We start from the raw sequence: 70,424 nt of genomic DNA, 5'->3' as shown, positions 1-70,424 counted from the left end.
TCCTCTGTGCTGCTGTGGCTGGCTCTGCTGACTTCCTCTGTGCTGCTGTGGCTGGCTCTCCTGACTTCTTCTGTGCTGCTGTGGCAGGCTCTCCTGAATTCCTCTGTGCTGCTGTGGCTGGCTCTCCTGACATCCTCTGTGCTGCTGTGGCTGGCTCTCCTGACTTCCTCTGTGCTGCTGTGGCAGGCTCTCCTGACATCCTCTGTGCTGCTGTGGTTGGCTCTCCTGACTTCCTCTGTGCTGCTGTGGCTGGCTCTCCTGAATTCCTCTGTGCTGCTGTGGCTGGCTCTCCTGACATCCTCTGTGCTGCTGTGGCTGGCTCTCCTGACTTCCTCTGTGCTGCTGTGGCAGGCTCTCCTGACATCCTCTGTGCTGCTGTGGCTGCCTCTCCTGACATCCTCTGTGCTGCTGTGGTTGGCTCTCCTGACTTCTTCTGTGCTGCTGTGGCTGGCTCTCCTGACTTCCTCTGTGCTGCTGTGGTTGGCTCTCCTGACTTCTTCTGTGCTGCTGTGGCTGGCTCTCCTGACATCCTCTGTGCTGCTGTGGCTGGCTCTCCTGACATCCTCTGTGCTGCTGTGGCTGGCTCTCCTGAATTCCTCTGTGCTGCTGTGGCAGGCTCTCCTGACATCCTCTGTGCTGCTGTGGCTGGCTGTCCTGACATCCTCTGTGCTGCTGTGGCTGGCTCTCCTGACATCCTCTGTGCTGCTGTGGCTGCCTCTCCTGACTTCCTCTGTGCTGCTGTGGCTGCCTCTCCTGACATCCTCTGTGCTGCTGTGGCTGGCTCTCCTGACATCCTCTGTGCTGCTGTGGCAGGCTCTCCTGACATCCTCTGTGCTGCTGTGGCTGCCTCTCCTGACATCCTCTGTGCTGCTGTGGCTGGCTCTCCTGACTTCCTCTGTGCTGCTGTGGCTGGCTCTCCTGAATTCCTCTGTGCTGCTGTGGCTGGCTCTCCTGACATCCTCTGTGCTGCTGTGGCTAGCTCTCCTGACTTCCTCTGTGCTGCTGTGGCTGCCTCTCCTGACATCCTCTGTGCTGCTGTGGCTGGCTCTCCTGACATCCTCTGTGCTGCTGTGGCTGGCTCTCCTGACATCCTCTGTGCTGCTGTGGCAGGCTCTCCTGACATCCTCTGTGCTGCTGTGGCTGGCTCTCCTGACTTCCTCTGTGCTGCTGTGGCTGGCTCTCCTGACTTCCTCTGTGCTGCTGTGTCTGCCTCTCCTGACATCCTCTGTGCTGCTGTGGCTGGCTCTCCTGACATCCTCTGTGCTGCTGTGGCTGGCTCTCCTGACTTCCTCTGTGCTGCTGTGGCTGCCTCTCCTGACATCCTCTGTGCTGCTGTGGCTGGCTCTCCTGACATCCTCTGTGCTGCTGTGGCAGGCTCTCCTGACATCCTCTGTGCTGCTGTGGCTGCCTCTCCTGACATCCTCTGTGCTGCTGTGGCTGCCTCTCCTGACATCCTCTGTGCTGCTGTGGCTGGCTCTCCTGACATCCTCTGTGCTGCTGTGGCTGGCTCTCCTGACATCCTCTGTGCTGCTGTGGCTGGCTCTCCTGACTTCCTCTGTGCTGCTGTGGCAGGCTCTCCTGACATCCTCTGTGCTGCTGTGGTTGGCTCTCCTGACATCCTCTGTGCTGCTGTGGCTGGCTGTCCTGACATCCTCTGTGCTGCTGTGGTTGGCTCTCCTGACATCCTCTGTGCTGCTGTGGCTGGCTGTCCTGACATCCTCTGTGCTGCTGTGGCTGGCTCTCCTGACATCCTCTGTGCTGCTGTGGCTGGCTCTCCTGACATCCTCTGTGCTGCTGTGGCTGGCTCTCCTGACATCCTCTGTGCTGCTGTGGCTGCCTCTCCTGACTTCCTCTGTGCTGCTGTGGCTGGCTCTCCTGACATCCTCTGTGCTGCTGTGGCTGGCTCTCCTGACATTCTCTGTGCTGCTGTGGCTGGCTCTCCTGACATCCTCTGTGCTGCTGTGGCTGCCTCTCCTGACTTCCTCTGTGCTGCTGTGGCTGGCTCTCCTGACATCCTCTGTGCTGCTGTGGCTGGCTCTCCTGACTTCCTCTGTGCTGCTGTGGCTGCCTCTCCTGACATCCTCTGTGCTGCTGTGGCTGACTCTCCTGACATTCTCTGTGCTGCTGTGGCTGGCTCTCCTGACATCCTCTGTGCTGCTGTGGTTGGCTCTCCTGACATCCTCTGTGCTGCTGTGGCTGGCTGTCCTGACATCCTCTGTGCTGCTGTGGCTGGCTCTCCTGACATCCTCTGTGCTGCTGTGGCTGGCTCTCCTGACATCCTCTGTGCTGCTGTGGCTGGCTCTCCTGACATCCTCTGTGCTGCTGTGGCTGGCTCTCCTGACTTCCTCTGTGCTGCTGTGGCTGCCTCTCCTGACATCCTCTGTGCTGCTGTGGCAGGCTCTCTTGACTTCCTCTGTGCTGCTGTGGCAGACTCTCCTGACATCCTCTGTGCTGCTGTGGCAGGCTCTCCTGACATCCTCTGTGCTGCTGTGGCAGGCTCTCTTGACTTCCTCTGTGCTGCTGTGGCTGGCTCTCCTGACATCCTCTGTGCTGCTGTGGCTGGTTCTCCTGACATCCTCTGTGCTGCTGTGGCTGGCTCTCCTGACATCCTCTGTGCTGCTGTGGCAGGATCTCCTGACATCCTCTGTGCTGCTGTGGCTGGCTCTCCTGACTTCCTCTGTGCTGCTGTGGCTGCCTCTCCTGACATCCTCTGTGCTGCTGTGGCTGGCTCTCCTGACATCCTCTGTGCTGCTGTGGCAGGCTCTCCTGACTTCCTCTGTGCCGCTGTGTCTGCCTCTCCTGACATCCTCTGTGCTGCTGTGGCAGGCTGTCCTGACATCCTCTGTGCTGCTGTGGCTGGCTCTGCTGACTTCTTCTGTGCTGCTGTGGCAGGCTCTCCTGAATTCCTCTGTGCTGCTGTGGCTGGCTCTCCTGACATCCTCTGTGCTGCTGTGGCTGGCTCTCCTGACATCCTCTGTGCTGCTGTGGTTGGCTCTCCTGACATCCTCTGTGCTGCTGTGGCTGGCTCTGCTGACTTCTTCTGTGCTGCTGTGGCAGGCTCTCCTGAATTCCTCTGTGCTGCTGTGGCTGGCTCTCCTGACATCCTCTGTGCTGCTGTGGCTGGCTCTCCTGACTTCCTCTGTGCTGCTGTGGCAGGCTCTCCTGACATCCTCTGTGCTGCTGTGGTTGGCTCTCCTGACTTCCTCTGTGCTGCTGTGGCTGGCTCTCCTGAATTCCTCTGTGCTGCTGTGGCTGGCTCTCCTGACATCCTCTGTGCTGCTGTGGCTGGCTCTCCTGACTTCCTCTGTGCTGCTGTGGCAGGCTCTCCTGACATCCTCTGTGCTGCTGTGGCTGCCTCTCCTGACATCCTCTGTGCTGCTGTGGTTGGCTCTCCTGACTTCCTCTGTGCTGCTGTGGTTGGCTCTCCTGACTTCTTCTGTGCTGCTGTGGCTGGCTCTCCTGAATTCCTCTGTGCTGCTGTGGCAGGCTCTCCTGACATCCTCTGTGCTGCTGTGGTTGGCTCTCCTGACATCCTCTGTGCTGCTGTGGCTGGCTGTCCTGACATCCTCTGTGCTGCTGTGGCTGGCTCTTCTGACATCCTCTGTGCTGCTGTGGCTGCCTCTCCTGACTTCCTCTGTGCTGCTGTGGCTGCCTCTCCTGACATCCTCTGTGCTGCTGTGGCTGGCTCTCCTGACTTCCTCTGTGCTGCTGTGGCAGGCTCTCCTGACATCCTCTGTGCTGCTGTGGCTGCCTCTCCTGACATCCTCTGTGCTGCTGTGGCTGGCTCTCCTGAATTCCTCTGTGCTGCTGTGGCTGGCTCTCCTGACATCCTCTGTGCTGCTGTGGCTGGCTCTCCTGAATTCCTCTGTGCTGCTGTGGCTATCTCTCCTGACATCCTCTGTGCTGCTGTGGCTGCCTCTCCTGACATCCTCTGTGCTGCTGTGGCTGCCTCTCCTGACTTCCTCTGTGCTGCTGTGGCTGGCTCTCCTGACTTCCTCTGTGCTGCTGTGGCTGGCTCTCCTGAATTCCTCTGTGCTGCTGTGGCAGGCTCTCCTGACATCCTCTGTGCTGCTGTGGCTGCCTCTCCTGACATCCTCTGTGCTGCTGTGGCTGGCTCTCCTGACATCCTCTGTGCTGCTGTGGCAGGCTCTCCTGACATCCTCTGTGCTGCTGTGGCTGCCTCTCCTGACATCCTCTGTGCTGCTGTGGCTGCCTCTCCTGACATCCTCTGTGCTGCTGTGGCTGGCTCTCCTGACATCCTCTGTGCTGCTGTGGCTGGCTCTCCTGACATCCTCTGTGCTGCTGTGGCTGGCTCTCCTGACTTCCTCTGTGCTGCTGTGGCAGGCTCTCCTGACATCCTCTGTGCTGCTGTGGTTGGCTCTCCTGACATCCTCTGTGCTGCTGTGGCTGGCTGTCCTGACATCCTCTGTGCTGCTGTGGTTGGCTCTCCTGACATCCTCTGTGCTGCTGTGGCTGGCTGTCCTGACATCCTCTGTGCTGCTGTGGCTGGCTCTCCTGACATCCTCTGTGCTGCTGTGGCTGGCTCTCCTGACATCCTCTGTGCTGCTGTGGCTGGCTCTCCTGACATCCTCTGTGCTGCTGTGGCTGCCTCTCCTGACTTCCTCTGTGCTGCTGTGGCTGGCTCTCCTGACATCCTCTGTGCTGCTGTGGCTGGCTCTCCTGACATTCTCTGTGCTGCTGTGGCTGGCTCTCCTGACATCCTCTGTGCTGCTGTGGCTGCCTCTCCTGACTTCCTCTGTGCTGCTGTGGCTGGCTCTCCTGACATCCTCTGTGCTGCTGTGGCTGGCTCTCCTGACTTCCTCTGTGCTGCTGTGGCTGCCTCTCCTGACATCCTCTGTGCTGCTGTGGCTGACTCTCCTGACATCCTCTGTGCTGCTGTGGTTGGCTCTCCTGACATCCTCTGTGCTGCTGTGGCTGACTCTCCTGACATCCTCTGTGCTGCTGTGGTTGGCTCTCCTGACATCCTCTGTGCTGCTGTGGCTGGCTGTCCTGACATCCTCTGTGCTGCTGTGGCTGGCTCTCCTGACATCCTCTGTGCTGCTGTGGCTGGCTCTCCTGACATCCTCTGTGCTGCTGTGGCTGGCTCTCCTGACATCCTCTGTGCTGCTGTGGCTGGCTCTCCTGACTTCCTCTGTGCTGCTGTGGCTGCCTCTCCTGACATCCTCTGTGCTGCTGTGGCAGGCTCTTTTGACTTCCTCTGTGCTGCTGTGGCAGACTCTCCTGACATCCTCTGTGCTGCTGTGGCAGGCTCTCCTGACATCCTCTGTGCTGCTGTGGCAGGCTCTCTTGACTTCCTCTGTGCTGCTGTGGCTGGCTCTCCTGACATCCTCTGTGCTGCTGTGGCAGGATCTCCTGACATCCTCTGTGCTGCTGTGGCTGGCTCTCCTGACTTCCTCTGTGCTGCTGTGGCTGCCTCTCCTGACATCCTCTGTGCTGCTGTGGCTGGCTCTCCTGACATCCTCTGTGCTGCTGTGGCAGGCTCTCCTGACTTCCTCTGTGCTGCTGTGTCTGCCTCTCCTGACATCCTCTGTGCTGCTGTGGCTGGCTCTGCTGACTTCCTCTGTGCTGCTGTGGCTGGCTCTCCTGACTTCCTCTGTGCTGCTGTGGCTGGCTCTCCTGACATCCTCTGTGCTGCTGTGGTTGGCTCTCCTGACATCCTCTGTGCTGCTGTGGCTGGCTCTGCTGACTTCCTCTGTGCTGCTGTGGCTGGCTCTCCTGACTTCCTCTGTGCTGCTGTGGCTGGCTCTCCTGACATCCTCTGTGCTGCTGTGGTTGGCTCTCCTGACATCCTCTGTGCTGCTGTGGCTGGCTCTGCTGACTTCTTCTGTGCTGCTGTGGCAGGCTCTCCTGAATTCCTCTGTGCTGCTGTGGCTGGCTCTCCTGACATCCTCTGTGCTGCTGTGGCTGGCTCTCCTGACTTCCTCTGTGCTGCTGTGGCAGGCTCTCCTGACATCCTCTGTGCTGCTGTGGTTGGCTCTCCTGACATCCTCTGTGCTGCTGTGGCTGGCTCTCCTGACATCCTCTGTGCTGCTGTGGTTGGCTCTCCTGACATCCTCTGTGCTGCTGTGGCTGGCTCTGCTGACTTCTTCTGTGCTGCTGTGGCAGGCTCTCCTGAATTCCTCTGTGCTGCTGTGGCTGGCTCTCCTGACATCCTCTGTGCTGCTGTGGCTGGCTCTCCTGACATCCTCTGTGCTGCTGTGGTTGGCTCTCCTGACTTCCTCTGTGCTGCTGTGGCTGGCTCTCCTGAATTCCTCTGTGCTGCTGTGGCTGGCTCTCCTGACATCCTCTGTGCTGCTGTGGCTGGCTCTCCTGACTTCCTCTGTGCTGCTGTGGCAGGCTCTCCTGACATCCTCTGTGCTGCTGTGGCTGCCTCTCCTGACATCCTCTGTGCTGCTGTGGTTGGCTCTCCTGACTTCCTCTGTGCTGCTGTGGTTGGCTCTCCTGACTTCTTCTGTGCTGCTGTGGCTGGCTCTCCTGACATCCTCTGTGCTGCTGTGGCAGGCTCTCCTGACATCCTCTGTGCTGCTGTGGTTGGCTCTCCTGACATCCTCTGTGCTGCTGTGGCTGGCTGTCCTGACATCCTCTGTGCTGCTGTGGCTGGCTCTCCTGACATCCTCTGTGCTGCTGTGGCTGCCTCTCCTGACTTCCTCTGTGCTGCTGTGGCTGCCTCTCCTGACATCCTCTGTGCTGCTGTGGCTGGCTCTCCTGACTTCCTCTGTGCTGCTGTGGCTGCCTCTCCTGACATCCTCTGTGCTGCTGTGGCTGGCTCTCCTGACTTCCTCTGTGCTGCTGTGGCTGGCTCTCCTGAATTCCTCTGTGCTGCTGTGGCTGGCTCTCCTGACATCCTCTGTGCTGCTGTGGCTGGCTCTCCTGAATTCCTCTGTGCTGCTGTGGCTGGCTCTCCTGACATCCTCTGTGCTGCTGTGGCTGCCTCTCCTGACTTCCTCCGTGCTGCTGTGGCTGCCTCTCCTGACATCCTCTGTGCTGCTGTGGCTGGCTCTCCTGACTTCCTCTGTGCTGCTGTGGCTGCCTCTCCTGACATCCTCTGTGCTGCTGTGGCTGGCTCTCCTGACTTCCTCTGTGCTGCTGTGGCTGGCTCTCCTGAATTCCTCTGTGCTGCTGTGGCTGGCTCTCCTGACATCCTCTGTGCTGCTGTGGCTGGCTCTCCTGAATTCCTCTGTGCTGCTGTGGCAGGCTCTCCTGACATCCTCTGTGCTGCTGTGGCTGCCTCTCCTGACTTCCTCTGTGCTGCTGTGGCTGGCTCTCCTGACTTCCTCTGTGCTGCTGTGGCTGGCTCTCCTGAATTCCTCTGTGCTGCTGTGGCTGGCTCTCCTGACATCCTCTGTGCTGCTGTGGCTGGCTCTCCTGACATCCTCTGTGCTGCTGTGGCAGGCTCTCCTGACATCCTCTGTGCTGCTGTGGCTGCCTCTCCTGACATCCTCTGTGCTGCTGTGGCTGGCTCTCCTGACATTCTCTGTGCTGCTGTGGCTGGCTCTCCTGACATCCTCTGTGCTGCTGTGGCTGCCTCTCCTGACTTCCTCTGTGCTGCTGTGGCTGGCTCTCCTGACTTCCCCTGTGCTGCTGTGTCTGCCTCTCCTGACATCCTCTGTGCTGCTGTGGCTGGCTCTCCTGACATCCTCTGTGCTGCTGTGGCAGGCTCTCCTGACATCCTCTGTGCTGCTGTGGCTGCCTCTCCTGACATCCTCTGTGCTGCTGTGGCTGGCTCTCCTGACATTCTCTGTGCTGCTGTGGCTGGCTCTCCTGACATCCTCTGTGCTGCTGTGGCTGCCTCTCCTGACTTCCTCTGTGCTGCTGTGGCTGGCTCTCCTGACATCCTCTGTGCTGCTGTGGCTGGCTCTCCTGACATCCTCTGTGCTGCTGTGGCTGACTCTCCTGACATTCTCTGTGCTGCTGTGGCTGGCTCTCCTGACATCCTCTGTGCTGCTGTGGCAGGCTCTCCTGACATCCTCTGTGCTGCTGTGGCTGGCTGTCCTGACATCCTCTGTGCTGCTGTGGCTGGCTCTCCTGACATTCTCTGTGCTGCTGTGGCTGGCTCTCCTGACATCCTCTGTGCTGCTGTGGCAGGCTCTCCTGACATCCTCTGTGCTGCTGTGGCTGGCTGTCCTGACTTCCTCTGTGCTGCTGTGGCTGGCTCTCCTGACATCCTCTGTGCTGCTGTGGCTGGCTCTCCTGACATCCTCTGTGCTGCTGTGGCAGGCTCTCCTGACTTCCTCTGTGCTGCTGTGTCTGCCTCTCCTGACATCCTCTGTGCTGCTGTGGCTGGCTCTGCTGACTTCCTCTGTGCTGCTGTGGCTGGCTCTCCTGACTTCCTCTGTGCTGCTGTGGCAGGCTCTCCTGAATTCCTCTGTGCTGCTGTGGTTGGCTCTCCTGACATCCTCTGTGCTGCTGTGGCTTGCTCTCCTGACTTCCTCTGTGCTGCTGTGGCAGGCTCTCCTGACATCCTCTGTGCTGCTGTGGCTGGCTGTCCTGACTTCCTCTGTGCTGCTGTGGCTGCCTCTCTTGACTTCCTCTGTGCTGCTGTGGCAGACTCTCCTGACATCCTCTGTGCTGCTGTGGCTGGCTCTCCTGACATCCTCTGTGCTGCTGTGGCTGGCTCTCCTGACTTCCTCTGTGCTGCTGTGGCTGGCTCTCCTGACATCCTCTGTGCTGCTGTGGCTGGCTCTCCTGACATCCTCTGTGCTGCTGTGGCAGGCTCTCCTGACTTCCTCTGTGCTGCTGTGTCTGCCTCTCCTGACATCCTCTGTGCTGCTGTGGCTGGCTCTGCTGACTTCCTCTGTGCTGCTGTGGCTGGCTCTCCTGACTTCTTCTGTGCTGCTGTGGCAGGCTCTCCTGAATTCCTCTGTGCTGCTGTGGCTGGCTCTCCTGACATCCTCTGTGCTGCTGTGGCTGGCTCTCCTGACTTCCTCTGTGCTGCTGTGACTGGCTCTCCTGACATCCTCTGTGCTGCTGTGGTTGGCTCTCCTGACTTCCTCTGTGCTGCTGTGGCTGGCTCTCCTGAATTCCTCTGTGCTGCTGTGGCTGGCTCTCCTGACATCCTCTGTGCTGCTGTGGCTGGCTCTCCTGACTTCCTCTGTGCTGCTGTGGCAGGCTCTCCTGACATCCTCTGTGCTGCTGTGGATGCCTCTCCTGACATCCTCTGTGCTGCTGTGGCTGCCTCTCCTGACATCCTCTGTGCTGCTGTGGTTGGCTCTCCTGACTTCTTCTGTGCTGCTGTGGCTGGCTCTCCTGACTTCCTCTGTGCTGCTGTGGCTGGCTCTCCTGACTTCTTCTGTGCTGCTGTGGCTGGCTCTCCTGACATCCTCTGTGCTGCTGTGGCTGGCTCTCCTGACATCCTCTGTGCTGCTGTGGCTGGCTCTCCTGAATTCCTCTGTGCTGCTGTGGCAGGCTCTCCTGACATCCTCTGTGCTGCTGTGGTTGGCTCTCCTGACATCCTCTGTGCTGCTGTGGCTGGCTGTCCTGACATCCTCTGTGCTGCTGTGGCTGGCTCTCCTGACATCCTCTGTGCTGCTGTGGCTGCCTCTCCTGACTTCCTCTGTGCTGCTGTGGCTGCCTCTCCTGACATCCTCTGTGCTGCTGTGGCTGGCTCTCCTGACTTCCTCTGTGCTGCTGTGGCAGGCTCTCCTTACATCCTCTGTGCTGCTGTGGCTGCCTCTCCTGACATCCTCTGTGCTGCTGTGGCTGGCTCTCCTGACTTCCTCTGTGCTGCTGTGGCTGGCTCTCCTGAATTCCTCTGTGCTGCTGTGGCTGGCTCTCCTGACATCCTCTGTGCTGCTGTGGCTAGCTCTCCTGACTTCCTCTGTGCTGCTGTGGCTGCCTCTCCTGACATCCTCTGTGCTGCTGTGGCTGGCTCTCCTGACATCCTCTGTGCTGCTGTGGCTGGCTCTCCTGACATCCTCTGTGCTGCTGTGGCAGGCTCTCCTGACATCCTCTGTGCTGCTGTGGCTGGCTCTCCTGACTTCCTCTGTGCTGCTGTGGCTGGCTCTCCTGACTTCCTCTGTGCTGCTGTGTCTGCCTCTCCTGACATCCTCTGTGCTGCTGTGGCTGGCTCTCCTGACATCCTCTGTGCTGCTGTGGCTGGCTCTCCTGACATCCTCTGTGCTGCTGTGGCTGCCTCTCCTGACATCCTCTGTGCTGCTGTGGCTGCCTCTCCTGACATCCTCTGTGCTGCTGTGGCTGGCTCTCCTGACATCCTCTGTGCTGCTGTGGCTGGCTCTCCTGACATCCTCTGTGCTGCTGTGGCTGGCTCTCCTGACTTCCTCTGTGCTGCTGTGGCTGCCTCTCCTGACATCCTCTGTGCTGCTGTGGCTGGCTCTCCTGACATCCTCTGTGCTGCTGTGGCAGGCTCTCCTGACATCCTCTGTGCTGCTGTGGCTGCCTCTCCTGACATCCTCTGTGCTGCTGTGGCTGCCTCTCCTGACATCCTCTGTGCTGCTGTGGCTGGCTCTCCTGACATCCTCTGTGCTGCTGTGGCTGGCTCTCCTGACATCCTCTGTGCTGCTGTGGCTGGCTCTCCTGACTTCCTCTGTGCTGCTGTGGCAGGCTCTCCTGACATCCTCTGTGCTGCTGTGGTTGGCTCTCCTGACATCCTCTGTGCTGCTGTGGCTGGCTGTCCTGACATCCTCTGTGCTGCTGTGGTTGGCTCTCCTGACATCCTCTGTGCTGCTGTGGCTGGCTGTCCTGACATCCTCTGTGCTGCTGTGGCTGGCTCTCCTGACATCCTCTGTGCTGCTGTGGCTGGCTCTCCTGACATCCTCTGTGCTGCTGTGGCTGGCTCTCCTGACATCCTCTGTGCTGCTGTGGCTGCCTCTCCTGACTTCCTCTGTGCTGCTGTGGCTGGCTCTCCTGACATCCTCTGTGCTGCTGTGGCTGGCTCTCCTGACATTCTCTGTGCTGCTGTGGCTGGCTCTCCTGACATCCTCTGTGCTGCTGTGGCTGCCTCTCCTGACTTCCTCTGTGCTGCTGTGGCTGGCTCTCCTGACATCCTCTGTGCTGCTGTGGCTGGCTCTCCTGACTTCCTCTGTGCTGCTGTGGCTGCCTCTCCTGACATCCTCTGTGCTGCTGTGGCTGACTCTCCTGACATTCTCTGTGCTGCTGTGGCTGGCTCTCCTGACATCCTCTGTGCTGCTGTGGTTGGCTCTCCTAACATCCTCTGTGCTGCTGTGGCTGGCTGTCCTGACATCCTCTGTGCTGCTGTGGCTGGCTCTCCTGACATCCTCTGTGCTGCTGTGGCTGGCTCTCCTGACATCCTCTGTGCTGCTGTGGCTGGCTCTCCTGACATCCTCTGTGCTGCTGTGGCTGGCTCTCCTGACATCCTCTGTGCTGCTGTGGCAGGCTCTCTTGACTTCCTCTGTGCTGCTGTGGCAGACTCTCCTGACATCCTCTGTGCTGCTGTGGCAGGCTCTCCTGACATCCTCTGTGCTGCTGTGGCAGGCTCTCTTGACTTCCTCTGTGCTGCTGTGGCTGGCTCTCCTGACATCCTCTGTGCTGCTGTGGCAGGATCTCCTGACATCCTCTGTGCTGCTGTGGCAGGCTCTCTTGACTTCCTCTGTGCTGCTGTGGCTGGCTCTCCTGACATCCTCTGTGCTGCTGTGGCAGGATCTCCTGACATCCTCTGTGCTGCTGTGGCTGGCTCTCCTGACATCCTCTGTGCTGCTGTGGCAGGCTCTCCTGACATCCTCTGTGCTGCTGTGTCTGCCTCTCCTGACATCCTCTGTGCTGCTGTGGCTGGCTCTCCTGACATCCTCTGTGCTGCTGTGGCTGGCTCTCCTGACTTCCTCTGTGCTGCTGTGGCTGCCTCTCCTGACATCCTCTGTGCTGCTGTGGCTGGCTCTCCTGACATCCTCTGTGCTGCTGTGGCAGGCTCTCCTGACTTCCTCTGTGCTGCTGTGTCTGCCTCTCCTGACATCCTCTGTGCTGCTGTGGCTGGCTCTCCTGAATTCCTCTGTGCTGCTGTGGCTGGCTCTCCTGACATCCTCTGTGCTGCTGTGGCTGGCTCTCCTGACTTCCTCTGTGCTGCTGTGGCAGGCTCTCCTGACATCCTCTGTGCTGCTGTGGTTGGCTCTCCTGACTTCCTCTGTGCTGCTGTGTCTGCCTCTCCTGACATCCTCTGTGCTGCTGTGGCTGGCTCTCCTGAATTCCTCTGTGCTGCTGTGGCAGGCTCTCCTGACATCCTCTGTGCTGCTGTGGCTGGCTCTCCTGACTTCCTCTGTGCTGCTGTGGCAGGCTCTCCTGACATCCTCTGTGCTGCTGTGGTTGGCTCTCCTGACATCCTCTGTGCTGCTGTGGCTGGCTCTCCTGAATTCCTCTGTGCTGCTGTGGCTGGCTCTCCTGACATCCTCTGTGCTGCTGTGGCTGGCTCTCCTGACTTCCTCTGTGCTGCTGTGGCAGGCTCTCCTGACATCCTCTGTGCTGCTGTGGCTGCCTCTCCTGACATCCTCTGTGCTGCTGTGGTTGGCTCTCCTGACTTCCTCTGTGCTGCTGTGGTTGGCTCTCCTGACATCCTCTGTGCTGCTGTGGCAGGCTCTCCTGACTTCTTCTGTGCTGCTGTGGCAGGCTCTCCTGACATCCTCTGTGCTGCTGTGGTTGGCTCTCCTGAATTCCTCTGTGCTGCTGTGGCTGGCTCTCCTGACATCCTCTGTGCTGCTGTGGCAGGCTCTCCTGACTTCTTCTGTGCTGCTGTGGCAGGCTCTCCTGACATCCTCTGTGCTGCTGTGGTTGGCTCTCCTGACATCCTCTGTGCTGCTGTGGCTGGCTGTCCTGACATCCTCTGTGCTGCTGTGGCTGGCTCTCCTGACATCCTCTGTGCTGCTGTGGCTGCCTCTCCTGACTTCCTCTGTGCTGCTGTGGCTGCCTCTCCTGACATCCTCTGTGCTGCTGTGGCTGGCTCTCCTGACTTCCTCTGTGCTGCTGTGGCAGGCTCTCCTGACATCCTCTGTGCTGCTGTGGCTGCCTCTCCTGACATCCTCTGTGCTGCTGTGGCTGGCTCTCCTGAATTCCTCTGTGCTGCTGTGGCTGGCTCTCCTGACATCCTCTGTGCTGCTGTGGCTGCCTCTCCTGACATCCTCTGTGCTGCTGTGGCTGCCTCTCCTGACTTCCTCTGTGCTGCTGTGGCTGGCTCTCCTGAATTCCTCTGTGCTGCTGTGGCTGGCTCTCCTGACATCCTCTGTGCTGTTGTGGCTGGCTCTCCTGACTTCCTCTGTGCTGCTGTGGCTGCCTCTCCTGACATCCTCTGTGCTGCTGTGGCTGGCTCTCCTGACATCCTCTGTGCTGCTGTGGCTGGCTCTCCTGACATCCTCTGTGCTGCTGTGGCTGCCTCTCCTGACATCCTCTGTGCTGCTGTGGCTGGCTCTCCTGACATCCTCTGTGCTGCTGTGGCTGGCTCTCCTGACTTCCTCTGTGCTGCTGTGGCTGGCTCTCCTGACTTCCTCTGTGCTGCTGTGTCTGCCTCTCCTGACATCCTCTGTGCTGCTGTGGCTGGCTCTCCTGACATCCTCTGTGCTGCTGTGGCAGGCTCTCCTGACATCCTCTGTGCTGCTGTGGCTGCCTCTCCTGACATCCTCTGTGCTGCTGTGGCTGGCTCTCCTGACATTCTCTGTGCTGCTGTGGCTGGCTCTCCTGACTTCCTCTGTGCTGCTGTGGCAGGCTCTCCTGACATCCTCTGTGCTGCTGTGGCTGACTCTCCTGACATTCTCTGTGCTGCTGTGGCTGGCTCTCCTGACATTCTCTGTGCTGCTGTGGCTGGCTCTCCTGACATCCTCTGTGCTGCTGTGGCTGGCTCTCCTGACATCCTCTGTGCTGCTGTGGCTGGCTCTCCTGACATCCTCTGTGCTGCTGTGGCAGACTCTCCTGACATTCTCTGTGCTGCTGTGGCTGGCTCTCCTGACATCCTCTGCGCTGCTGTGGCTGGCTCTCCTGACATCCTCTGTGCTGCTGTGGCTGGCTGTCCTGACATCCTCTGTGCTGCTGTGGCTGGCTCTCCTGACATTCTCTGTGCTGTTGTGGCTGGCTCTCCTGACATCCTCTGTGCTGCTGTGGCTGGCTCTCCTGACTTCCTCTGTGCTGCTGTGGCTGGCTCTCCTGACATCCTCTGCGCTGCTGTGGCTGGCTCTCCTGACATCCTCTGTGCTGCTGTGGCTGGCTGTCCTGACATCCTCTGTGCTGCTGTGGCTGGCTCTCCTGACATTCTCTGTGCTGTTGTGGCTGGCTCTCCTGACATCCTCTGTGCTGCTGTGGCAGGCTCTCCTGACTTCCTCTGTGCTGCTGTGGCTGGCTCTCCTGACATCCTCTGTGCTGCTGTGGCTGGCTCTCCTGACATCCTCTGTGCTGCTGTGGCTGCCTCTCCTGACTTCCTCTGTGCTGCTGTGGCTGGCTCTCCTGACATCCTCTGTGCTGCTGTGGCTGGCTCTCCTGACATCCTCTGTGCTGCTGTGGCTGGCTCTCCTGACATCCTCTGTGCTGCTGTGGCTGCCTCTCCTGACTTCCTCTGTGCTGCTGTGGCTGGCTCTCCTGACATCCTCTGTGCTGCTGTGGCAGGCTCTCCTGACATCCTCTGTGCTGCTGTGGCTGCCTCTCCTGACTTCCTCTGTGCTGCTGTGGCTGGCTCTCCTGACATCCTCTGTGCTGCTGTGGCTGGCTCTCCTGACATCCTCTGTGCTGCTGTGGCTGACTCTCCTGACATTCTCTGTGCTGCTGTGGCTGGCTCTCCTGACATCCTCTGTGCTGCTGTGGCTGACTCTCCTGACATCCTCTGTGCTGCTGTGGCTGGCTCTCATGACATCCTCTGTGCTGTTGTGGCTGGCTCTCCTGACTTCCTCTGTGCTGCTGTGGCTGGCTCTCCTGACATCCTCTGTGCTGCTGTGGCTGGCTCTCCTGACATCCTCTGTGCTGCTGTGGCTGCCTCTCCTGACTTCCTCTGTGCTGCTGTGGCTGCCTCTCCTGACATCCTCTGTGCTGCTGTGGCTGGCTCTCCTGACATCCTCTGTGCTGCTGTGGCTGCCTCTCCTGACATCCTCTGTGCTGCTGTGGCTGCCTCTCCTGACATCCTCTGTGCTGCTGTGGCTGGCTCTCCTGACATCCTCTGTGCTGCTGTGGCTGGCTCTCCTGACATCCTCTGTGCTGCTGTGGCTGACTCTCCTGACATTCTCTGTGCTGCTGTGGTTGGCTCTCCTGACATCCTCTGTGCTGCTGTGGCTGGCTCTCCTGACATCCTCTGTGCTGCTGTGGTTGGCTGTCCTGACATCCTCTGTGCTGCTGTGGCTGGCTCTCCTGACATCCTCTGTGCTGCTGTGGCTGGCTCTCCTGACATCCTCTGTGCTGCTGTGGCTGGCTCTCCTGACATCCTCTGTGCTGCTGTGGCTTGCTCTCCTGACATCCTCTGTGCTGCTGTGGCTGGCTCTCCTGACTTCCTCTGTGCTGCTGTGGCTGGCTCTCCTGACTTCCTCTGTGCTGCTGTGGCAGACTCTCCTGACATCCTCTGTGCTGCTGTGGCTGACTCTCCTGACATCCTCTGTGCTGCTGTGGCTTGCTCTCCTGACATCCTCTGTGCTGCTGTGGCTGGCTCTCCTGACTTCCTCTGTGCTGCTGTGGCTGGCTCTCCTGACATCCTCTGTGCTGCTGTGGCAGACTCTCCTGACATCCTCTGTGCTGCTGTGGCTGGCTGTCCTGACATCCTCTGTGCTGCTGTGGCTTGCTCTCCTGACATCCTCTGTGCTGCTGTGGCTGGCTCTCCTGACATCCTCTGTGCTGCTGTGGCTGGCTCTCCTGACATCCTCTGTGCTGCTGTGGCTTGCTCTCCTGACATCCTCTGTGCTGCTGTGGCTGGCTCTCCTGACATCCTCTGTGCTGCTGTGGCTGCCTCTCCTGACATCCTCTGTGCTGCTGTGGCTGGCTCTCCTGACATCCTCTGTGCTGCTGTGGCTGGCTCTCCTGACATCCTCTGTGCTGCTGTGGCTTGCTCTCCTGACATCCTCTGTGCTGCTGTGGCTGGCTCTCCTGACATCCTCTGTGCTGCTGTGGCTGGCTCTCCTGACTTCCTCTGTGCTGCTGTGACTGTGGAGACCTGGGTGTCGTAACCAGTGCCTTCCCCCCTCCCATCAGTCCCGTAATCAAACACACACAGTCCTAGGTGGGTTGAACAGGTCGGTCACAGTTTATTAATTAATAAGCAGAGAAAGGGCAATTACATATCGTAACGAGCGGCTCGCGCCGAGCTCCTGTCCGTGATCGACAGGGGAATTGGCCCAACGAGCGGTTACGACCTTTGCCCTCCCCCGCTTCTTCCGCTGTGACTTAATAAAGGTTACCAGGGTTAGTTATATCACATACGTATGCAAAAAAACACTTTTTTTTTTTTTTTTATTTTTTTTTATATATTACAACATAATTTACCCATTTACATTCTCCTGCGGGTTAGTATCATAATTAGCCTTTAAAAGGGGAGGGTGGGTGGGACAAACGCTTCCAGGTGTCCTGCCGAGAGTGAAAGAGAAAGTTCTCGGCCGGACACCTGGATTTATCCCCTGTAGGAGTGGCCGTAGGACCCCTCCCCTCTAGTGCCCACTGGCCGGCTGGGGGTCTTCCAATTAGTGCATCACTAAAGGGGGGGGGGAGTGATGCTAGGGGGGAACTGGCACAGACCACCTTTACGTGCAGCTCTCTATGTGCTCCCCAGTCAGAGACGCGCACCTTATTCAGTACCGCGTCTGCCAGACTGTGGAGACCTGGGTGTCGTAACCAGTGCCTTCCCCCCTCCCATCAGTCCCGTAATCAAACACACACAGTCCTAGTTGGGTTGAACAGGTCGGTCAGTTTATTAATTAAATAAGCAGAGAAAGGGCAATTACATATCGTAACGAGCGGCTCGCGCCGAGCTCCTGTCCGTGATCGACAGGGGAATTGGCCCAACGAGCGGTTACGACCTTTGCCCTCCCCCGCTTCTTCCGCCACGGAGGATCCCGTGTACTACCTACGCGGGACTCCGACCCCACCCCTCGATGTTAGGGCCTGTTCAACCCCATCCTGTAAACCGGACAGAAAAATATCGAGGCCAATGTCCGTTAGGTGAACTCCGTCCGGTCTTAATTGTGGCGTGTTATCCCCTTGTAGCTGGCGGTGCCGGATCACGATACCGCCTCTTCCTCTCACATATTTTCCAATCCGAGCATTGAATTTGCTCCTTGTCCGCTCTATGGCTTTTTTATCTCTTACTCCGTGCCAGACGGCCCGTGGTGTTATATCCGACCACACCAGGATCATGTTCCTGAATAGACAGCTGAACCTTTCCATATCAGTTGTCACCCATTTGTACAATTCGGCCACCTTTTGTTTGCCAAGGTCATTGCCACACGCGTGTACCACCATTATCATCGGATGTTCCGCCATCCCTGCTATTCCAACCATCTCTTTGAACACCTGTTTCCACTGGAGGCCTCTGACACCCCTCCATTTAACTTTTATGCCCGGGAGGTAAAGATTTATCCCTCCTGGCCGCCGTTCGGCCCTCTTTTCGGCCCAGTAAACGTAGGAATCTCCTACCACCCAAACTTCAACCCCTGTAAGAGACAACACATGTTAATTAAGCAAGTCGGGTCTAATGTATCTGGCGAAGCATGCGGACTTCCAACGACCCCTTCTCTGCACCTTGGCCTCTGGCACTCCTGCCCTAGCCGCTTCCGTGGCTGCCCCAATGCGGAACGAATGTGTTCCGTACTCCTTTGGGTTTGCGCCGTTTTTTTCCAAGCATAGCTTGAATATCGCCTGGAATTGGTACTTGGTCAGGGGGGACCCGTCTGTATGAGTGAAGAAAAATCTACCAGCGTGTCTTATCTCGGCGAATCTTCTAACCATTTTTAGCGGGCAAGCTGGGCCATCAGTGGAGTTAACCAGGACCCATGTTCCCCTACCGGTGGGATCGCATTTGGATTTTCTAACCCTGATGCGCAGGGCGTCGCTGCATATTACTATGTCCTCATAAATTAGGCCGCCTTCCGACGCGTTTTTTGACCGCGGTAGCAATTCACTGATACGCAGTGCTCCGAAAAAAACGGTCGCAAAAGCTGCCGATAAGAGGGCTGCCTCGTATTGCGATGAGCAGACTGACGGGGATAACGCAATCAGGTCCTGCAATAGTCTCAGTGAAATGGGGCGGCGACATTCTTGGCTTGGCTGAAGCCTTTTCCAACCTTTTATGGCTTGTCTTATGCAAAAGGACTTAGTTACGTCTACCCAACCCAATAATTGAAAGAAAAATGCTAGCCCCGATAATTTCCGTTGTGCCGAGGTGCCCGACGCCCCATCTCCTCTCATCCGCATTAGAAAATCAGTCGTCACCGCGCTTCGTGCTTGATCGCATTTATCGACTGGCCTACCCCGAATTAGTGAGCACCACTCCTCCCAAGCCTTACCATACACCTGCCAGGTAGCTGGCGAAACGGAGGCCCGGATTAAGGGCATCAATGATTGGCCACTGTATCCCACAGGGACAGTGGACACAGGATACCCAGGGGTTGCGCGTTGGGCTGCTGGATTCTGAAAGCCTGCCAATTGGAAAATAACAATGGGTTAATGATATTCTCGTCAACCTCCGCCACCACGGTGGCTCTACACCAAATATTGTTTTCTAGGCATATCAGTGCGAGCCGTCGCAAGAGAGCGAGTATGGGCAAGGATGGAGACGACATGTGATTTAGACTCCTCGCTGTTTTCACATTTTTAGTTTGGAAACGAATGTTCATGTTCCTCAATAGATCGGCCCATATCTCCAACGCTGCTACTACCGCAAACAATTCCCATAGGGCCGGGTCTTGCCCCCACTTTGTTGTCGTCCATCTTTCTGGCCAACCAGATTTGCACCATTGGTTTTTATAGATTGCTGCGAAACCCTCCTTTTTGTTCCACCCTATTGTCAGCCCTAATTCCTTGCTTGTGATCTCTCTAGCCATGACACACGTGTGACCGTTGTACAATTGCAGGAACGTCTGCCATACCAGCAGATCAGCTTTTAGCGAACGAGTGAGCCTAATTCTATGGCCGGGCTGCGAAGCGCCTTTTGTTGCCAGAGATAGTCTGCGCGAGAATGCTCTGCCGACCGGCATTACGCGGCAGGCAAACGTCAGTAGACCCAATAACGCCTGCATTTGCTGTAGGGTTACCTTTTTAACTTCGCGGAAGCCTTTCAACATTTGCAGGGTTTTTTGTATTTTATCCTCTGGTAAGCGGAACACCATCAAGTTGGTGTCTATTTCAATGCCCAGAAAGGGCAATACATTACATGGACCCTCCGTTTTCTCCGGTGACAATGGCACGCCGAATTTGAGTGAGATAGATTTGAATTTTTCTAGTAGATCGGAGCAGAGTTTAGAATTTCTGGGGCCGACGAACAGGAAATCGTCGAGGTAGTGAATTAGGGATTTACTGCCCGTTTCGTACTGAACTACCCAATCTAGGAAGGTGCTGAATAGCTCGAAATAGTGACATGAGATGGAACATCCCATTGGGAGGCACATGTCGAAGTAATAGTGTTGGTCCACTTTGCAGCCCAGCAGGTGGAAACATTCGGGGTGCACGGGTAGTAAACGGAATGCCGATTCAATGTCCGATTTGGCGAGCAGGGCGCCGGTCCCGGCTGCCCGCACTAATTCTACCGCCCTATCAAAAGACGCGTATGAGACAGAAGCTTCTTCTGGAGTAATTGCGTCGTTAACCGAATCGCCCTTTGGGTGAGATAAATGATGGATTAGGCGGTATTTCCCGGGTTCCTTTTTTGGTATGATGCCTAACGGTGATATTTTAATGTTTTTGAAGGGGAGCGACGTAAAGGGGCCTGCTACCCTACCCAATTCTACCTCCTTTCCAATTTTTTGCCTAAGAATTTTGGGGAATTCGCGAGCCGATTTAAGGTTATCGGATAGGGTTGGCGTTCTTGTTAGCCTAAAGGGAATAAAGAACCCGTCGGAGAATCCCGCCTGCAGCTGCTGAGCCGCTTTCTTATTGGGGTAGAGCTTTAGCCAGGGGGCCATCGCGGTTACGCTCACTGGGGTTCTGCCTTGTAGGCCCTTTGTGCGGCTGACGAGTGCACCTTGATGCTTGGTGTCCCCCCCCGCAAGCGGAGCATTCGTGTCTGAACTTGCATAGCGCGTGGAAACGGCAGTTTCCCTCGTTATATAGCCAGCAGGCCCCGGGTTTTCGCACGACCACTGAGTTCTGACCTGCGGCTCCGGAGTAATTAGTGGTCGTGGCTGAAAAGGGGGGCTGCTTTTGAGACAACATCATACGCAACCACACGTCTGTCGCTTTTACCCCCCAGCCTAGATCGGGCTGTAGGGCCAGACGCCTGCGGAACTCCTCGTCGTACCTTCGCCAGGCTGAACCGCCGTGCGACTTGTACGAACTATATATCATGTCCTGATATATAAACAATTCGGAGCAGCGTTCCGGATGTTTCTGGCCCATAATACAGCCCAATACTGCGAAGGCCTGGATCCAATTATTCATGGTTAGAGCAATTTTCGATCTCCCCCTATCAAAACCCCTATCGTTCGCTTTATCCACCGTTTGTTGGTCGGCTGATAACAGCGACCATATATCTATGTAATCGTTGCTCCATATCTTCAGTCTCGTTTCCTGGTCTATATGAGCGCCTAGCGGACTGATCCCGCAGAAGAAGGCGTCTTTGTGTAGATTAGCGCATTGTGGTATTGAATTGTTCACCACATTTCCCCTTGCCTGAGATAATTGCAGGATTATCTCCTTTAACGCTGAAGTTAGCTCCATTTCCTTCACATTAACCCCGTAGCGTAACGTTTCCTCGCTACCCTTGGAACACTCACCGCTGTGTGATTCTGGACGAGTGGACACCGATCCTGGAGGAACCCCCGCCGATGTTGACGGGGGGATGTCGCAGGACGGGGAAACTCTGGCTCCCGCTACAGCGTGGGACTGGCCGATGTGCTGAGTATCGTGCGTTGGAGCCCGATTACTACCACATAGTGGCGGATTGATGGCTCCGTCTTCAGCGACTGCGCGGTGATAGTTGTGGCTGGAAGCCGCGGGGGGAGCCCGATTACTACCACATAGTGGCGGATTGATGGCTCCGTCTTCAGCGACTGCGTGATGGTTGTTGTGGCTGGAAGCCGCGGGGGATTGTTCTCCCCGGCTGAAAGCCCTAGAGGGTGCCCGCGATTTAGAGGACTTGCCACGTTCACGATGAATCTTATCCGGACTTAGCGATACCTCGGACCCCTCGGATGTTGCTGATGAAAGCCATCCTGAGGCCCGGGATCTGCGGCGGCTCCTATGGGAGTTGCGTCTGCGGCGGTGACGGGAGGGGCGTTTAGAGGAGTAGCGGGAACGGCGACGGGAGTTATCGGAGGAAGATTGGGAGGACGTGCGGCGTCTACGCCTTCGTCCGCCGTTATTATGCGGTGCAATGGGGGGGATTCTATCAGTAGACAGAGGGGGATAATTGGCCGTAGATGGTCCTGTAACGCTAATCGGAAGGGGGGGCGTCAGGAGGTAACCATATTCATCCCCATTGCTGGGATTTGACGGGGCAGCAGTTAACGGATAATTTTTATTTAGGTTTTGGGCAGTGGGGGGAGGTGATAATGTGTTTGTGTTTGGTGCGTTTACTGAGGTGTCGCCATGATTCCCGCTGCGCGGCTGTTGAGCGCCTTGCTCGGTCCCATGGGACCGAACAACGCGCTCTTCAGCCGCCCTGTGACCTCTCCGGCCTGACCCCTGATACCCCCGTACAGGCATCAGGGCTGCGTCTGCCGGGGGTAGGCTGGTGGTCAGGCCAGGTGATAAATCAGCACGCTGATCGGTCGATTTCGACCGATCAGCGCACTGTGGGGAAAGTGAGGGGTTAAAACCAAGCCCCTGGTTACCCCCTGCGGGCGGCGTATATGTGCCCGCAGGGAAGGCAACCGAGGACTGGCCAGCGCTGTGTTCAGCGCTCATCTGCCGCGACCGGAAGTGGGTGGGCGGGGACCGGAAGTGGCTGGGCGGAGCCTCCCAGCACTCCGAGCGGTGTCCGAGGCCTCCGGAAGACGCCTGCAGCTGCGAGGCGGCGAGGCCCTCCCCTCCCCGACCTGGAGCCGCTCCGGGGCGCGGGGTAAGCGGGCGGATCGCCTGCCACCCGGCGCCACCACCGGCCTCTCCGGAGCGGCCGGGGAAGGGGGCGACACCGTCCGCCGCCGGGCGCCGCCGGATGTAGCCCCGCACAGCCGGGACGGAGCCGGCTGCCCATCACTGCCATCTGCCCCCACCGGAGTCCGGACAAGAACCGGCGAGGAGATGCCGGCCACCCTCCGACGGGTGCGACGCCCGGCTCTACCCCGCCGCCTTCGAGAGGCCCCCAGACCCCCTACAGCCGAGGGGTCCGGCACAGACAGCGGCGCAGAGAGGGGCCCCTGTCCACCGATCGGGGCCGGGCCTAACGACGGACCGCAGGGCGCTGGTGCTCCCGAAGGTCTTGGAGGTGAGCTAGGCCCGAGGGGGCCCGATGGCGGAGGGGTGAGGGAGAACAGCCCTGGAGAAGGGATACTAAGGGACGGACCCAGGGGACCAGCGGGCGATGGGGTAATATAGGACGGACATACGGGACCAGGGGACAAAGGGGTAATGGAGGACGGACCTATAGGGCCAGGGGACGAAGGGGTGAGGAAAGACAGAGCGGGGTCAGGAGAAGGCCCAGGGAGGTGAGCCCTGAGGCCGGTAAGGATGGCCTGAAGCCAGTGCTCACCTCTCTGTTCCAATCCTTTCCGCAGGGCCTCGACCAGGGGGTCCGACATTACTACAGGGATGCAGGGACAAACGCTTCCAGGTGTCCTGCCGAGAGTGAAAGAGAAAGTTCTCGGCCGGACACCTGGATTTATCCCCTGTAGGAGTGGCCGTAGGACCCCTCCCCTCTAGTGCCCACTGGCCGGCTGGGGGTCTTCCAATTAGTGCATCACTAAAGGGGGGGGGGGGGGGGGGAGTGATGCTAGGGGGGAACTGGCACAGACCACCTTTACGTGCAGCTCTCTATGTGCTCCCCAGTCAGAGACGCGCACCTTATTCAGTACCGCGTCTGCCAGGCAGACTCTCCTGACATCCTCTGTGCTGCTGTGGCTGGCTCTCCTGACATCCTCTGTGCTGCTGTGGCAGGCTCTCCTGACATCCTCTGTGCTGCTGTGGCAGGCTCTCTTGACTTCCTCTGTGCTGCTGTGGCAGGCTCTCTTGACTTCCTCTGTGCTGCTGTGGCAGACTCTCCTGACATCCTCTGTGCTGCTGTGGCTAGCTCTCCTGACATCCTCTGTGCTGCTGTGGCAGGCTCTCCTGACATCCTCTGTGCTGCTGTGGCAGGCTCTCCTGACTTCCTCTGTGCTGCTGTGGCAGGCTCTCCTGACTTCCTCTGTGCTGCTGTGGCAGACTCTCCTGACATCCTCTGTGCTGCTGTGGCAGGCTCTCCTGACATCCTCTGTGCTGCTGTGGCAGGCTCTCCTGACTTCCTCTGTGCTGCTGTGGCAGACTCTCCTGACATCCTCTGTGCTGCTGTGGCAGGCTCTCCTGACATCCTCTGTGCTGCTGTGGCAGGCTCTCCTGACATCCTCTGTGCTGCTGTGGCAGGCTCTCTTGACTTCCTCTGTGCTGCTGTGGCAGGCTCTCCTGACATCCTCTGTGCTGCTGTGGCTGGCTCTCCTGACATCCTCTGTGCTGCTGTGGCTGGCTCTCCTGACATCCTCTGTGCTGCTGTGGCTGGCTCTCCTGACTTCCTCTGTGCTGCTGTTGCTGGTTTTCTGGATGGAGCTGTGCACACTAGTGATGAGCGGGTGTACTCGTTGCTCGGGGGTCCTCTGAGTATTTGTTAGTGTTCGGAGATTTCGTTTTTGTCCCCTCAGCTGAATGATTTACGGCTGCTAGCCAGGCTGAGTACATGTGGGGGTTGCCTGGTTGCTAGGAAATTCCCACATTACAAATACTCGGAGGACCCCCGAGCAATGAGTATACTCGCTCATCACTAGTTTGCATATGGTTGGTTGATGTAGATAACAGAGGAATCTCACAAAGTGTCCAACTGACAATGGAGTCCCTGTGCTCCCAGCAAAGGAATATACAGCCTCAGTGCAGCACTCAGATTCAATTGAGCTGATTACTAGGACTGCAGCATCTCTCTTTCTGTTACATTGAGTACAGGTTTCCTGGAAAAACACTCAACTCCTTCATTGACTTTCATTGTGCTTGGTACCCAAGTCAGGCACCTGAGCAGTCCGACGTGCTCCATTCGAGTACCAAGCACCCGAGCAGTTTACTGCTTGCTCATCACTAAAGGATACCCATTTTGAGATTACAGCATGAAACCCCTCAACTGCATAAAATGTCACTTACTTGTCACAGATGTTGTTGTTGTAGTTGGACCAGTATTTGGTGTGTGGGTACTGGCAATGCAGTGTTTGTTGGGGCATTAGTAGTTGTTGAAGCTGCAGTTGTAGTGGGAGATGGAGTAGTTGTGTGACGTACAGTAGCAGTTTGACGTGAAGTAATGGTAAGTGATACAGTTGTAGTGGATGGTCCACTTGTAGTGGATAGTGCAGAAGTAGTGGGATTTGCTGTTGTAGTGGGAGGTGCCATTGTAGTTGGAGATGCTGTAGTAGTGGGAGGTGCATCAGAAGTGGGAAGTGATGGGAAGTGCAGTAGTAGTGGGAGGTGAAGTTGTAGCAGATGATGCAGTAGTAGTGGTAGGTGCAGTTGTAGTAGGTGGTGCAGAAGATGCAGTAGTACTGGGTGGTACATTTGTCGTGGATGGTACATTAGTAATGGGAAGTGTAGTAGTAGTGGAAGGTGTAGTTGTAGTGGGAAATGCAGTATTAGTGTGAGGCATAGTAGTAGTTAGAGGTGAAGTAGTGGTAGGTGATAATGATGCAGAAGTAGTGGAAGGTGCTGCTGTAGTTGGTAGTGCAGAAGTAATGGGAGATGCAGTTGTAGCTGGTGGTGCAATAGTAGTTGGAGGTATAGCAGTAGTGGCAGTTGCAATAGTAGCAGGTGGTGCAGTTGTAGTATGTGGTGCAGTAGTACTGGAAGATGCAGTAGTACTGGGAGGTAAAGTTGTCGTGGGTGGTGCAGTAGTAGTGGAAGGTGCAGTTGTAGTGGGAAATGCAGTATTTGTAGGTTGTGCAGTTGTAGGTGGTGCAATAGGTACAGTTGTCAAGGTAGGTGTAGTAGTAGTGGGAGGTGCAGTAGTAGTGGGAAGTGCAGTTGTAGTTAGAGGTGTAATACTAGTAGTAGTTGGAGCTGCAGTTGTAATGGGATGTGCAGTAGAAGTGAGAGATTTAGTGGGAGTGGGAGGTGCAGTTGTAGTTTGTTGTGCAGTTGTCCTGAGAGGTGCAGTTGCAGTTAGCTGTGCAGCTGTAATGAATGGTGCAGTTGTAGTTGGTTTTGGAGTTGTAGTGATATAAGCAATTGTAGTGGGAGGTACAGTAGAAGTGGGAGGTATAGTAGCAGTGGGAGGTGCAGTCGTAGTTGGTTGTGCAGTTGTAGTGGGAGATGCAGTTGTAGTTGGTTGTGCAGTTGTCGAGTGAGGTGCAGTAGAAGTGGGAGGTATAGTAGTAGTGGGAGGTGCAGTTGTAGTTGGCTGTGCAGATGTAGTGGGAGATGCAGTTGTAGTTGGTTGTGCAGTTGTAGTTTGATAAGCAGTGGGAGGTGCAGTAGACATGGGAGCTATAGTTGTAATGGGAGGTGCAGTTGTAGTTGCTTGTGCAGTGGTAGTAGGAGGTGCAGTTCCCAGGCTCGAGGTCATATGAGGACATCCAGCAGAGGGCGCATCACCGCGACTGAAGGTAACTATAGGTCATTGACCTACATTACCTTCATTCCCGGGGGTTTTACAGGCACGAGCACAGATGCATTATAGCAGAGCTCCTGCCTGTAAAATATTTTAACCCCTTCAGATGGATTTACATCGTGGGACGTTACAAATCTACGGAAGGTATGTAAATTGTTGGTTTATTATTTTTAATTTGTTACAGGTCGAGGGTCTTCAGGTGGATTGAGAAAGCAATAAAATATTACAACAACTTGTGTGTTTATTTCATTAAAATACTTTTTAATAATGTGTGTGTGTTTTTTTAACCCTTTACTAGTATTGGATTAATAATGGATAGGTGTCAGAATTGACGCCTCTCCATTATTAATCTGGCTTAATGTCACCTTACAATAGCAAGGTGACATTAACCCTTCATTACCCCATATCCCACTGCTACACGGGAATGGGAAGAGAGTGGCCAAGTGCCAGAATAGGCGCATCTTCCAGATGTGCCTTTTCTGGGGTGGCTGGGGGCAGATGTTTTTAGCTGGGGGGGGGGGGCGGCAATAACCGTGGACCCTCTCCAGGCTATTAATATCTGCCCTCAGTCGCTGGCTTTACCACTCTGGCAGAGAAAATTGCGCAGGAGCCCACGCCAATTTTTTCCGCGATTTAACCCTTAAATTTAATAGCTACAGCGCCGAAATTTTGCACATACACACTACTAACATTAGTAGTGTGGAATATGCAAAAAAAGGGGGATATGACATGGTTTACTGTATGTAAACCATGTCTCATATCATGTCGGGTTTAGGCAGGAGAAATGAAAAGCCGGCAATTGAATTACCGGCTTTTCTGCTATATCGCGCTGAAGTAAATATAAAAATATATAGATTTCCCATTGACTTGCATTGGGTTTCGTGTTTCGGCCAATCCCCCGACCCCGACTTTTCAAGAAGATCGGCCGATTTCACTCAACTCGACTTTTGAGAAAGTCGGGTTTCACTCAACCTCAAAAAAGGAAAAGTCGCTCAACCCTAATAACCAGTTGTTGTGGGAGGTGCAGTAGAAGTGGAAGGTATAGTAGTAGTAGGAGGTGCAGTTGCAGTTGGTTGTGCATTTGTAGTGGGAGGTACAGTTGTAGTTGGTTGTGCAGTTGTTGTGGGTGGTGCAGTTGTAGTTGGTTGTGCAGTTGAAGTGGGAGGTGCAGTAGAAGTGGGAGCCATAGTAGTAGTGGGAGGTGCAGTTGTAGTTGGTTGCGCAGTTGTGGTGGGAAGTGCAGTTGTAGTTGGCTGTGCAGTTGTAATGGGGTAAGCAGTTGTAGTGGGAGGTGCAGTGGAAGTGGGAGGTGCAGTTGTAGATGGTGGTGCAGTTGTAGTGGGATGTGCAGTTGTAGTTGATTGTACAGTTGTAGTTGGATAAGCAGTTGTAGTGGGAGGTGCAGTAGAAGTGGGAGGTAGAGTAGTAGTGGGAGGTGCAGTGGTAGTTTGTTGTGGAGTTGTAGTGAAAGGTGCAGTAGAAGTGGTAGGTATAGTAGTAGTGGGAGGTACAGTTGTAGTTGGTTGTGCAGTTGCAGTGGGAGGTGCAGTTGCAGTTTGTTGTGCAGTTGTAATGGAATAAGCAGTAGTAGTGGGAGATGCAGTAGAAGTGGGAAGTATAGTAGTTGTAGTTGATTGTGCAGTTGTAGTGGGAGGTGCAGTTGTAGTTGGTTGTGCAGTTGTAGTGGGAGGTGCAGTTGTAGTTGGTTGTGCAGTTGTATTGGGAGGTGCAGTTGTAGTGGGAGGTGCAGTTGTAGTGGGAGGTGCAGTAGAAGTGGGAAGTATAGTAGTAGTGCGAGGTGCAGTTGTAGTTGGTTGTGCAGTTGTAGTGGGAGGTGCAGTTGTAGTGGGGTAAGCAGTTGTAGTGGGAGGTGCAGTTGTAGTTGGTTTTGCAGTTGTACTTGGAGGTGCAGTAGAAATGGTAGGTGTAATAGTAGTGAGAGATGCATTTGAAGTTGATTGTGCAGTTGTAGTGGGAGGTACAGTTGTAGTTGGTTGTGCAATTGTAGTGGGAAAAACAGTAGAAGTGGGAAGTATAGTAGTAGTGGGAGGTGCAGTTGTAATTGGTTGTGCAGTTGTTGTGGGAGATGCACTTGTAGTTGGTTGAGCAGTTGTAATGGTAGAAGCTGTTGTAGTGGGAGGTGCAGTTGAAGTGGAAGGTATAGTAGTAGTGGGAGATGCAGTTGTAGTTGGTTGTGCAGTTGTAGTGGGAAGTACAGTTGTAGTTGGTTGTGCAATTGTAGTGGGAGTTGCAGCTGTAGTGGGAAAAGCAGTAGAAGTGGGAGGTATAGTAGTAGTGGGAGGTGCAGTTGTAGTTAGTTGTGCTGTTGTAGTGGGAGGTGCAGTTGTAGTTGGAAGTGAAGTTGTAGTGGGAGGTGCACTTGTAGTTGGTTGAGCAGTTGTAGTGGTATAAGCTGTTGTAGTGGGAGGTGCAATTGAAGAAGGTGTAGCAGTGGGAGATGCATTTGTAGTTGGTTGTGCAGTTGTAGCGGGAGGTACAGTTGTAGTTGGTTGTGCAATTGTAGTGGAAGATGCAGTTGTAGTGGGAAAAGCAGTAGAAGTGGGAAGTATAGTAGTGGGAGGTGCAGTTGTAGTTGGTTGTGCTGTGGTAGTGGGAGGTGCAGTAGTTGGTTGAGCAGTTGAAGTGGGAGGTGCAGTTGAAGTGGAAGGTACAGTAGTAGTGGGAGATGCAGTTGTAGTTGGTTGTGCAGTTGTAGTGGGAGGTACAGTGGTAGTTGATTGTGCAATTGTAGTGGGAGATGCAGTTGTAGTGGGAAAAGCAGTAGAAGTGGGAGGTATAGAAGTAGTGGGAGGTGCAGTTGTAGTTGGTTGTGCTGTGGTAGTAGGAGGTGCAGTTGTAGTTGGTTGTGCAGTTGTTGTGGGAGGTGCACTTGTAGTTGGTTGAGCAGTTGTAGTGGTAGAAGCTGTTGTAGTGGGAGGTGCAGTTGAAGTAGAAGGTGTAGTAGTAGAGGGAAATGCATTTGTAGTTGGTTGTGCAGTTGTAGCGGGAGGTACAGTTGCAGTTGGTTGTGCAATTACAGTGGGAGATGCAGTTGTAGTGGGTTGTGCAATTGTAGTGGGAGATGCAGTTGTAGTGGGAAAAGCAGTAGAAGTGGGAGGTATAGTAGTAGTGGAAGGTGCAGTTGTAGTGGGTTGTGCTGCTGTAGTGGGAGGTGCAGTTGTAGTTGGAAGTGAAGTTGTAGTGGGAGGTGAAGTTGTAGTGGAAGCTATAGTTTTTTTGGGAGCTGCAGTAGTAGTTAGTGCAACAGTAGTTGTCTGTGCTTCACAAATGGTTAGACCTGCAGTAGCGATTTAATAGAATTGAGATGCCAAAATAATATTTTCACATACATTATTACAGATTCTGTGCTTTGGACCTCGATATTATGTACTTCTTTATATATTAAAGTAGGATGGACATTTGGGTTTCCAGCTCACTGCACCACAATAAATAAATAATTTTTCATTATTTAGATCATCTAAACTTCTGGCACTATGTTTTAGCAATGTGTACAACATTACATAGTATTCCATGATCCTCAAGTACAAAAACACTCAACTCCCTACGGAAGCCAGGGTGTCCTGACTTTAATGGGTGGACCAAATTTGCCCAGGTTTGTTGTTATAACACTGCTTCATTATTAATCGATGAAATGGAAATTGTACTTGAATGAAAAAAATACAAAATAGGATGGACTCGGAACTAAGGGTGGTGTTAAGGAATATAATGAGTAGGTGGCAAACTAGGATGTCTCTGTAACACGGTCACAATTCATGCATAACAAACAGCTATCATGCTGAACTTCAAGAGCCAAGACTGCAGAGGGCATATGTATCTCTTGTTATGTGCCAGCTACATCCTGGGAAAGTTGAAATTCACATCACAACCTTTGTTGGCCACATGTGATGAGCGAATTGTTTAGAGGAGAACCAAATAGTCCTTGAACTTTACAAAAGATTCCTATTTGCCAAAATCTATTTTTTTTTAATTTCCCAGTAAAATCCACGCTATTTGGTGAATTCAAATATTGTCACAATCGGTCGCCTCTACTGGTGAACGAATCTGACAAAAATTTGAATTTGACAATTTACTCAAATTTGACCAGGAAATTTGATTTGCATGCATAGCGTCGTCCTGTGCGTAACATTGTCTGGAACTCCAGGTCTAAGCAGCGCATCATAAAGTTGCGGCACACAACATGATGTGACTAATGTCGTCGTAACCTTAAAATGTGCATGCTCAAAGACATCCCGGCTCGACGCACACGCAAGTCTGGGACTTCCAGCCGAATTAGGGACTTTCAGCTAGTCATCTCAAATCAATCATCTGGTGACTTGTTGACTCAAGTGGAAAATTAAGAAAGGACACATTTACATTATGCTAAAATTAAGGGACCCAGAATGGGATGGGTATTTTGAAAGCTCTGACCTTGTCACGGAGATCCAGCCCCACCCATGACCTAGATTGTTAGACGTGTGATAGTGTCAAGCAGCTGCTGACGAGAAGCATATTTTTATATCCGATTTGACGCCTCCTCACACATTTTTAAGCCCAGCTAGCCACAAGGTAGAACTCACTGCCGTATCGAGGCTGACGTTCTTCAGATTTATTGTATCTTCAGTTATAATTTACCAAAAGTTTGTGATCCTTCAAAGGGAGATGGAGGCAGACATATAAACTCTGTCCTCATGGAATGATGAAGGTGGGGAATTTATTACAGTTTTGCTAAGAAGCAGTCTGGCGGCAGCTTCACTTTTTCTTCATGTTCGTGCGTTTACAAGGTGTTTCCATGGAAGAGGCATTCATTGATTGGAGAATCTGGCAGTCATAAATAGATGTTGGTGCTTTGTTACGTTACATAATTATATGTCATAGATTGTGCTGGAATATTCAGAGGCAACATCTGTCAGGTAGGAGACACAACCTTTAGGTTTGTGGGATTGCACATTTTGGAAGGGTTTTTTGGCCCTGAGGGGCAGATGTACCGATAGGTCCTGGTCACCTACTATCTGGTGCACCCTTGGATTTTGATATTCACTTTTGTAGACAGAAAACATTATTTATCCTTTGGTTGCAAGTGCTTGGACTGACACTACTTGCTAAATCACGAGGTCAAAATGTCTAATCACTATGAACGTGATCCTTCCACCCATTATGTTCATAGTGATAAGACATTTCATGGAGCAGCAGTAAAATGCTACTGATTCATACAGATCCGTCACCAGTTTTCACTGTACAGTCTGCATCATTAAAAAGATTTTTAAGACTTGATTATGCTGGTATACTTACTTTGAAAATCCCTCTCCAAATGGCTGTATACACCTAGTGCAGTGTTCCCCAACTCCGGTCCTCAAGAGCCACCAACAGGTCATGTTTTCAGGATTTCCTTAGTATTTCACAGGCGATGGAATTATTGTCTATGAAGTGGATGCAATTATCACCTGGGCAATACTAAGGAAATCTTGAAAACATGACCTGTTGGTGGCTCTTGATGACCGGAGTTGGGGAACACTGACCTAGTGGAACGCCGCACCGCTCTTATATTATAATGAGCATTTTGCAACTTCAGCAGGACTCATAAAATACTCATTGTTATTTCAGGATTTTACAGTTATTTTAATATGGATTTTCAAGTGAAGTATACCAGCCTCATCAGATCTAAAGGTACCTTCACACTGAGCGACTTTGTAACGATAACGATAGCGATCTGTGACGTTGCAGCGTCCTGGATAGCGATATCGTTGTGTTTGACACGCAGCAGCGATCTGGATCCTGCTGTGCCATCGTTGGTCAGAGCAGAAAGTCCAGCACTTTATTTCGTCACTGGATCACCCGCTGACATCGCTGAATCGGCGTGTGTGACGCCGATTCAGCGATGTCTTCACTGGTAACCAGGGTAAACATCGGGTTACTAAGCGCAGGGCCGCGCTTAGTAACCCGATATTTACCCTGGTTACCACTGTAAATGTAAAAAAAAAAAAACACTACATACTTACATTCCAGTGTCTGTCGCATCCCCCGGCGTTCTGCTTCCCTGCACTGTGTCAGCGCCGGCCGGCCATAAAGCAGAGCACAGCGGTGACGTCACCGCTCTGCTTTATGGCCGGCGCTTACACAGTGCAGGGAAGCAGAGCGCCGGGGGACGCGACAGACACCGGAATGTAAGTATGTAGTGTTTGTTTTTTTTAACATTTACACTGGTAACCAGGGTAAACATCGGGTTACTAAGCGCGGCCCTGCGCTTAGTAACCCGATGTTTACCCTGGTTACCAGGGGTCTTCGGCATCGTTGGTCGCTGGAGAGCTGTTTGTGTGACAGCTCTCCAGCGACCACACAGCGACGCTGCAGCGATTGGCATCGTTGTCTAGATCGCTGCAGCATCGCTAAATGTGACGGTACCTTTAGAGATCTACTCAATAATGAATGCAGTTTGCATTATGACTCCTAGTAATGTCTTAAAGAGGTGCGGAAACAGCCTTGTAAAAGTTCACACTGACTACTTAAATAATGTACAATTTTTAACATTTCCCCAAAAATATATTGTGGGATATAAAATTTATCTTACTTTTGTTTTTATGTTTTTTTTTTATTTTGTCATTGACATTCCATGCAGCTAACATTTTTTGCTTTTATTTTATTTCTTTTCATCCATAAATAAATCCTCTATTTTAGCCCCTTAATCCCATATGACGTACTATCCCGTCCAGGTGACCTGGGACTTAATTCCCATGGACGGGATAGTACGTCATATGCGATCGGCCGCGCTCACGGGGGGAGCGCGGCCGATCGCGGCCGGGTGTCAGCTGCCTATCGCAGCTGACATCCGGCACTATGTGCCAGGAGCGGTCACGGACCGCTCCCGGCACATTAACCCCCGGCACACCGCGATCAAAGATGATCGCGGTGTGCCGGCGGTGCAGGGAAGCATCGCGCAGGGAGAGGGCTCCCTGCGGGCTTCCCTGAGACGATCGGTACACGGTGATGTGCTCACCGTGTACCGAGCGTCTTCTCCCTGCAGTCCCCGGATCCAAAATGGCCGCCGGGCTGCATCCGGGTCCTGCAGGGAGCACTTCCGGGTCAGGATCAGGCTGCAGCTGCAGCTCTAACCCTGCCCGGCTGTATGTCAGATCACCGATCTAACAGAGTGCTGTGCACACTGTCAGATCGGTGATCTGTGATGTCCCCCCCTGGGACAAAGTGAAAAAGTAAAAAAAAAAATTTCCACACTTGTAAAAAAAAATAAAAAAAAAATTCCTAAATAAAGCAGAAAAAAAAAAATATTATTCCCATAAATACATTTCTTTACATAAAAAAAAAACAAAAAAAACAATAAAAGTACACATATTTAGTATCGCCGCGTCCGTAACGACCCGACCTATAAAACTGGCCCACTAGTTAACCCCTTCAGTGAACACCGTAAGAAAAAAAAAAAAAAAACGAGCCAAAAAACAACGCTTTATTATCATAACGCTGAACAAAAAGTGGAATAACACGCGATCAAAAAGACGGATATAAATAACCATGGTACCTCTGAAAACGTCATCTTGTCCCGCAAAAAACGAGCCACTATATAGCATCATAACCAAAAAAATAAAAAAGTTATAGTCCTGAGAATAAAGCGATGCCAAAATAATTATTTTTTCTATAAAATAGCTTTTATCGTATAAAAGCGCCAAAACATAAAAAAAATGATATAAATGAGGTATCGCTGTAATCGTACTGACCCGAAGAATAAAACTGCTTCATCAATTTTACCAAACGCGGAACGGTATAAAAGCCTCCCCCAAAAGAAATTCATGAATAGCTGGTTTTTGGTCATTCTGCCTCACAAAAAATCGGAATAAAAAGCGATCAAAAACTGTCACATGTCCGAAAATGTAACCGATAAAAACGTCAACTCGTCCCGCAAAAAACAAGACCTCACATGACTCTGTGGACCAAAATATGGAAAAATTATAGGTCTCAAAATGTGGAGACGCAAAAACTTTTTTGCTATAAAAAGCGTCTTTTAGTGTGTGACGGCTGTCAATCATAAAAATCCGATATAAAAAACTCGCTATAAAAGTAAATCAAACCCCCCTTCATCACCCCCTTAGTTAGGCTAGGTTCACATTGCGTTAATGGGTTAACGCTAACGGACAGCGTTGCACGGCGAAAATGTCACAATTAACGCCGTGCAACGGGTCCGTTAGCACAACCATTGACAGCAATGTGATTTTCGGGTGTAGCGCATCGCTAGAGCGTGCCATTTTCGGCTCGCGCTAGCAAGGTGCCGTTCTTTTGTGGCGCGCCTCAGACGCTGCTTGCAGCGTCCGCGGCGCGCCCGAGGTCCGATCCCCGATCTTCCAGAGCGGGGACGTTAACGCGACCACTAAACACGACACCTAAAAAGACATTGCGTTAGCGCAATCCGCTAGTGCTAAACGGATTTCCCTAATGCAATGTGAACCTAGCCTTAGGGAAAAATAATAAAATTAAAAAAAATGTATTTATTTCCATTTTCCCATTAGGGTTAGGGTTAGGGCTAGGGTTAGGGCTAGGGTTAGGGTTTGTATTACATTTACGGTTGGGATTAGGGTTGGGATTAGAATTAGGGGTGTGTCAGGGTTAGGTGTGTGGTTAGGGTTACAGTTGGGATTAGAGTTAGGGGTGCGTTTGGATTAGGGTTTCAGTTATAATTGGGGGGTTTCCACTGTTTAGGCACATCAGGGGCTCTCCAAACGCGACATGGCGTCCGATCTCAATTCCAGCCAATTCTGCATTGAAAAAGTAAAACAGTGCTCCTTCACTTCCGAGCTCTCCCGTGCGCCCAAACAGGGGTTTACCCCAACATATGGGGTATCATCGTACTCGAGACAAATTGGACAACAACTTTTTGGGTCCAAGTTCTCTTGTTATCCTTGGGAAAATAAAAATTTGGGGGGCTAAAAATCATTTTTGTGGGAAAAAAAAGGATTTTTTATTTTCACGGCTCTGCGTTGTAAACTGTAGTGAAACACTTGGGGGTTCAAAGTTTTCACAACACATCTAGATAAGTTCCATGGGAGGTCTAGTTTCAATATGGGGTCACTTGTGGGTGGTTTCTACTGTTTGGGTACATCAGGGGCTCTGCAAATGCAACGTGACGCCTGCAGACCAATCCATCTAAGTCTGCATTCCAAATGGCGCTCCTTCCCTTCCGAGCTCTGCCATGCGCCCAAACAGTGGTTCCCCCCACATACGGGGTATCAGCGTACTCAGGACAAATTGAACAACAACTTTTGGGGTCCAATTTATTCTGTTACCCTTGTAAAAATACAAAGCTGGGGGCTAAAAAATCATTTTTGTGAAAAAAAAAAAGAATTTTTATTTTCACGGCTCTGCGTTATAAACTGTAGTGAAACACTTAGGGGTTCAAAGTTCTCACAACACATCTAGATAAGTTCCTTGGGAGGTCTAGTTTCTAATATGGGGTCACTTGTGGGGGGTTTGTACTGTTTGGGTACATCAGGGGCTCTGCAAATGCAACGTGACTCCTGCAGACCAATCCATCTAAGTCTGCATTCCAAATGGCGCTCCTTCCCTTCCGAGCTCTGCCATGTGCCCAAACAGTGGTTCCCCCCCACATATGGGGTATCAGCGTACTCAGGACAAATTGGACAACAACTTTTGGGGTCCAATTTATTATGTTACCCTTGTGAAAATACAAAACTGGGGGCTAAAAAATAATTTTTGCGAAAAAAAAAAAAAAATTATTTTAACGGCTCTGCGTTATAAACTGTAGTGAAACATTTGGGGGTTCAAAGCTCTCAAAACACATCTAGATAAGTTCCTTATGGGGTCTAGTTTCCAAAATGGTGTCACTTGTGGGGGGTTTTAATGTTTAGGCACATCAGGGGCTCTCCAAACCAACATGGCGTCCCAACTTAATTCCAGTCAATTTTGCATTGAAAAGTCAAATGGCGCTCCTTCCCTTCCGAGCTCTGCTATGCACCCAAAAAGTGGTTTACCCCCCACATATGGGGTATCGTCGCACTCAGGACAAATTGCACAACAACTTTTGTGGTCTAATTTCTTCTCTTACCCTTGGGAAAATAAAAAATTGGGGGCGAAAAGATCATTTTTGTGAAAAAATAAGATTTTTTATTTTTACGGCTCTGCATTATAAACTTCTGTGAAGCACTTGTTGGGTCAAAGTGCTCACCACACATCTAGATAAGTTCCTTAAGGGGTCTACTTTTCAAAATGGTGTCACTTGTGAGGGGTTCCAATGTTTAGGCACATCAGGGGCTCTCCAAACGCAACATGGCGTCCCATCTCAATTCCAGTCAATTTTGCATTGAAAAGTCAAATGGCGCTCCTTCCCTTCCGAGCTCTGCCATACGCCCAAACAATGGTTTACACCCATATATGGGGTATCAGCGTACTCAGGACAAATTGGCCAACAATTTTTGAGGTCCAATTTCTTCTCTTACTCTTGGGAAAATAAAAAATTGGGGGCGAAAAGATCATTTTTGTGAAAAAATATGATTTTTTATTTTTACGGCTCTGCATTATAAACTTCTGTGAAGCAATTGGTGGGTCAAAGTGGTCACCACACATCTAGATAAGTTCCTTAGGGTGTCTACTTTCCAAAATGGTGTCACTTGTGGGGGGTTTCAATGTTTAGGCACATCAGTGGCTCTCCAAACGCAACATGGCGTCCCATCTCAATTCCTGTCAATTTTGCATTTAAAAGTCAAATGGCGCTCCTTCCCTTCCGAGCTCTGCCATGCGCCCAAACAGTGGTTTACTCCCACATATGGGCTATCAGCGTACTCAGTACAGATTGTACAACAATGTTTGGCATCCATTTTATCCTGTTACCCTTGGTAAAATAAAACAAATTGGAGCTGAAATAAATTTTGTGTGAAAAAAAGTTAAATATTCATTCTTATTTAAACATTCCAAAAATTCCTGTGAAACCCCTGAAGGGTTAATAAACTTCTTGAATGTGGTTTTGAGCACCTTGAGGGGTGCAGTTTTTAGAATGGTCTCACACTTGGGTATTTTCTATCATATAGACCCCTCAAAATGACATCAAATGAGATGTGGTCCCTAAAAAAAAATGGTGTTGTAAAAATGAGAAATTGCTGGTCAACTTTTAACCCTTATAACTCCCTAACAAAAAAAAATTTTGGTTCCAAAATTGTGCTGATGTAAAGTAGACATGTGGGAAATGTTACTTATTAAGTATTTTGCGTGAGATATCTCTGTGATTTAAGGGCATAAAAATTTAAAGTTGGAAAATTGCGAAACTTTCTAAATTTTCGCCAAATTTCCATTTTTTTCACAAATAAACGCAAGTTATATCGAATAAATGTTACTACTAAAATGAAGTACAATATGTCACGAGAAAACAATGTCAGAATCGCCAAGATCCGTTGAAGCGTTCCAGAGTTATAACCTCATAAAGGGACAGTGGTCAGAATTGTAAAAATTGGCCCGGTCATTAACGTGCAAACCACCCTCGGGGCTTAAGGGGTTAAAAATTCTAATAGTCTCTAATGTATCTGGTCTAGTTTTCTCCACCAGCTCAATGACCTAGGTCCTATAAAAATTGCTTTTGTTTTCTTCCTTAAAAATAATATTATTGTATCTTTGTTTTTTTTAAGACGGACGAAAGGAACGTCTGAAGAAATCTCACAGTAAATTCTTGCCTTGGTTGTGGGACTACACATGAATGATAACCCTCACCCCATCCTAAAATACCTTGTTAGGAATGGAGGACTACCCACAAAGCCACCTATTGCCTTCATTTTCCTAAATTACTGAATCAAATTACTTTCTAGGAACTAAAAGCCCGGAGAGATAACTTTTAGTTTCTGGATAAATTCAAGTTTTTAAATTTTTCTTTTAAGTATTGACCTTCTGTTTGAATATTTTTACGTTATATTTTATATCAACTTAGAGAATGTCTTTTATTATCTATTTCTATTTATTGCCAACTTCAATTTTTAGAAAAGGTTTTTCTGGAAAATCTCAAAATAAAAAAATCCCATCATCCTTTTTGCCTTTGTTATTTTGTCCAAGTTTTTGTCAAATCATAGCAAAATCTTATCTCTAACCCCCATGTAAATAATTAACTTGGATCCTAATTAATTGTAACGCTAGTAGCGTCTTATATCTAGTTGATAATACCAAAGTTGCTGTACTGACAAAATTAATTTTTTCAAGCTATTTTACTTATTAGAATGATTTGAAATTAATTAGACTCTATGTAAAATTAATCTAATTTGTAGGGTACTTACCTTTAAGCAAGAAGAGGAACAAGAGAAAAAGCCCATTGGGCCTTGGTCCGCTTCTCATGGTGCCTATCACTAACTCCTGTGTCTTGAAGATAGTAGATAAGGAGTATCACAAACTCTTAGAAATAGGAATACCATCTTTGTATAGTCTTTCTGATGGGATGATAGAATTCATAAACAATGTCCGATGTGTCAGATTATAAAAATCTCACATTCGGACAACCCCTATCACATTTGATAAATCGATCTTCAATTCACTTAAGCAATGTAAAGCAATTATGAGCTCCTACTAAGTATATTATTTGCCTTCTCCATGTCTGACTCATCGGATTCATACCATTGGAATGTAGAATGTATCAGAGCTCTCTTTTCTCCTGAATGTAATGATGTATAATTTCTTAATTAGAAATCAGTGATAAGAAAGTCACTTGTAATCTGACAAATAAAATCTTTACTGAAACTAATGATATCTACAAACAAAAGCGTAGAAGGTCTACCGAGCACCGATACCTTTCATGCCGGGGCATAACACCTAGCTTAGATTGGGCACAGCTTTCTTGGTAAACCAACACAAAAGGTTAGAAACAAAGGAACAAATCCAAAACAGCCATCATAATCGTATGTTACTAAAGGGGTTTTCCAGGACTATTTGATCTTCTTCCTAGTGGACTAAGAACTGACAGGCAGGGAGTTGCCAACTATCTGCCTGATTTGTTCAGCACCGATCTCTGCTGGTTCTGCAATTTTGCTGCTTCACGTCAACAGAGCTCCTCTTTCTCTTCCAGACTGCTCTGTTGATGGGGGTGTGATTTCCAGTGTTATAGTGGTTCACAGTCTAGTTCCTCACAGTTATGCAGTGGTGAGCTGGCTTTCAATCAGCATGACATCATCAGTAGTGTTGAGCGATACCGTCCGATACTTGAAAGTATCGGTATCGGATAGTATCGGCCGATACCCGAAAAGTATCGGATATCGCCGATACCGATATCCGATACCAATATAAGTCAATGGGACACCAAGTATCGGAAGGTATCCTGATGGTTCCCAGGGTCTGAAGGAGAGGAAACTCTCCTTCAGGCCCTGGGATCCATATTAATGTGTAAAATAAAGAATTAAAATAAAAAATATTGATATAATTACCTCTCCGGAGGCCCCTGGACATCACCGCTGGTAACCGGCAGCCTTCTTTGCTTAAAATGAGCGCGTTTAGGACCTGAGAATGACGTCGCGGCTTCTGATTGGTCGCGTGCCGCTCATGTGACCGCGACGCGACCAATCAGAAGCCGCAACGTCATTCTCAGGTCCTAAATTCCTAGAATGAGGAGTTTAGGGCCTGAGAATGACGTCGCGGCTTCTGCCTATGCCGAGTTGCATAGGCAGAGTTAGGCGCAATCCACGGCTGCCTCTAGTGTTGTTGGAGAGGATTAGGGATTGCGGTCTGCAGAGTTCCCACGTCTCAGAGCTCGTTCTATGATTTTGGGTTATTGTCAGATCACTGTATGTGCTCTGACCGCTATGTTCATTGTTGTACTGAATTGCCTCTCATAACAGCCCATAATGAAAAAAATTAAATTGTTCCAGATAACCCATAAACCGGTTCGACAATGCTATGTTGTTATCCAGTGGCCATCCCAGCTGCCAATTAATCCACATGGGAAAAATCCTCAAAAGTCTGTAAATCACAGCCCAACCCCATATTGATCGCACAAGGACACATAAGCATTTCCAAACAACTTATGGCTTTGCCAATGTTTACCAATGTTGGTCATTTCATGCCACTCATCATACGTAAAGCCAAGAGAGAAGGTATGGAAGGAAACAGTGATGCTTCTATCTCCATGGAAAGAAAAGACAGAGATGGTAGTAATTGATCTGCAAGGACCCAATCCAGTGGTAATGTCAGTAATTTGTGGCTGCTGGACGGGGGCCCTGTGAACTGACTCCTACTTGTCAGCATCTGCCATTCTTCTTTTGATTAGCAGGCCTGATTCGTCATCATATGTGTTTATGTCAGGCACTATTCCCAGGGCACTAGTCTAGTGGCCATATAGTTTATTGGGGATCTTTAACAATTTTCTGAAGAGTCGTGTACTTATAGCTTGATTTTCCTACGTAACCCAACAAAGTCACCCAGTGTCTCATCGCGAGCCTACGTAACCCAACAAAGTCACCCAGTGTCTCATCGCGAGCCTACGTAACCCAACAAAGTCACCAAGTGTCTCATCGCGAGCCTATGTAACCCAACAAAGTCACCAAGTGTCTCATCGCGAGCCTACGTAACCCAACAAAGTCACCCAGTGTCTCATCGCGAGCCTACGTAACCCAACAAAGTCACCAAGTGTCTCATCGCGAGCCTACGTAACCCAACAAAGTCACCAAGTGTCTCATCGCGAGCCTACGTAACCCAACAAAGTCACCCAGTGTCTCATCGCGAGCCTACGTAACCCAACAAAGTCACCCAGTGTCTCATCGCGAGCCTACGTAACCCAACAAAGTCACCCAGTGTCTCATCGCGAGCCTACGTAACCCAACAAAGTCACCAAGTGTCTCATCGTGAGCCTACGTAACCCAACAAAGTCACCAAGTGTCTCATCGCGAGCCCTAAGTGTCTCATCGCGAGCCCAAACATACAGAAGAACCTTCCTCAGACGACCATTAATAACCTCACTGATATGAGCAAAGGCTGCAAGTGCTTGGAGCTCTTTCTCCATCCTGAGTAAATCGAGAATGTTGTTTCTATTTTTTTAATCATTTTGGATATCACTAACGTCTCCAGTCTGTGATTTCCATAATTCAACTTTAACTTCTTGGTGTTGTTATTTCAAATGTTGCGGAGAGTATATATTACTCTAGCCTTCAGGACTCATTCACATGTACTTAGTTTCATCATTAATTTTATGCAACACTTTTTTTTCCCATCCGGAAAGTATCACAAACATGTTCTTAGGGCTAGCGGAACGCAACAAATTATAAGAGAGATGGTATAAGGTGCGCTCGCAGCCCGGGGTCTACCGTGCAGAGATGGAACCTGCTGCTGAGTAATGACGGACTATATGGCGGTACAATGTGGATACACACACGAGTTAACTTCACCCTGGGTGAAGGAAGCAAAATCTGTTGCATCACAGGGCCGCGGTACCGCACCAAGAGCGCAAGCAAGGAGTCTCAGGTCTCTATCCCAAGACACAGGATTAGAGTACGTTCAGACCACATGCGCTCGACACCGCAACTGGGGTGTCAAGAGTGAGGCTATGTGCACACGTTCAGGAATGTGTGCAGATTTTTCATGCAATTTTCCTGACGAAAACCTGATATTTTCTTCCGGAAATCCGCATGCGTTTTTGGTGCGTTTTTGATGCGTTTTTGGTGCGTTTTTTTCTAGTGTTTTTTCAGCGTTTTTTAAGCGTTTTTAAGAGCAAATAAAGTTGGTTAAAAAAAAAAGAAAAAAAGAGACTCTCAATAGGTCATTTCCTGTTCCAACCCCTCTTCTCCATTTTGCCTTTTTGTTGCATTCAACATGCCGCACGTTCAGCCCCATTGGCGTCTTTCGCCACAACAAAACCATCTTTTGTTGCTGACCACCACAGTGAGCAGGTAATATAATGTCATTAGATGTGCACACTATGCGGACTATGCTGTGGATATGCAGTGTTTCTGTTGCTGCGGATAGGCTACTTCCCACTTCCGTAACGCTCCCTCGCAATCTGTCGTTTTGGGATAAAACGGATCCTGCATATGTGCTTGCAGGATTTTTTTTTTCCCATACACTTGTATTTGCAATGGTTTGCGACGTTTTGCCGCACGTTGCATCCATTGTGCGATGTATGTGTCTTTTTTTGGCAGACCGTCGACACGAAAAATCCTTACCTACATGTTACTTTCTTGGTGCAACAGAAAATATAACTTAAATGCACAAGAGTGCGTGCTGTGCCGCATTGGCGGATGCCACTAACCACCCAGACTTGGGATAGGTAAGCGATCTAATAGCGCATGGCGCCGCACTGGCAGTCACAGCAATAAGACGCTGTTTCATGTGTTAATTGCTGATAGCTCAGCCGGGCACTTGATAGCAGACATCCACCTTACGCGAGCAGTCATACACAAGGAAGGGGATGATTAAAGAACGACTTGCACTCATCAACACACACACGTTTTCAAATGTATACAGGGGCATGGCCGTGTGGCCATGCAAACCTTTTATAGCTGCATCAAGTTCAGGACCTTCCTAGAGGACCAATGAGAACTGCTACAGTAACGAAGCAACTTCAGGACCTTTCTAGAGGACCAATAGGAGCTACTGTAGTACCTGAGCATGTGACCCCAGACCTCTACTGAGAGGTCTTCCTTTGGGCATGCTCAGAAGGGGAAAAGCAGGACTTAGTCCCAGAAAGACCTGCTCGCTGCTGAACATTGCTGGCCATAAGGACAGAGCCTGGAAGGGCAGTAGTAACCAGTCGTCCAGTATCAGCCTGAGCTAGACACTGGGACTGATGTCTCCGATGAGCAGACTCCACTGCGGCTGGAGAAGAATGGGAGACCGTAAAGGAGATGGTTCGAGATTCACCCTGTGCAGAGGCGGGAACTCGATACCTAACACATGTTATACTGTATGTATGAGTGCTATCAGCAAAAAACACAGACAGCACTCAAAACTCAGGCATGTGATTGAGCCCTTATTCTAGCAGACCATAAAATGAACATCACATTCAAAAATAAATTGAACTTTATTTGTACTTAATTTCGTGTTCAATATACAATATAATACATTCAATAAGTGGAAATAAACGTAGAACTAACATCCACATAATTCTGTCACAGTATAAAAATACATTCTGATAGATTTCTTATCAAGTAAACATTAAAAGAAGTATTTTTGGGAGCTTGAATAAATAAATTATAATCGTATATCAGCCAGCCCTGCTGGCTCTTACAGTATATCATACAGCAGAAAATAAAATAATTATCAGGACAAACAAAACGGTAGCTAACTATCTATTGTAAACTACCGCAAGGGGTATCCCCAGCTAGAAAAATTATGGAATAAATTAAATGCACAAGATAAGAATATCTGTTCATTGGAAATTCATATCCAAAGCCCTAGAAAGTGCATGACAAATAAGAAAACTGTTGCTTAATGTTTAACTTCTATGCTGAGATACGAACGCTTGAAGTTTGTCCTCCGAAGCTTGAGGTGCAACATGGTGCTCAAATAATAGCAACATATACTGATCAAATAACAGTAACATGCAGTAAGTAATATAAATCCAGTGCTACACAATCACTAAAGGAGTGATACTACTATGACTGTGATTTCTGGTGGTCACAACCCTTGAGTGTCACGCCATCGGTGGTGCCTCCTCAAGTAGGGATGCATGATGTGCCTTGTTCACAGCTGAGGCTACCGCTGGGCTACAAACATACTGGCTTTGAGTGTGAAGAAGTTCTGGCTGCTTACGGTCTTCTCAACTAAGATGGATAAGTCTCCACCAGAGAATGTTGACATTTTTGAAAAAGTGTAAACCTGGAGCGTTTTCAATTTTGACATTCGGCAAATGTTGAATTTTCATAGTGTGTTTGCTCAATTTCAGACGGGGCTTCAACATAGATCCATTTTAATCATCAGTTGTCCTAAACATTGATCCTTAGTAGAAAGATGAGCTAAGTTTGCCAAAAATTTGATTTTTAGTCCTTCATCATGTAAGGATACCAACAGCCTTGGTCATATCGGTGCCATATGTGGAACATTTATGGTGCCTTCCTTGAATAGCTCATCTTCCACTACCTCTAATAGTATATGGCATTCGCGGCATGCTGGAAACTGACTCTCCAAATCATTAAGGAACACAATCTCTTGGTTGAGTATTGTCCATTATTAATCACAGAGATAGACCTTGGCAACAATCACTCAATGATCCATTGGTTAATTTCCATACTGGACGTTAGTACTACTGTAGATGTTACTTAAAATAAATACAAACACCATATATAAATTAGTATTCGTGACGATGATGTTGTGTTTACACTCTGGGTCCTCGTCCTCCTTCAAAAGTTGGATTGGTTGGTGCATTGTAGGGATTAACGATGCCATGACTTGAATAATGAGGTAGTGTATGGTGCTCGTGTCGCGGTGGTCGTGGTGGTGAATGATGTTCTCTTCCATGATGCTCATGTCGCGGTGGTCGTGGTGGTGAATGCCGCGGAGGATGTCTTGGAGGATGGTGATGATGAGGTTCTGGATGAAAGTGTGAGGGTTGAGGGTTATTGGTATAAAAGGTATTGTGAGGGTAGTATGTCGTGTAGGTGGTGGGAACAGGCACAACACTTGTGGTAACTGGCAGAGCGCTGGAGACAGCAGGAGCTACGCCTGAACCTACAGCCAGAAAACCCGAAGAGTATACTGAAGACAGGACCTGTAAGGACAAAAGTCAAAAGTCAGATCATCAATATTCTTCACAAGACGCCTCAGACTAATAGTAATATATCTTACCAAATTTATTTGACACTCCTCTACTATTACAGGTAAAGTTTAGATACTTTTTTTACTTTTCTAAAACGCACAAAGTCCGTCAAGACCAGTCAATGTCTAAGTAATAGGTTTTTATCTACTATCAGTTTACTTTTGACTTTTAAAGGAGTTGTCCTGTCCCATGAACTCGGCCTTCTCCATATGCCATGCTACTTCCCTTTCTTGGGTCTTCTATTTTTAGCCAGTTCTTTATTATTTTTTCTTACATCCTCCATATAGTTCCACATATTTGGTTCTTTTAATTTGGTGGGCCGAATATGCAAACTTTTATGGTCTTTAAGAAAAGGGCATGGCTTACGTGGCAATTATGCAGCACATCCTAAATGCACACCCCAAGGAGTACCGTGAGACACAACTACCTTGGAAATGTCTATAAAAATCAGCACTCGACAAAAATGCCAAAACTATGAGACCATACCGGAAAAAAAAACAGAATACTCATAAGTATACTGTATGAGAACAATAACTGCCTGCTTTTGATCCCATGACAGGTCCTCTTTAAAGGTAATTTTTTAGTAAGATCTACCTCACTAAACCCCATATATGAACATGCAAGTCTTGAAAAGAGAAACTCATTGACACCTTTATATCTTTTATCTGTTGCTGCATTCCCGATAAATCAACATGACAGCACTTTCTGAGCCTCTGCCATCTGAGGTCATTTTCCCACTCAACTCCAACCTTTTTATCCTGAGATGTCTAGCGCCAGCCAAGGAAATAAGACAGTGGGCTGTCAATCAAGCTTAAGAGGCACATGAATTAAAATGCTGATGTCTTGGGAATTCAATAAAAGCTAGTGATGAGCAAACCTGCCAATTCGATTGTTCCTCATTGTGCTCTGATATCGGGAGCAATTATATAAAAAACTGACTCAGAGCCGGAAGCCCCAGTGTAGAGCAAAGATGGTGGTAGAGGACATTGCATGCCATGGAGAAATAAAGAAGTGGACTAAGGGCAATGGGCCAAGGACTGGATTGAGATCTGTGGGACAGGTGAGCCATGAGTATTATTTATCTTATTTTTTCACCCCTTTCCAACCTTCTACAAATTGGTAAAATTGTGTCTTGCCGGCCAACATTTTACTGAAATCACAAAACAATGGATTTGGCAGAATGTGACTTTTTAAAATCAAAGTCAACTCAATATACCGCAATATGAATTTTATCATTTTTATTCCGTAATGGATCAATGTTTTGTTTCCTGGTGGTCTAAAGCAGTGTTCCCCAATTCCAGTCCTCAAGGCCCACCAACAGGTCATGTTTTCAGGATTTCCTTTGTATTGCCCAAGTGATGGAATTATCACCTGTGCAATACTAAGGAAATCCTGAAAACGTGACCTGTTGGTGGCTCTTGAGGACCGGAGTTGGGGAACACTGGTCTAAAGAAAAGCATGAGGTCAATATTTGGCAGACTGGCAGTTTATTGACCTCCCGAAGATCCAGTTATATTATGTCCTGTCTGGATGTTCAGTCTCAGATAAAGCTAAAAGCAATGCGTACAACAATTCAGCTTTGTCTCCTGCCCTGATCATGTAGATCAGTGTTCCCCAAGTTCGGTCCTCAAGAGCCACCAACAGGTCGTGTTTTCCGGATTTCATTAGTATGGCCCAGGTGATGGAATTATTGCCTGTCTAGATGATGGAATTCTCACCTGGGCAATACTAAGGAAATACTGAAAACATGACCTGTTGGTGGCTCTTGAGGACTGAACTTGGGGAACACTGGTGTAGATCAATGCCAGGAAGAAAAATGAAGGGAAATGTAACTATAGCACATATATATATATAGCTTGTCAACTCACTCAATGATGGGGCTGAGCTCTTTATGACTGTTCTGCCTAATCTTTAAGGAAGTATGTCTGGTGTTGCTGGACACTCCAACTTACACTGGGTCCCATTAGAGAACATCAGCTGCAATACGCTATTGATAATTGACTTAAACTCTGCTGCGCGTGTTAATCTGAGTGTAATTTTACTGTTATTCCCATCCTGCCGCATGCGTGAATTGGATCACAAGTGAGAAGAAGGAGAGATTAATCTCTCCATCTTCTCCATTGCCTGTCTCAGTGTATATCAGACCGCACTCAGATGACATCTGAGTTCAGTCCGATGATTTACATACACCCATTAACTTGAATGGGTGCTCAACTTGCCAGATACGCTGCGAATTGCAGAATGCTGCGGTTTTTTTTTTCTCACGCTTAATCGACATGAGAAAAGATTTACAGATCTGCTCAGTCTCATTGATTTTCTCGCATTGCTCTTCTCTGCATTATTCACCAGTGTGAGAGAGCCCTAAGACACATACGGTACTTTTTTTTTGGACAAAGTTTTTCTTGTGTAAAAGTCCACCAAATACCATTACGGATATGTTTATAGCGGGACAGGCTTGGAATTGATTCTACTTCATGGTAATAAATCAAATCCTTTTTTTCACGTCATTGTTAAATAAAATGATACTTACTGCAAATATAGCAATTATCCCTAAAATTAAGCCAGCCGCTACGCCTAACGATATGAGAATCACTACCCAGTAGGAAAGGCCTCCTGAAGCGGTACCTATGAAACAAACAGAAAAGTTGTCATAAAAGGTGGTCAAAATTGTAGAAAATGGAGCACATGTCTGTGAAATGTAAGTCAGAGACTCAAAAAAGAGAAAAGTGACATCAACACTGGAATTGTAAAGTAGATGTTAAAAAAAATACTAAAACTGTATTATAATATTCATCTAAAAGCTAAGCATGAGCTATCAATGCCAAGCAGCTGCTGCAAAAGGTAAGAGAACTTAATATGTAACCGGAGCTACAAAATGAGATTTTAGGTTTGGCTTCCAGAAGTATTCTTTTTTAATCTCTTTGGTTCGAAAATGGTCAAGCTTTGTCAAGTGTTGTCAGGTCAATGAATGAATAAAGTTCTTAATACTAGAAACAGTTTCTACAGTGCGACTTTCTGCTCACACTCATAAAGGGGATTGGATCTTCTTATCTGTAATGGGTCAAAGTTTGTTTTTTTCCTGGTGGCCCATCTGTGACGGCCTCTGATATGGTGCACCGATAGCGGCTGTCCTCTCGAGACAACCTTCGTAATGGCCAACTTTAATTAATTTTAAGAATAGAAGGTAGGATGATCAATAGATATTTTTCCATAATTCATCATTTTGTTTATTGTATTTGCTTTTTCTTATTTCAAGATTTCCTTTTCAATGTCAGATAAAACTTTTGGAGAACTTCAAACCTCATCTGTCTGCTCTCGAAAATGTAGTCTTCAAAGGTTTGTCCAATGAAAAGAATCCTCAATCCTCAGGGTAGGTGAGAAGCTAGAGATCAGGAGATATCCGACTGACTGGCCAACTTGACCCCCAACTGATTGCCGTAAGAATGGAGAGCAAAGTTGTATATTAAACCCTGGCTCTCTACATTAGCTGGGCACTCCATCTAACAGAGCCCCGTTCTGCTGTTTTCTACAGTTCCCAGTAGTCGGACATCCAATTTATCCATAAATTGTCACCTATCACATAAAAAAGTTATAATTTGTTTTCACCAGACAAAACCATTAAAGAGGTTGTCCACTATGAAGACAACTCCTTCATTGGCCCTGATAAAATAATAAAACCTATACTCACCTCCCGTGTTGGCACCATTCTCGCGGTGTTGGCACTCGCTTTCTTGGGTCTCTGTTGCGGTTGTTGTGACATCGCCCAATTAGCGCTGGCATCACGGTCTCCACCTTCTGACAAACTCAACATGAAGAGGAAGTCCGGGCTACAGGTGCTCTCTGTCTTCCTCTTCATTTCAATTTGTCTGAAGGTGGAGACAGTGACGCCAGCGCTGATTGGGCACAAATGTCACATTTCACAACACCGCACAAGGAGAGCACACTGGAGAGCATGCGCCAACACCGTGGGAACGGTACTGGGACGGGAGGTGAGTATAGGCTTTATTATTTTATTGGGGGTCCAAACATTTCGTTCAAGAAAGGGTTCTTCTAGTAGTGGAGAACACTTTTAATCTTTTACTTTATGCCTCTATAAAAAAGATTTATTACTGCACACTAGATGGTGGTGTAATACAATTAATGTGAGCCAGCCGTATTACTCAGTGGAAGAAACTCCTTTCTTTGAAAATATTTTCAACCTGTTTTCTGAGAATACAGCTTAATTGATGTATAATGATGAACAGTACTGAAACTTTCTGATACTTACTTTACTTTGAGTGAAAACTATGAACAGCCAAGCTATGGATTTAGGGAAAAAGTGGAACTTACTGTGCTATCCTTATTTTATACTTCAATTCATCTTAAAAATGCCCAAAACAATGTGGCCTCACACAGATGAACGCTCCAGTTTCAATCATAAATGACAGAGATGGAAATGTTTATTTATAATTTTTGTCATCATAAAAACCTTGATTAAATAGAATGAATAAAATGGCACTTACTTGTCGCTGAAGTTGCAGTTGTAGTTGGAGTAGTAATTGATGAGGTGGTACTCGCAGTTGCAGTGTTTGTTGAAGCAGGAGACATTGGACTTGAAGGTGAAGCCGTAGGTGCATCAGTAGTAGGAGGTGAAGTCAAAGTTGAAGGTGAAGTCGTAGTTGGAGTGGCACTTGTAGTAGGAGGTGCAGTAGTAGTGGGAGATGCAGTTGTAGTGGAAGGTTCAGTAGTAGTTGGAGGTGAAGTAGTGGTTGGAGGTGCAATTGTAGGTGGTGCAGTAGTAGTGGGAGGTGCAGTTGTAGTTGGAGGTGCAGTTGTTGTAGGTGGGGCAGTAGTACTGAAAGATGCAGTTGTAGTGGGAGGTGCAGTTGTAGTAGGAGGTGCAGTTGTAGTTGGAGGTCCAGTTGTAGTGGGAGGTGCAGTTGTAGTTGGAGGTCCAGTTGTAGTAGGAGGTGCAGTTGTAGTTGGAGGTCCAGTTGTAGTAGGTGGTGCAGTTGTAGTGGGAGGTGCAGTTGTAGGTGGTGCAGTAGTCGTGGGAGATGCTGTTGTAGATGGAGGTACAGTTGTTGTAGGTGGGGCAGTAGTAGTGGGAGGTGCAGTTGTAGTTGGAGGTGCAGTAGTAGTGGGAGGTGCAGTAGTAGTGGGAGGTGCAGTTGTAGTTGGAGGTTCAGTTGTGATAGGTGGTACAGTTGTTGTGGGAGGTGCACTAGTAGTAGGCGATGCAGTTGTAGTAGGAGGTGCAGTTGAAGTTGGAGGTGCAGTTGTAGTAGGTGGTGCAGTTGTAGTTGGAGATGCAGTTGTAAATGGTGCAGTAGTAGTGGGAGATGCAGTTGTAGTTGGAGGTGCAGTTGTTGTAGGTGGTGCAGTAGTAGTGGTAGGTGCAGTTGTAGTTGGAGGTCCAGTTGTAGTAGGTGGTGCAGTTGTAGTGGGAGGTGCAGTTGTAGGTGGTGCAGTAGTCGTGGGAGATGCTGTTGTAGATGGAGGTACAGTTGTTGTAGGTGGGGCAGTAGTAGTGGGAGGTGCAGTTGTAGTTGGAGGTGCAGTAGTAGTGGGAGGTGCAGTAGTAGTGGGAGGTGCAGTTGTAGTTGGAGGTTCAGTTGTGATAGGTGGTACAGTTGTTGTGGGAGGTGCACTAGTAGTAGGCGATGCAGTTGTAGTAGGAGGTGCAGTTGAAGTTGGAGGTGCAGTTGTAGTAGGTGGTGCAGTTGTAGTTGGAGATGCAGTTGTAAATGGTGCAGTAGTAGTGGGAGATGCAGTTGTAGTTGGAGGTGCAGTTGTTGTAGGTGGTGCAGTAGTAGTGGTAGGTGCAGTTGTAGTTGGAGGTGCAGTTGTAGTTGGAGGTTCAGTAGTAGTGGGAGATGCAGTTGTAGTTGGAGGTGCAGTTGTAGTACGAGGTGCAGTTGTAGTAGGTGGTGCAGTTGTAGTTGGAGATGCAGTTGTAGGTGGTGCAGTAGTACTGGGAGGTGCAGTTATAGTTGGAGGTGCAGTAGTAGTGGGAGGTGCAGTTGTAGTTGGAGGTTCAGTTGTTGTAGGTGGTGCAATAGTAGTGGGAGGTGCAGTTGTAGTTGGAGGTGCAGTAGTAGTGGGAGGGGCAGTTGTAGTTGGCGGTTCAGTTGTAATAGGTGATACAGTTGTTGTTGGAGGTGCACTAGTAGTAGGCGATGCAGTTGTAGTAGGAGGTGCAGTTGTAGTACGAGGTGCAGTTGTAGTAGGTGGTGCAGTTGTAGTTGGAGGTTCAGTTGTTGTAGGTGGTGCAGTAGTAGTGGGAGGTGCAGTTGTAGTTGGAGGTGCAGTAGTAGTGGGAGGTGCAGTAGTAGTGGGAGGTGCAGTTGCAGTTGGAGGTTCAGTTGTTGTAGGTGGTGCAGTAGTAGTGGGAGGTGCAGTTGTAGTTGGAGGTGCAGTAGTAGTGGGAGGTGCAGTTGTAGTTGGAGGTACAGTTGTTGTAGGTGATGCAGTTGTAGTAGGAGGTGCAGTTGTAGTTGGAGGTGCAGTTGTGGTAGGTGGTTCAGTTGTAGTTGGAGATGCAGTTGTAGGTGGTGCAGTAGTAGTGGGAGATGCTGTTGTAGTTGGAGGTACAGTTGTTGTACGTGTGGCAGTAGTAGTGGGAGGTGCAGTTGTAGTTGAAGGTGCAGTAGTAGTGGGAGGTGCAGTAGAAGTGGGAGGTGCAGTTGTAGTTGGAGGTTCAGTTGTAATAGGTGGTACAGTTGTTGTGGGAGGTGCACTAGTAGTAGGCAATGCAGTTGTAGTAGGAGGTGCAGTTGTAGTTGGAGATGCAGTTGTAGTTGGAGGTGCAGTTGTTGTAGGTGGTGCAGTAGTAGTGGTAGGTGCAGTTGTAGTTGGAGGTGCAGTTGTAGTTGGAGGTGCAGTAGTAGTGGGAGATGCAGTAGTAGTGGGAGGTGCAGTTGTAGTTGGAGTTTCAGTTGTAATAGGTGGTACAGTTGTTGTGGGAGGTGCACTAGTAGTAGGCGATACAGTTGTAGTAGGAGGTGCAGTTGTAGTAGGAGGTGCAGTTGTACTTGGAGGTACAGTAGAAGTGGGAGATGCAGTTGTAGTTGGAGGTACAGTTGTTGTAGGTGGGGCAGTAGTAGTGGGAGGTGCAGTTGTAGTTGGAGGTACAGTAGTAGTGGGAGGTGCAGTAGTAGTGGGAGGTGCGGTTGTAGTTGGAGGTTCAGTTGTAATAGGTGGTACAGTTGTTGTGGGAGGTGCACTAGTAGTAGGCGATGCAGTTGTAGTAGGAGGTGCAGTTGTAGTAGGAGGTGCAGTTGTAGTAGGTGGTGCAGTTGTAGTTGGAGATGCAGTTGTAGGTGGTGCAGTAGTAGTGGGAGGTGCAGTTGTAGTTGGAGGTGCAGTAGTAGTGGGAGGTGCAGTTGTAGTTGGAGGTTCAGTTGTTGTAGGTAGTGCAGTAGTAGTGGGAGGTGCAGTTGTAGTTGGAGGTGCAGTAGTAGTGGGAGGTGCAGTAGTAGTGGGAGGTGCGGTTGTAGTTGGAGGTTCAGTTGTAATAGGTGGTACAGTTGTTGTGGGAGGTGCACTAGTAGTAGGCGATGCAGTTGTAGTAGGAGGTGCAGTTGTAGTAGGAGGTGCAGTTGTCGTAGGTGGTGCAGTTGTAGTTGGAGATGCAGTTGTAGGTGGTGCAGTAGTAGTGGGAGGTGCAGTTGTAGTTGGAGGTGCAGTAGTAGTGGGAGGTGCAGTTGTAGTTGGAGGTACAGTTGTTGTAGGTGGGGCAGTAGTAGTGGGAGGTGCAGTTGTAGTTGGAGGTGCAGTAGTAGTGGGAGGTGCAGTAGTAGTGGGAGGTGCGGTTGTAGTTGGAGGTTCAGTTGTAATAGGTGGTACAGTTGTTGTGGGAGGTGCACTAGTAGTAGGCGATGCAGTTGTAGTAGGAGGTGCAGTTGTAGTAGGAGGTGCAGTTGTAGTAGGTGGTGCAGTTGTAGTTGGAGATGCAGTTGTAGGTGGTGCAGTAGTAGTGGGAGGTGCAGTTGTAGTTGGAGGTGCAGTAGTAGTGGGAGGTGCAGTTGTAGTTGGAGGTTCAGTTGTTGTAGGTAGTGCAGTAGTAGTGGGAGGTGCAGTTGTAGTTGGAGGTGCAGTAGTAGTGGGAGGTGCAGTAGTAGTGGGAGGTGCGGTTGTAGTTGGAGGTTCAGTTGTAATAGGTGGTACAGTTGTTGTGGGAGGTGCACTAGTAGTAGGCGATGCAGTTGTAGTAGGAGGTGCAGTTGTAGTAGGAGGTGCAGTTGTAGTAGGTGGTGCAGTTGTAGTTGGAGATGCAGTTGTAGGTGGTGCAGTAGTAGTGGGAGGTGCAGTTGTAGTTGGAGGTGCAGTAGTAGTGGGAGGTGCAGTTGTAGTTGGAGGTACAGTTGTTGTAGGTGGGGCAGTAGTAGTGGGAGGTGCAGTTGTAGTTGGAGGTGCAGTAGTAGTGGGAGGTGCAGTAGTAGTGGGAGGTGCGGTTGTAGTTGGAGGTTCAGTTGTAATAGGTGGTACAGTTGTTGTGGGAGGTGCACTAGTAGTAGACGATGCAGTTGTAGTAGGCGATGCAGTTGTAGTAGGAGGTGCAGTTGTAGTAGGTTGTGCAGTTGTAGTTGGAGATGCAGTTGTAGGTGGTGCAGTAGTAGTGGGAGGTGCAGTTGTAGTTAGAGGTGCAGTAGTAGTGGGAGGTGCAGTTGTAGTTGGAGGTTCAGTTGTTGTAGGTGGTGCAGTAGTAGTGGGAGGTGCAGTTGTAGTTGGAGGTGCAGTAGTAATGGGAGGTGCAGTTGTAGTTGGAGGTTCAGTTGTAATAGGTGATACAGTTGTTGTGGGAGGTGCACTAGTAGTAGGCGATGCAGTTGTAGTAGGAGGTGCAGTTGTAGTAGGAGGTGCAGTTGTAGTAGGTGGTGTAGTTGTTGTTGGAGATGCAGTTGTAGGTGGTGCAGTAGTAGTAGGAGGTGCAGTTGTAGTTAGAGGTGCAGTAGTAGTGGGAGGTGCAGTTGTAGTTGGAGGTTCAGTTGTTGTAGGTGGTGCAGTAGTAGTGGGAGGTGCAGTTGTAGTTGGAGGTGCAGTAGTAGTGGGAGGTGTAGTTGTAGTCGAAGGTTCAGTTGTAGTAGGTGGTGCAGTTGTTGTGCGAAGTGCACTAGTAGTAGGCGATGCAGTTGTAGTAGGAGGTGCAGTTGAAGTAGGAGGTTCAGTTGTAATAGGTGGTACAGTTGTTGTGGGAGATGCAGTTGTTTGTGCTGTATTAGTTGACTGTGCTTCACAACTGGTTAGAGCTGCATTAATCATTTAAAAGAAAACAGTAGAATTAAGTTTGTAAAACATTTCCTCATGATGCATTATGTATCATATTCAGATCACTGCACCACAGAAAATCATTTGTGATCCACTAGATTATTCAGTGTGGCAGTGCATGTAAGCATCACATTCAGCATTTTATTTTATTCTCTGATGCTAAAGTATATAAAGGCCTACAATATGTAATACGCAGCAGTGCAACATCTCTCTTTTCTCTAATAGACCGGAGTCCCTTCTGTATGATGCCTGTACTCTCTTATATGATGCTGTAAATAAACAATGGCTGCCCACTTGGATCACACATTATCACATTTTTATTCGGCCTTGCAGTCTCACGATCTTTAGAATATGCATTAATCTTGCGGTGAGTTGGGACCCAATGGAATTCCTTTTAGAAACTTGGGAAAGAAATGAAATCTGCCCTGGAATCGTAAGAATGGAATGCGTTACTGTAGATTCTAAGATGGCAACTAAGGGACAGATTGAGTAAGTGGTAAAATAGGATGCCCCTGCCTGATAATTGGTCAAAAATTCATGAACGATGAACTGAGAGCCAAGAGCGAGGGAGGGATTTTTGTCATATCCCAGTCCAACCCTTGATAAGCTGCAATTCACATCACAACCTTTACGTGGTTACATGTGATGAATGAATTGCTGGGACGTGAACCGTTTTCTCCTAAAACCTCGCAAAAGATTCAGGTTTTGTAAAATCCCATTTTTTAGGATTTGACTAATTTTGAGGTCTATTAAAAAAAATAAATATAATAAATTGTACTTAAATCTGCCCAGCCCTCATCATGTTCTTGTTGTGGTCCACTCTCCAATCTCTGGCTTCTTGTCTTCTTCACGCCACAGATATGAAGACATGGCATGAAGAGCACTGTTAGCCAGTGAGCTAAGGCTGGACTTGAATGACCAAGAAGGAGGCTGCCCAATAAGAAAAAGAGCTGGGGACAGGTGAAAGTTTATATATTTTTCACTTTTTTTCTATTTATTATGGTCTTGGGTGTAAAAAGACCTTAAAAAACAATAAGGCTATGTGCACACGTTCAGGATTTCTTGCAGAAAATTCCTTAGAAAAACCTGAAATTTTCTGCAAGAAATCTGCATGCGTTTTTTACGCGTTATTACCGCGGTTTTGGTGCATTTTTTCCGGACATTTCCCAATGCATTTTATAGTGGGAAATTCGCAAAAAAACCCCCACAAAATTAGGCTATGTGCACACGATGTGGATTTTGCTGCAGTTTCCCATGAGTTTACAGTTCAATGTAAACGTATGGGAAAAAAAAAAAACGCTGTGCACATGCTGCGGAAAAAACCGCGCGGAAACGCAGCGGTTTACATTCCGCAGCAGGTCACTTCTTTTGTGCGTTTTCCGCAGCGGATTTACAACTGCCCTTATGGAAAACTGCAGTTCTAAATCCGCAGTGGAAACCGCAGGAAAACCGCGGTTAATCCGCGATAAATCCGCAGCGGTTTTTCACTGTGGATTTATCAAATCTGCTGGAATCCGCTGCAGCAAAATCCGCAGTGGACCCAGACTACGTGTGCACATAGCCTTAATGAACATGCTGCGTTTTTTACCGCAATCATGTGCACAAAAATTGCGGAATTCATTCTAAATAATGGGATGCATATTGTATGCTCTTTTTTTTGCAGTTTTATAGCGTTTTTATCGCGAAAAAAACGCAAAAAATCAGCAGCGTGTGCACACAGCCTAAGACATTACGATTTGCATCAAATAAATTTCACGTGAATCAAATGTTCCTGACCGAACTTCTGCAAATTTGTGAATCACAGATTAATAGATAAGTATATCCGAAACATTTCCTGATGGAGTAAATTCTATCAAAAGACTCTATCATTCTGGCTTTTTTCTGACGAAGTGGTTTGGAAACCTTGAAACGCGTTGACAATAGACCACATTCAGGCTTCCCCTTCGTGTGTGATCGTTTCTTTGAACCTCGGGCCGTGCAGTCTTTGAACCACCATATTCCTTATCCATTGTAAATAAAATTCATGACTTTTTTTTTTTCAAAGCTCGTTATCTAACCCTGCTCGTCTCGGGATATGTTGACTACACTGGAAAGGTAAGAAAGGACACAACTGTATTGTGATAAAACTGCAGGTACTACAGGTAGGAGGTGGATTTTGAATAATTAATGTTTACATTTTCTTAAAAAATATTGTCATTTGTTTATAATTTAGTAAAATATGAAAAATAATTTGAAAAAGTTTGGCTTTTCCACTAGGGGGAGCAGCTACTGAAATTGGAGGCAAACCTAGTGTACAACTAGCTCACATTACAGCACTGCAGTAAATATGGGCGGAGTCTGCTGACGTGTGTGTGTGTGTGCGTGCGTGTGTGTGTGTGTGTGATGTCTCCTCTCCTCTTGGGTGTTTCGTAAGGAATAAGAGAGGATGATATTCAGGAAGCCAGTGAGCAGCCATTTTGTTGGTGATTGCAAAGTTATACTGACAAGTAGACAGTCACCGAGGATGGCAGGCAGCAAGGATTCTGGGAGATATATGGTGGAGGGAGCAGGGTCACAGCAGCACAGAGTATTTCAGGAGAGCAGTGTGCTTGTGTATGGAGGCACCATGTTCAGTGCGCGGAGCAGCCAGGGATTGTACATAGAGCGCTGTCTTTTATACACATGGATGGACCGTCTGCTCCACAAAAAAACAGGAAACATTTCTGCGGATTGATGGCCTGTTGTGATCCAGACTTTGCATGCAGACCCCATTCCCCTCCTCAGATCCTGTCCTGTGTGAAAGCGAGGAGACTGGCGCAGTCTGGGGTGACGCTGTGATACAGGCTGGGGGGAAATGTAGCCAAATAGTAATGATAGAAAATGAGACCCCTCTCTTCAGCTGCCTCACCAGTAGTGTTGAGCGATACCGTCCGATACTTGAAAGTATCGGTATCGGATAGTATCGGCCGATACCCGAAAAATATCGGATATCGCCGATACCGATATCCGATACCAATACAAGTCAATGGGACATCAAGTATCGGAAGGTATTCTCATGGTTCCCAGGGTCTGAAGGAGAGGAAACTCTCCTTCAGGCCCTGGGATCCATAGGGATGTGTAAAATAAAGAATTAAAATAAAAAATATTGATATGCTCACCTCTCCGGCGGCCCCTGGACTTCACGCTGCTAACCGGGAGGCTTCTTTGTTTAAAAAGCGCGCCTTTCGGACCTGTGAATGACGTCCCGGCTTCTGATTGGTCGCGTGCCGCCCATGTGACCGGCACGCGGCCAATCAGAAGCCGCGACGTCATTCTCATTCACAAAACTGCTAATTCTAGGAATTGAGGACCTGCGAATGACGTCGCGGCCTCTGATTGGTCGCGTGCCGGTCACATGGGCGGCACGCGACCAATCAGAAGCCGGGACGTCATTCACAGGTCCGAAAGGCGCGCTTTTTAAACAAAGAAGCCTCCCGATTAGCAGTGTGAAGTCCAGGGGCCGCCGGAGAGGTGAGCATATCAATATTTTTTATTTTAATTCTTTATTTTACACATTCCTATTGATTCGATACCGATACCCGATATCACAAAAATATCGGATCTCGGTATCGGAATTCCGATACCGCAAGTATCGGCCGATACCCGATACTTGCGGTATCGGAATGCTCAACACTACTCACAAGCCTTCCCCTGACTGCACCTAACTGGAGGTCATGCTGCCCCCTCTATTACCCCAGACCCGTGTGCAGCTGCTCAGCTCAGGAGTCAGTATCATATAGGAGAGGATTAGATACACAGCTCAAGAGACAGTATTACACAGGATAGGATTAGATACACGGGTCAGCAGTCAGTATCACACAGGAGAGGATTAGATAGACGGGTCAGCGATCACTATCACACAGGAGAGGATTAGATACACGGCTCAGCAGTATCACACAGGATAGGATTAGATACATGGGTCAGCAGACAGTATCACACAGGAGAAGATTAGATATATGGGTCAGCAGTCAGTATCACACAGGATAGGATTAGATACATGGCTCAGCAGTCAGTACCACACAGGAGAGGATTAGATACATGGGTCAGCTGACAGTATCACACAGGTGAAGATTAGATATATGGGTCAGCAGTCAGTATCACACAGGAGAGGATTAGATAGACGAGTCAACAGTCAGTATCACACAGGAGAGGATTAGATACACGTGTCAGCAGACTGTATCACACAGTATAGGATTAGATACACGGGTCAGCAGAAAGTATCACACAGTATAGGATTAGATACACGGGTCAGCAGTCAATATCACACATTATAGGATTAGATACATGGGTCAGCAGGCAGTATCACACAGTATAGGATTAGATACACGGGTCAGCACACAGTATCACACAGTATAGGATTAGATACACGGGTCAGCAGACAGTATCACATAGTATAGGATCAGATACATGGGTCAGCAGTCAGTATCACACAGTATAGAATTAGATACACGGTCTGATGTCCTGATGAGGAGCTGCAGTGAAAGGCAGGGTTGGAGCAGCACAGAGCAGCACAGAGATTCTTGCCCCCCCTGTAACCTCTCTGCAGCTCCTGATAAGAGGACATCAGACCACAGCACTCCTTCACCCTCTCTGGCGATTCTAGAGATTACAGCCAGCTCACCGCAGCACAGAATAGGGCAGGGAATGGGTGCTGCTGACAATGTGAAGGGGGAAACAGATGGAGCTGCCCCTCCAACAGCACAGCTCTCAAGTGGGGCTCACAGATACTCCAGAAAGATGGCGCCAATCTCCTCCCTCTGCTGTGATGTGGACGGCCCAGGGGGCATGGCCAGATCACAGCAGGGAGCAGCTCAATGTAAAGTATAGGGTCGGATGCCGACCGCAGTCTCCAATGCCCAGGGCAGCCGTATTTGCAGAGTGTAAGTGTCGTGCAGCTACACTTACACTCCTGCAAACCAAAATGGCGGCGCCAAGTGGCTGAAAAAATAATTAATAATAAAAAAGATATTAAAGGTAAAAAATTTTATTTTGTATTAAAGATAATTGTTTATATAAAAAAGAATTTTTAATAAAAAAAAAATTGCGGCACCTTCCCTTTAAGCCCAACTAGCTATAGGGTGGAGCTCACTCCGTATCGAGACTGATGTTCTTCAGATTCTCCTTTTGTTATTTTTTACCAAACTTTACAATCCAAAAGAAAGACAGGAGTAGACATATCCATTGATGTGGATGAACAAGGACATATTTTAGAACCAATCATCCGATGAATCGTGCAGCTCCATGGGGGCAGTGGTTGCACTGGTGCCAAAGGGGCACATGAGAAGACATAAATATGATATACCCCATATAGGGAAGGTCGGGAACTTATTGCAGTTTTGCTTCACGTAGGAAGCAGTCTGGCGGCAGCCTCACTTTCTTCTTGTTTGAGTGATTACAAGGTGTTTCCATGGAAGAGGCATTCATTAATTGGAGAACTTGGCAGCCATAGATGATTGATGGTGCCTCATTAAGACACTTAATTATATGTTACAGATTGTGTCGGAGTGTTCAGAGCCAACATCTGTAATAATACGAGCAGCAGCGTCTGTCAGGTAGGACACTCAGTCGGATTGTACGTTTTAGAAGGGGGTTTTTGGTCTTGAGGGGCAGATTTGGTTTCTGGTCTCCTACTATCTGGTGCACCCTGGGAGTTTGGTGTTCACTTTCGTAGGCAGGAAACATTATTTATTCTCTAAGTTCAATTGATTTGATGGCCACTAATTGCTAGAATAGAATACTAATCCTGCTCGATACACGATTCGTCATTATGAGGATAATAGTGAATAGGTTCCTCCCCCAATCGTGTTCACAGTGATAAGATATCTCAATGTTACCGATTCATACAGATCGGTCCCCAGAAATCACCATACAAACTGCACACATTATTCGAAGGATCTCTTATGGTGATGAGCGAGTGTACTCGTTGCTCGGGTTTTCCTGAGCACGCTCGGGTGGTCTCCGAGTATTTTTTAGTGCTCGAAGATTTAGTTTTCCTTGCCTCAGCTGGATGATTTACGGCTGCTAGCCAGGCTGAGTACAGGTGGGGGTTGCCTGGTTGAAAAGGAATCCCCACATGTAATCAAGCTGTCTAGTGGGCGCAAATCATCCAGCTGTGGCAAGGAAAGCTAAATCTCCGAGCAGTCATAAATACTCGGAGACCACCCGAGCGTGCGAGTACACTCGCTCATCACTGATCTCTTAGACTTGTCTCCTCCTGTACAATCCTTTTTGAAAGTCCCTCTCTCCTATATTGCAATGACCATTTTAAGAGACCCATTTCAACTCGCAAAACGTAAACATTTTATTTTAGGATTTTCTAGGTATTCTAACATAGCTTTCCAAAGCGAGTACATCAGCTCTATGAGATCTATTTAATTATGGATGCAGTTTGCCTTATTAAATTTGGCGACACTTTATCTACCAATGTCCTTTTTTGGGGGGACGCCTAATCTTTAGCTTCTAGCAACTAAGATTTTATCATTTTTTTAATTAGGTCCATTTTTTTATGTTGTGTTTGTAAAATGAATGTTTTCCAAAATAGGAAATCGTGTCATTGTCATTTTTAATTGAATATCAGGACGCCCTTTTCCGAAAAATCCGTACTTGTAAAAAATTTAATTTGTCAAGTAATGGGTTAAAGAGGTGAGAATACATGCTCACAGCAAAAAGTATATTTTCCCCCTAAAATATTACTTTAAAAGCTAAAAAACATAATTGTGGGATGTACGATATATCTTTCCCTCTTTTGTTTTGTTTGTTAGTTTTTTTGTTATTGCTTTTCCATGGGACTAATATTTTTGTGCTCTTGTTTTATTTTTCCCCCATAATGTTATCTTTTGCTTTATAAATCCTAATATTCGTTCAGAGATGATCAGTTTTCTTCATTAATTCAATGACCTAAAATAATGTTTGTTTTCTTCGTAATAACATCATCGCCGGGCCATTTTATTTGGAAGAACATCTAAGCAAACCTCACAGTAAATGCTTAGGTTGAGACACAAAAAAATATAGGGTAAATAATAAATCTCGCCCCATTCTAAAATGCTTTGTCCCCTGAAAATTCATAACGGAGGACTACCCACCTGGCAAATGTTGCCTTCATTTTGCTAAATTATTAAATCAAATTGATTCCTAGGGATTTCCAGCTTATGGGCGGTGATAATTCTTAAGTTATAAATAAATAACTACATTTTTGAAAAATTGACCATATTTTATTTTATTATTTTTTTTACTATATTAAATGATGTATTGTTTGATATTGTATTATTTATTTTATATCACCTTAGAAAATGTATTTTATTGTTCTTTTTTATTTATTGTAAACTTCGAAATTTGAGAAAAAAAAATAAAGAAAAATCATAAATTTAAAAAAATGATCTTCGTATTATTTTTTTTCTAGGTTTGTTAAATCACTGTTAAATCTTAGCTATCTCTAAGCCCAATCAAGAACTTCAATTGGATCCTAATTACGTGTAATGCCAATATCTTAAATTTAGTTGATAATACCAAAGTTACTGTAGTGTCTAAACTATTTTTTAAGCTATTTGACTAATTAAAATAATTTCAAATTAATTAGAATCTGTCTCAAGCAAATCAAACTGGTAGGTTACTTACCTTTGAGCAATAAGAGGAACAAGAGTAAAAGCCCGTTGGGCCTCGGTCCGCTCCCCATGGTGCCAATCACTTAGTCCTGTGTCTTGACGATGCAGATGGAGAATATCCCAAACTCTTGGAAATAGGAAATACCGTCTTTATATAGTCTTTGTGATGGGATGATAGACTTCATAAACAATGTCCTATGTGTCACATCACAAAAATCTCACACTTGGACAACCCCTATCACATTTGATAAATTGATCTTCAATTCACTTAAGTAAAATATTAAAGCAATTATGAGCTCCCAACAAAGTATTTTACTCGCCTTCTCCATGTCTGACTCATCGGATTCATACCATCGGAATGTAGAATATATCAGGGCTCCCTTTCCTCCTATAGTGACATTTATCTCTTGATTAGAAATCAGTGATAAAAAGACACTTGCAATATGACAAATAAAATCTAAGGAAATCTGCCAAAAAGTTGACGTAGGTCTACCGGCCACCAATATCTACTATGCTGGAGCTCAACACTAAGATCCCCATAAAGGACACATACTATGACTTTTATGAAACAGATGAAGGTTGACCAAAACTTTGTTAGGAAACCAACACAAATGGTAAGAACCACAGCCATCATAATTGGATAATGTTAAAGGGGCTCTTCAGTACTGTTTTACATTTTTCCTAGTGGGCTAAGAACTGACAGGGAGGTAGTTGCTAATTACTTGCTTGTTGTGATCTCTGTCTGTTCAGAGCAGTCATCGTGAACAGCTCCTGACGGAGATTCTGCTGTTTTACGTCAACAGAGCAGCTGTTCCTCAACAGAAAGTGACCCATGCACTGTCCATGGGGCGTGAATGTTGAGATCATGCTTGATAACAACCTACATCACATAGTCATAAACAGTTGCTTCTCAAAAAATTAGAATATCATCAAAAAGTTAATTTATTTCAGTTCTTCGACACTAAAAGTGAAACTCTCATATTATATCGAATCATTACAAACAGAGTGATCTATTTCAAGTGTTTATTTCTGTTAAAGGTAACCTGTCACGAAGATTGGCTGATATAAGATACGGCCACTCCCTTTCAGGGCTTATCTACAGCATTATATAATGCCGCAGATAAGCCCCGATCCAACCTGAAAGATAAGAAAAATAACTCATCTGCGATGTGGATTGGTCCAATGGGTATCACAGGTCTGGGTCCAGCACCTCCCATCTTCTTATGATCGCCACCCTCCTGCTTGCTTCATGGCTCCCCGGCATCACGCTCCTCTGCACAGGTTTACTTATCTGCTCTGTTGAGGGCAGACCAAAGTACTGCAGTACAAATCAGTTTGTAATGAGGCAAATTAAAGCTAGACCTGTGAAATGACTTTTGGAAATGTGCGCTGGCACAGTGTACCTTGGCAAGTAGGTCCGGAAAGTCAGAGTATGTTTTTAAAAACTGCTGTACAATCAAGTTCAGCACTTGGGTCATGCATAGAACGTGTACCCGGTTACCGAGCTTTAAAGCTGCCACCAAGTTACGCCCTTTGTCGCACACAACCAGACCTAGTTGGAGGTTCAGTGGGGAGAGCCACTGATCGGTCTGTTCTTTTAGCCCTTTCAACAGCTCGCCTATGATGTGAGCTTTATCACCTAAACAGATGAGCTTGAACAGAGTGTGCTGTCGCTTCACCAAGGCGAGTTATGGGGAGGCTAGTTCCACTGAGGATGAGGAGGAGGAGGAGGAGAGACAGGAACTGGAATACTGTAAGAGAATGGTCAATCATAACATACTGAACAGCTATGCTGGCTCTAGCAGCCATCTTGTGCAAAGTTAGAAAGCAACTAATTCTAAGATGTACTCTTGAAAGTCATAGACAGTTTGGAGACACAAGATGAGATCATGGCCATTAGCAGGTATAGCTGGCATACACACAGGTTAATTGGATCAGCTGCAGGGCCATGAGAATGGAAAAAGGGTAAACATATGGTAATAAATAACAGTTACTAAGAGGAACATGGAAACTTAGGAGTTCTATTGGAGTCTGGCGTAAAGAGCTTTAGGCCATGTTCATACAGTGCGTTTTTTACTGTGGAACCGCCGCGATTTTGCCGCTGCGGGTCCGCAGCTGTTTTCCATGCAGGGTACAGTACACTGTACCCTATGGAAAACAGGAACCACTGTGCACATGATGCGGGAATTAACTAAAAAAGCCACGCTGAATAGCTGCGGTAAAAAAGAAGTACCATGTCACTTCTTTTTGCGGAACTGCAGCAGTTCTGCACCCATTGACCTCCATTGTGAGGTCAAACCCGCAGTAAAACCCGAAAAAATATCTGCGGGTTTTCTGCGGTTTGTGGTGCAGAACCGCTGCAGTGTGGCTGCCCCCCCGGGCCCCAATCCCACCCCCCCATGCTCCGATGCCACCCCCCGTGCTCCGATGCCCCCCCCCCCCCCCGTGCGCCCGCCGAATCTGCCGGCCGGCAGATTCGTTCCAAAGTGCATTTTGATCACTGAGATATAATCTATCTCAGTGATCAAAATAAAAAAAATAGTAAATGACCCCCCCCCCCCTTTGTCACCCCCATAGGTAGGGACAATAAAAAAATAAAGATTTTTTTTTTCCACTAAGGTTAGAATAGGGGTAGGGTTAGGGGTAGGGTTAGGGGTAGGGGTAGGGTTAGGGTTAGGGGTAGGGTTAGGGGTAGGGGTAGGGTTAGGGGTAGGGTTAGGGTTAGGGTTAGGGGTAGGGTTAGGGGTAGGGGTAGGGTTAGGGTATTTTCAGCCATTTTAACCCTAAAAAACTTCCTAGAAAACACACAGACTCTGCATAGAAAACTGCATTAAAAAACGCACTAAAAAACGCATCAAAAAACGCATAAAAAACACACCAAAAACGCATAAAAAAGGACCTGCGTTTTCTGCCAAGAGCTGCGGTTTTTAGTGCAGAAAAAACAGCAGGGAAATCAGGAACGTGTGAACATGGCCTTTAAGTCATTGCATTTAACCATTTTATGCTTTGTCCTTGGATGTATATTTTTTCGCAGTATGATGTTATCATGTATACACCCTTTTTGCCTCAATGTGCTTTCTTTGTCTACATCATGTATAAAATGCCCCTGTTACTGTTGTTCAGGCCATGTGCACACGTTCAGGTTTTTTCGCTTTTTTTCCGTGTTTTTTCGCGCTAAAAACGCTATAAAAACTCATTACAAACGCATACATTATGCATTCTATCATTTAGAATGCATTCTGCATGTTTTCTGCACATGGATGCTTTTTTTTCTGCGACAAAAAAACGCATCGCGGTAAAAAAAATGAGCATGTTCATTCTTTTTGCGGATTTTCTGCATTTTTCCCGCAATTCTATGCATTTGGGAAAAAAACGCACAAAAACCGCATCAAAAACGCGTAAAAAAACGTGAAAAATCCACATGCGGATTTCTGGCAGAAATGTCCGGTTTTTGTCAGGAAAATTTCTGCCAGAAATCCTGACGTGTGCACATACCCTAAAAGGTAATTCTCTGTGTAACTGTCCCATTTGCCTGTAAAAAAGGACGATGGCAGCTTTTGAATGGTTGTGGACTTGAGACTTGTAAGTAAGTACACTCCTTCAGCAGCTCACCTTGATGCATCTGTCCCTGTAGTGATGTCACAGCTGATGAGTGATGGTAAAGTGTTTTCCTGTTTGGACATTGCAAATGGCTTTTTCTCAGTACCCCTAAAATCTGCCCTCCGCTTTGCATTCACGTTTGAGAAAGTGCAGTACTTGTTCACGCGATTGCCCATGGGATCTCACAGTTATGCTATGTATTTTCATCAGGCATTGGCTCAGGTTTTAGAACCCTTTGGCTACGGAGACAAAGTCCTGCAATATGTTGTATGGTGTACAATATGTTGACGAGGGCCAACAGCCCGAAACACCGTGTCTGCGAATTGAGATATTGATTTGGCTTTTATTCTAAGTCATATTGCACGACTCGTTAAAGGGTTGATTGCGACTTGTAGGATCGCTACTTCCAACAGGTGGAGCTATAGAGTTTAGGTCCTCTTTTTCTCAGAAGAGGCAATTTGCATACAATATGTTGGTGATTTATTAATTCAAACTGTCGATGAATGTGAGCATAAAGAGACCCTTGAAAATGTCTATCATACTTTGCAAGATGCAGGACTCAAAATGTGCCTAGGTAAAGTACAAATGATGAGGTCAGAGGTTAAGTTTCTGGGTGTGTCTGTCTCAGCAGAAAGAAAGAAACCAATGCATGATAGGGTTAAAGCTATCCAAGTTGTCCCCATACCAACTAATATTTCCGAGCTTAGAAAATTTTGGGGTCTTATCAATTTTTCCAAAGAATTTATTGAAGAGTTTGCTCATCTGGCTAAACCACTGTATGATTTACTAAAAGATGTTGATAATGATTTCGCTCCTGGCATTGCAGAGGGAGAACCCTTGCAGGCTTTTGAAAGTTTGAAGGGCGCCCTTATGGTGGCCACTGCATTGGTTAACCCTGTGACCCTCCCCAACCCTTTTACATCCAAACTGACACCGGTGATATATCTGTTTCCTCGGTGCTTTTACAAAAATGGTCCAAAGATAGCCCCGAAGTGTCCAGTCCGCTGTATGCCCTAGGCTACTACTCTAGGTTGCTCAACCCCGTGGAGAAAGGATTCACTCTGTGCATGAAGCACCTACTGGGCATGCACTGGACTATGAATCAAGTGTGACATATAGTGGGATTTGCTTCCTTAATTTTACAGACACCACTGAAAGTCCTAAAGTTTAAAGAAGCTTAGGTTATGGTTAAAAATCTCAAAAAGACGGGACCCTGGGAAGCAAATTGAGAAGGTACCTTTGTTACTCAAAGGAATTGGCCTTATAGTTTTAGGAGTGTGCAGGGTTAACAAACCAAGGCACAAAGGGGTTAGAATTGTTCATATTGATCAGCGTACACATCTTACTGAGATTTCTGGTAGGGACTGATACTCCACTTTTTTCTGTTTTCTCCAGGTCAGATGAAGATTTTCATATTTGACTCCTGGAACCTTGAACCTACTGGATGATTTGGAGAGGATGTTTCACACTATACAGTGGGATTCTGATAGTGTGATAGGGGGAGAAGATCGGGAAAATCCGGAAACCAAAGAATGAGAAGAAAAAGACAAAACATGGACCAAAACACTTAACTATTATGCAACTTATTTTTAGGACTAATATTTGAATTATTTTTTATTCTGTTTTTGTGTTTTTTTAGGGATTTTTGATATTACACACACACACAAGTGCATAAAACGATGAATTACCTTGACAATCTTATTTTCAATAATTCACCCATGAATATTAGAGTACTGTATGTTGTACTCTGGATAGAGTACAAGAGGGGGACTTGTAAGAGAATGGTCACTCAGTCATAATATACTCAACAGCCATGTTAGCTCTAGCAGCCATCTTGTGCAACGTTAGAAACCAACTAATTCTAAGATGTACAATACTTCTGAAAGTCATAGACAGATTGGGGACACAAGATGAGATCATGGCTATTAGCAGGCATAGCTGGCATACACACAGGTTAATTGGATCAGCTGCAGGGCCATGAGTATGGAAAAATGGTAAACATATGGTAATAAGTAAGTGTACTAAGTGATCAATGACAGTTACTAAGAGGAAGATGGAAATTTACCAGTTCTAATGGAGTTTGGTGTAAAGAGCCTCAAAGTCATTACATTTAACCATTTTATGCTTTGTCCTTGGATGTGTATTTTTTCGCAGTATGATGTTATCATGTATACACCCTTTTTGCCGCAATGTGCTTTCTTTGTCTATATCATGTATAAAAAGCCCCTGTTACTGTTGTTCAGGGCTATTACATCGCCATTCTGCCGCTGGGCCACACTATGGCCAGACTAGGGCCGGACCATGGCCAGATGTCCCAGTGTCACTTTGGACTCCTGTCCATGCCTGTAGGCTTCATTTCACTGACTGTGCTGTTCCGCCGCAAAATCTCCAAATAAACTTCAGTCTCAGCTTGATAAGAGGAGTTGGCTACATATTTTTCCCAGCGCTTACAGCTCTCAGTAAGGACTTTTTTACAAATGCAAGGCGACTGAAATCCTGATGGAAGTTGGGCCCGTTATTCTTGGTGTGGGTAAGATGTGTGATGTCCCAGCCTCTGACTTTGTCCCTGACTCCACCAGGTTAACCCAGTGTGCCGTCGTGGAAATGTATCTTTTATGGTTATGATGCTAGGTGTGCACATCATTATTGCATTTCTTGTTCTTTTTTCATGCTATACCCTAATGTATGATGTTGCACCCTATCCTTATAATATTATATAGCCGTGCATCCCTTCCTTTTGTTTCCTTACTGCTTTTCCACCTTTGGTGGCTTTCCTGCAGTGCACGCTGCATAGTTCGTTGGTATTTATTATTATCATTTTGACCACATTTTTTCTTGGTTATTGGCATATTACTGTGGTTGTACTGGATGGACTGGGAGGCTCGGGAGGCCACATGGCCAAATCAATCTGCTAATATATTCTCATCGAGCAGTATGGCAGTTTAGGATCCAGATTTTTCACAGCTATCTGATGATTTAACTGCTGCACATAAATTGGGCATAAGATTATGGTGGAACATTCAGAGCCTTAAAGAGTATCTCAGGGTGTCAATTGTACCTAGGGGTCTAAGGGTGCAGATATTCCCGGCCTGGAAACGGACACCAGTTTTTGCCAATACTTGGGAACAAGGTAACATAGTAACATAGTTAGTAAGGCCGAAAAAAGACATTTGTCCATCCAGTTCAGCCTATATTCCATTATAATAAATACCCAGATCTACGTCCTTCTACAGAACCTAATAATTGTATGATACAATATTGTTCTGCTCCAGGAAGACATCCAGGCCTCTCTTGAACCCCTCGACTGAGTTCGCCATCACCACCTCCTCAGGCAAGCAATTCCAGATTCTCACTGCCCTAACAGTAAAGAATCCTCTTCTATGTTGGTGGAAAAACCTTCTCTCCTCCAGACGCAAAGAATGCCCCCTTGTGCCCGTCACCTTCCTTGGTATAAACAGATCCTCAGCGAGATATTTGTATTGTCCCCTTATATACTTATACATGGTTATTAGATCGCCCCTCAGTCGTCTTTTTTCTAGACTAAATAATCCTAATTTCGCTAATCTATCTGGGTATTGTAGTTCTCCCATCCCCTTTATTAATTTTGTTGCCCTCCTTTGTACTCTCTCTAGTTCCATTATATCCTTCCTGAGCACCGGTGCCCAAAACTGGACACAGTACTCCATGTGCGGTCTAACTAGGGATTTGTACAGAGGCAGTATAATGCTCTCATCATGTGTATCCAGACCTCTTTTAATGCACCCCATGATCCTGTTTGCCTTGGCAGCTGCTGCCTGGCACTGGCTGCTCCAGGTAAGTTTATCATTAACTAGGATCCCCAAGTCCTTCTCCCTGTCAGATTTACCCAGTGGTTTCCCGTTCAGTGTGTAATGGTGATATTGATTCCTTCTTCCCATGTGTATAACCTTACATTTATCATTGTTAAACCTCATCTGCCACCTTTCAGCCCAAGTTTCCAACTTATCCAGATCCATCTGTAGCAGAATACTATCTTCTCTTGTATTAACTGCTTTACATAGTTTTGTATCATCTGCAAATATCGATATTTTACTGTGTAAACCTTCTACCAGATCATTAATGAATATGTTGAAGAGAACAGGTCCCAATACCGACCCCTGCGGTACCCCACTGGTCACAGCGACCCAGTTAGAGACTATACCATTTATAACCACCCTCTGCTTTCTATCACTAAGCCAGTTACTAACCCATTTACACACATTTTCCCCCAGACCAAGCATTCTCATTTTGTGTACCAACCTCTTGTGCGGCACGGTATCAAACGCTTTGGAAAAATCGAGATATACCACGTCCAATGACTCACCGTGGTCCAGCCTATAGCTTACCTCTTCATAAAAACTGATTAGATTGGTTTGACAGGAGCGATTTCTCATAAACCCATGCTGATATGGAGTTAAACAGTTATTCTCATTGAGATAATCCAGAATAACATCCCTCAGAAACCCTTCAAATATTTTACCAACAATAGAGGTTAGACTTACTGGCCTATAATTTCCAGGTTCACTTTTAGAGCCCTTTTTGAATATTGGCACCACATTTGCTATGCGCCAGTCCTGCGGAACAGACCCTGTCGCTATAGAGTCCCTAAAAATAAGAAATAATGGTTTATCTATTACATTACTTAGTTCTCTTAGTACTCGTGGGTGTATGCCATCCGGACCCGGAGATTTATCTATTTTAATCTTATTTAGCCGGTTTCGCACCTCTTCTTGGGTTAGATTGGCGACCCTTAATATAGGGTTTTCATTGTTTCTTGGGATTTCACCTAGCATTTCATTTTCCACCGTGAATACCGTGGAGAAGAAGGTGTTTAATATGTTAGCTTTTTCCTCGTCATCTACAACCATTCTTTCCTCACTATTTTTTAAGGGGCCTACATTTTCAGTTTTTATTCTTTTACTATTGATATAGTTGAAGAACAGTTTGGGATTAGTTTTACTCTCCTTAGCAATGTGCTTCTCTGTTTCCTTTTTGGCAGCTTTAATTAGTTTTTTAGATAAAGTATTTTTCTCCCTATAGTTTTTTAGAGCTTCAATGGTGCCATCCTGCTTTAGTAGTGCAAATGCTTTCTTTTTACTGTTAATTGCCTGTCTTACTTCTTTGTTTAGCCACATTGGGTTTTTCCTATTTCTAGTCCTTTTATTCCCACAAGGTATAAACCGCTTACACTGCCTATTTAGGATGTTCTTAAACATTTCCCATTTATTATCTGTATTCTCATTTCTGAGGATATTGTCCCAGTCTACCAGATTAAGGGCATCTCTAAGCTGTTCAAACTTTGCCTTCCTAAAGTTCAATGTTTTTGTGACTCCCTGACAAGTCCCCCTAGTGA

At 48.1% G+C, this 70,424-nt stretch overlaps 2 protein-coding genes across 2 annotated transcripts; both read right to left on the bottom strand.

Annotated features, from left to right (window-relative positions):
* Positions 1–26,859: 26,859 nt before the first annotated feature.
* Positions 26,860–38,188, bottom strand: LOC138666199 (mucin-2-like). The gene is made up of 2 exons (XM_069754439.1): positions 38,131–38,188; positions 26,860–29,159 (listed from the first exon to the last, which is right to left on the bottom strand). Exons 1-2 carry the CDS (start codon positions 38,186–38,188, stop codon positions 26,860–26,862), a joined length of 2,358 nt encoding a protein of 785 aa, XP_069610540.1.
* A 4,644-nt stretch (positions 38,189–42,832) lies between these two features.
* On the bottom strand, positions 42,833–61,571 carry LOC138661613 (mucin-2-like). Its single transcript, XM_069746437.1, has 4 exons — positions 61,467–61,571; positions 49,088–53,815; positions 47,116–47,210; positions 42,833–44,537 (listed from the first exon to the last, which is right to left on the bottom strand). The coding sequence occupies exons 1-4, from the start codon at positions 61,522–61,524 to the stop codon at positions 44,145–44,147; spliced, it is 5,274 nt and encodes a 1,757-aa protein (XP_069602538.1). The 5' UTR covers positions 61,525–61,571; the 3' UTR covers positions 42,833–44,144.
* Positions 61,572–70,424: the final 8,853 nt, after the last annotated feature.

This window comes from Ranitomeya imitator, chromosome 2, assembly GCF_032444005.1.
Source record: "Ranitomeya imitator isolate aRanImi1 chromosome 2, aRanImi1.pri, whole genome shotgun sequence".
Classification (NCBI taxonomy): domain Eukaryota; kingdom Metazoa; phylum Chordata; class Amphibia; order Anura; family Dendrobatidae; genus Ranitomeya; species Ranitomeya imitator.
Note: the sequence above shows the minus strand (reverse complement) of the source record. Positions and strands in the feature narration are given on the sequence as shown.

Excerpts from the sequence above, each read along its gene's own strand:
- LOC138666199 (XM_069754439.1), bottom strand. The coding sequence starts at position 38,188 with ATGAGAAGCGGACCAAGGCCCAATGGGCTTTTTCTCTTGTTCCTCTTC. Across the intron at positions 29,160-38,130 it reads GTTCCTCTTCTTGCTTAAAG|GTCTAACCATTTGTGAAGCA; the intron begins GTAAGTACCCTA and ends TCGCTACTGCAG.
- LOC138661613 (XM_069746437.1), bottom strand. The coding sequence starts at position 61,524 with ATGGGGAGCGGACCGAGGCCCAACGGGCTTTTACTCTTGTTCCTCTTA. Across the intron at positions 53,816-61,466 it reads GTTCCTCTTATTGCTCAAAG|CTCTAACCAGTTGTGAAGCA; the intron begins GTAAGTAACCTA and ends TGATTAATGCAG. Across the intron at positions 47,211-49,087 it reads AACTGCAACTTCAGCGACAA|GTACCGCTTCAGGAGGCCTT; the intron begins GTAAGTGCCATT and ends TTTGTTTCATAG.